Below are 72,089 nucleotides of genomic sequence, written 5' to 3'. Positions count from 1 at the left end.
AGAAATTGTATTTTTTTATTAAAAAAATAAATCCTTGTTACTTCAAATATCATAGTCACTCTTTGAACTATTCAATTTCCAAGCAAGATTTGGAGTTACTTTTACATTAAATTGTATGAGGATAATATAATTTAAATTGAGGGGAAAACGACAAAAGATAGAAGTCATATAAGGTGTGGAGTCATTGCTTGTTTGTTGAGAATATATATTGGATTTGAAAGAGTTGTGAAGTAAATTGGAAATATATGTCAAGTGATCATGAAAAAGATAGAAAATCAGCAATACGATTTTTTAGTTGACACATTTTGATAATATGGTATTATTTGAGTCGAGCGTACATCAAAAAAGATTTTTCTATTTTTATAAAATAGAAATAAGAGTAATTAAGACTGCGTATATATATACCGTTCTTGCTAAATTTTATTGGTAAAATTACATTAATATGTTATTGTCGTTGTTATTTCCTAATAGTGTTTAGCAGTATCGTTGATAATTAGGATGTCATTGCTAATTCAAACAGTTGAAATTATAATTTAAATTTGGATATTTCAACCGTTGGAATATTTTAATTCTTTCTTGATTTTCTAAAATGATAAATATACTTCGATAACTATTTTTAGTAAATGTGACAAAAGTAAAATAGAATCCGAGTGGATATAATGTTTAAGGAAATATATGAAGATATCACCATTAAATTTTGTGGTCGGATGAATAGTTTCAGCTCTGAGTTTCATAATGCAAAATAATTCTAATAGGTAGAATAGATATGATCCTTTTATTCTTAATCAGATGTCTCACGGAATAGAAAAACCCTCGTAATAAGTGCTACTCTCCCCTTTAATTGGCCTTACGCATGACATGAATCTAAATAAAACTGACGTTTTAAAATGAAGATCGAGCACCTAACAATAATTTTAAAAAAAACTTTGGTTTTAGTTGTCAAATTTTATAAGTGGAGAACTCAAGTTTATATCATTGCTGTTGAAGAAAATCTAAAGGGAATCAATGTGGCCTGTCTTGTTTGGATACAGCACGCACTGTCACATTTGCAGAGACTAAATTGCAAAATTGAGTTGATTTTCTTGGTTGGCTTCACAACTGAGTAATGAGTAACAAAGAGCACTTTATAGTACTGTTATGTTATTTTCTTGAAGAATGTTTTTGAGGTGGAAAATCTTTTTTTTTTCCCTTTCTCACAAGATGTAAAAAGAACTAAAAATAAGGAAATGAAACAACTTTTCCTTCCCTCATTAATGTGACACCCTTGAAGGTGGGCGGTTTGGTGAATGCGGGTCTGTGTGAGCCTAAGCTCAAAGTGAAAAATATATACGTACACCATGAATTTGGGTCATGCCAATTTGATGTAGAGGCAAATTCTTTCTCAATACAGTTGTCAGAAAAAATCCTAGCAACGACACTGAGTCTTTAAAGGAAGTGTATGTGAAGCCTTTGACAGAGGACAGGTCAAGTAGGACTCACTAACTCTTAAAGATGAGATGCACATGACATTTTAGATGAATTTCACGTAGATAAAGATTTGTACAAAGCATAGCTAAATTTCACATACTACAACACTTTTAAGGCTCGATATAGCATAATCCTAAAAATAAATACAAATGAGCTAATATCAAAAACAGATAATATGCAACATGAACTTAAATTGTGGCAACTAATCACTAGGTTTTTTCTGTTCCTTACTTGGTATAAGGCATTGTCTTTACACTTTATTAAACTTGATTACATTAGTAAATATTATTAAAAAAAAAGAAAAATAGTGATGCTTTTTCTTTTTAAATTAATTTGTGAGCTTCCTAGGGCGTAAATAGTGGGAGAAAGAAAATGTTAGAGAAGAGAATCTTTTGTGACTTTTGAGATTGAAATTATGTATTTAAATTTTTTAAGTTGGTTTTTAAGGTACATAATTAGAAAAGTCGTACTAATTGCTTTGGATCTCTGTTCACTTCAAAATCAAATAAGTACATAAATTTAAACAGAAAAAAAAATCATTTTCCTAATACGTGCGCTTTGAATACCCTTAATCATTAGGATATTTAATAATAACAAATCATAGTATCTCCTCTGTCTCTCCAAGCAACAATAAAATTGTCTCTATATTATCTATTGATCATGGGTTTGAACCGTTGAAACTGACACTAATAACATGCATTAAAGTAATCTGTCTACGTCACATCATTTGAGTGAAGCCCTTCTCAGAACTTGCTAACACTGAGTATTTTATGCATCAAATTATCTTCCTTCTGTTATAATGATAAAATTGTACGTTTTTTTCTATAAAAAGAAACTTTGATCTTTTATTATTCAAAGTCATTGAAATAGTAAATACATCATTATTCAAACTAGCTGGCGAAGTGACTTTAGAGAGAGTCCTCCGCCGATTTTGTCGTCCCAGAAGAATATTTCCATCTATTTATTATTACATCCGTCTCATATTAAATGAACACTTCTAACTTTTTATAGTAATTAAAAAATTATTAATAACTTTACCATTTGTCCTTTGTTTATATCAATGCAATATACATAAAATATAGAAATAGCTAGTATTGGAAATTGTTTACATTCAAAAACCATATTAATTATAAGGGTAAGATAGGAAAAATTTAATTAATTCTATCTTGATTTAGTAAGTGATCAAGTAATATGAGATAAATATTTTTAATAAAGTGTCCATCTAATCTAGAACGGGATAGTAATTAAATTAAATTAATTACCTACTATAGGGCGATTCAACAATTTTGATGTCAAAATATTTAATTATTTATTTAATTTCCTTTTTGAGCACACAAGACTTTGACTTAACGATAAATAAATAGAATGAAAATCACGAAAAAGTAGTCGTTAATGTCCTAACAGGACAAAAAAACCCCATTTCATCTGCTTAAATTTTGATGAATAGAATTTTTCAATAATATCTTAGTTTATGAAATAACGGATGCATTCGTTCATTATTCACTTGCATTGTATATGAATGTTTGACACAAAAGAATTGTGGAATACAATATATCTAAATTTAAAATTTTGAATTCGTTTCTGATTTAAAATCATAACAAAAAGAATGAGTTAGAACACATAAAAAGAACAAGTTAAAAGGCATATTTGAATATGTAATATATGATATGGGGTTGATATTAGTTAAAGCAAATTTATAAAAATATTTAAATCTAAAGTACTCAGTTTAAGGGACAATACAAATATATGGGATAAAAAGGGACCACTTCAAAATTACATTTTTTAAAAAAATTATTTTTCTTACAAGGTTCATGAATAGTAGACAAAATCTAGCTGTCATAATTTTGTTTACGTTTTCTGGTCAATTTCCTTAATATCTTAGTATGTAAGTAGGGATTTACTGTCATTTTTAGGAAGTTTCGTACTTTGAACTATACTTTATTTTTCTTTATAAAATAATTCAATTCCCTGTTTTTTTCAAGTGTATTCTGCTACTACAATAGTGGGGAACTGGGAAACAAAAAATAGAATTTTCAAAGTAAACTTCATGGAAACACCAATGATATTTTGGAGGAGACAGGCTCTTGATATTGTCAATATTATTAATTATTGTTATGACGATGTCTTCTAGAAAGGATAGTTTAATTCTAATTTTAAATCATAGAAATCAACATATGGTCCAACTAGGTGCAGTGAAGTTACTATTACACAGAATACACTTGTCCCTCGTTGATTGGGTAAATATTCGTAAAAGGAATTTATAACGTATTGGGCTATTTGTAAAGATTGAATGTTCAAATTCTTTCATATGGTATCACAAAGACAAATTGAGAGTTAAAATGTGCAAATGGGATACTAACAACAATATATCCAGTGAAATCCAACAAAATGGGGTATGGGGAAGGCAGAGTGTACGCATACCTTATCACTACCTCATGAAGGTAGAAAAGTTGCTTTCGAAAGACCATCGGCTCAAGTATATCGAACCCAAGCAAAGGAAGAAAAAAACAATAGATAAAGCATAACAACTAAAAAGAAAAGCAATGTAAATAGGATGGGTGTAGAACAGGGAGTAAAGCTGAAAGTTTCTTTAGATATTAAAGAAATTACATTTGCAGCTTACTTCAATCATCAAAGGACCTAATTCATGAGTTTAACGGAACATTAGAGCTAAGGTACACAGGAGGGAAAAGAGAATAAAATGCTGACAAGATATCTAGATGAAAATATTGCTGAGTCACTTACTGAGCATTATAGTTGGATTCACCAGATGTGAAGCCAAATAAGCTGTCAAATAAGTGAAAATTGGTTGTCTGTCAAAGTGCTCTAGCCACGCTTTTGAACTCATTCAAGCAAGAATGTAGGATTTTCTGTCGCTTTTGAAGTGATTGGCGTTCGTTTTCTAGAGAATCTATAGCTCCAGGTGCAACAAACATGTCCATGAATTTTTCATCATTCACAGCAAACAAATTCAGCCCAAGTGCTACAAAAAGCCGTTCTCGACTGTTGACAAATAGGAAAAAATATTCATCCATCAGTTTTGTAATTACTGGACAACCTTAATAAAGTATAGAAATTAAAAAAAAATGTGCAACAAGAAGTTGTGTATGATGACAGTGTTGTAATACACTAACAATAAGTTGTATACTAATCACTCCTGTGTTTTAACTTTGAGTCTGTATTACTTTCTATATAGAAGACTTCTCTAGGATCTGCTCCTGATTTTTATCAGACATATTACCATCTATAAAGACACATTGGCTAGAGATTGAGAAATTTTCTAGTGAATTAGATACTAATTACTGTTAATCTGCATACACAGTTGATATTACACATAATATAGGAATTCTTCCAATAAACTAATAGGGGTAAGAAAAACTTAGCAGCGTACCATGGAGTTAAAAATCCAGAATTCAATGTTGATGCCACACTGCGCTCTACCAGAACTTCACGTATTCGAGCAAAATGCTGGGCAGCTGATGAGCATATCTCTGCATAAGTAGAAACCGGTCTTGATATGTTGTCCCCGTTTCCAAACAAAAGACTCTCACCATTTTGGCCACAGTTCCTAGCATTGCCTGTAATTCTAGGTTGGCGTTTTCTTGCTCCAACCTCGACACAATTTCCAAGTTCTCTTTTGATACCATAATTTCCATCGGAAGGTTGGTCAGGAGATGGGGTCTCGGGCACAGTCATTTGGCATTCTCGTAGGGCTTCCCTGTTTTCAGTAACTTTTCCAGGTGTGGTTTCCTGAGCACTTTTTTCAGGGGGCATGTTTTCTTGGTCTTTCATTGCTTCTTTGCGCAATGCAGCACCCCCGTCAGATAACTCGAGACATAATGGACTAGCTGTGGCTTGATTTAATTGGTACATTGAGCTTGTACCAGAGCTAAAACTCCCAATGAAGTTGTTCTCGTAGCAGACATAAGAATATGGGCTTGTAACTGAATCAAGATGATGGCGGAGTAGTTGCTTGCACTCTTTGGATAGATCTTTCATAAAATGGTTGTACGATTGCCTTAGAGCAGCATGAAAACCAATGTATCCTTCCATATCCACTGGTCTATGTCTATCTGCATTGAAAAAACGATATTCAATAGCTGCATGTGCTATTCCAACTTTACAATGCTATGTAGAGAACTCCATCAACTGTTTCTGCTTCAATAAACATCATAACTTTTTTTTTCAAAACTATCAGATACTTATTGATCAGTGCATCACATAATCTAAAGAAAGGGATGATAGAAACAAGAAAACATAAGTCAATTGATATCTTTAATACTAATACAGGCCTCCTAAAGGTCAGCTTATCCATTTTGTGAAAGAAAATTTCAGCTAATATAGTAAATAGTCTAATGAAGCAGCAAATGTCTCAGACACGGAACAAAAATAAAACTTAAATTCTTACTGTTGGAGTCATGTCCATGATTTTTCTCAATGGAAATATCAAAGAGGTTTCCCAAAACAAAAGCCAAACGATCACAAGCTGTGTCGAGAAGAGGAGCAAGCCAAGATCGAGCTGCAGCTCGTGCAATCTCAGCAGCTGCCTCAGTAATTCCTCTACCACCACCACGGCCAGTATGAGCAAGTAAAATGTTAGCCACCTGTCACCAACTCTGTTAAATTGAATTCCCAATTTCTAATATGAAATTTTTTTATTCTTTCAAGGAAAATACCTTCTCCCTGGACACAGGGGGACATTTAATTGAATATGTTGCACATCGAAATTCATGCATCACCCTCTCAAAGGCAGCACCACCATAAAGTCGAAGGGACGCATTTGGAGGTTTAATTTCAGCTGTAACACTAGGCCAGCTCCCAATACCACTCTCTAACCGTTCTTCCTCTGTCGTTTTCCCCCATTGCTCAGGGGCTGGATCTGCAGCACCATCAATAAGTGCCTCCTTCATCAAATAACAAGAAAAATCAATTCAGAAATACTTTCGTCACTAAGAGATACATTATACTTGGTCCAGCAAAACGGTATGGGTAAATTCATATCCGTTGCAGACACTCTGGAAGTAACACTTTAAACAGATCACTCAAAATGCTAATTAGGACTAGATATATTATGTATATTTTAGAACCAGTGCTGACCACATGATTGCATAAAGCGGCAGCATGCAACATGGCAGATTTTCGGAGATGGGCAACATCAGATGTTGCATTTATCTTGCACTCCATTCTAGCTAATTCAGCATTGACTTCGCCACATCGCTGTTCAAGCAGAGCAAGTGTTGCTGGTGCAGCTTCTTTGTATCTTCTCTGGAGCTCAGCCTCCAAAAAATCTCTGAGACAACCAAACCCAACATAGGACCTGTATTTGTCTTCATCAAACCCACCTTTAACACTATCACGCAAATAGTGTAACATCTCTGCATCCACTTGAGATATTTGACGGCGAAACTCATCATTGGAAATTGTGCCTCTATCCTTAGGCAGGGCGACAAAAAAGGGATGAGTATTCTCCCCAAGATAACCACTTGCACTTAAATACCGATCTACTTCCCAGCGTTCAGTGAACTCCTGAACATGGATTATCTCACAATTAGATCTAGTACACTGAGAAGAAAAGCCAATCCCAAACAATTCATTGAATAGGAAGAGAAGGAGGCAAATATGTATTTATTTTTTTAAAAAAAAATAAACGTGGCCCAGTGCACCAAGAATCTATTTCCTCAGCTTATCTTACACTTCTGCAAGAATCTATTGCCTTGGCTTGAACATGTGACCTCCTGATCACATGACCATGGAAGCAATTTTACCATAGCACAAAGGATCCAAAAGAAGACAAACATATATCAAGTGAAATTTATCATCTAAGAAATATCATTGATGATTAGTCACTATACAGGCATACTTCCCCACTAATCTAGGAGATAACTTTATTTTCTTTCCTATAAACAAGCAATGGTTTTGCATTTGCATTTTAGAAATCTCTGATCTCATCACATAATTTAGTTACTTATCTATTAAAGTTAACAGATACAAAAACATTAGAGCATATGCAAAAACCTCTTATCATCAATATTCAAAACAACATTTGACATGTGCAAGTGTGAGCCAAGAAATTTGGTATTGATACCTTGAGCCGGTTATCAAATTTGGAGACAACAATCACTGTCCTCCTAAAGCTTGGATCAATCTCTCGAATAGTGTCCAGCCACAAAGATGAGCACCATTCCACACTGCTCTGCTGAAGGAACAGAATTATTCGATGGGGTGGACTGGCTAGCGACTTCACCATGGATAAAATCTCATCAGGTGTTCTCTCTGGTTCACCCTTCTTCGCCTGCCAGATAAATATAATCAGTCACTCCAAAAACATGTGTGCTATTCAAGTAGTTGTATGTTCAATGATAGATGGATTAACTTACTTTTAGAACAAAGCCAGGTGTATCAATGATGGTAAGATTAGGACAATGGGCATATTCTGCTCTCATGACAATGGGCTTTGAAGAGACTGCAGCCCTAGTCCTTTTCAGAAGTGATTCAGTCCGAGACTTTATGGTATCTGCAATCGCAGAGGCCAAAACAATAGGACTTCCATATTCTTCTGAATCCTCCTCCTGAATCAAAAATCATATTCCAGAATATCAGCATTTCCTCTTCTCTAAATTCAGCACACAACAATTAACTCTCTCTAGATAATCTCCAACATCACACTGATCCTCAATTGCTAAAATCCAAGGTCTAATCTCTATATTCCATTTATCTTGTAGCAGATAGAGATACGTAAAGGATAACAGGCCTAAAGCTCGAACAAAGGGGTGTTCTAGTAGGTTGACAACCAACATAAAAGCAGACTTATTATGCTAATTTTCTGAACAGATATAGGATTTGTATAACCAATCCCAACTAGTTTGGAATTGAAGCGTACCTAATTGAGGTCAGCTAAGTGAATTCTCTATGCCCATTTTGCTCTAATGACAATACATGGTACTCTTATCATTTTGTTGGGTGTTTGCCCTAATTTTGATATATTTCTGTTTTATCTTCTTATCTTATTTATGGTCTCGATTTTCTTTGCTAACTTCCACCTGACACTTATTATTTTGGTATTAACACATTTTGTGTTAAACTTGTATAAACGGAGATAAAGGAGAATGAATGTGTGTAGAGCATACCTGAAAGCGGCAACGAGGATCTAAAGCGGAGGGGTCATGGACCATTTGCAAGATGAGAGGGCGTCGGGTACCCATTTCAACTTCTCGGACATTGAACCGGAATCCCAATAGGGCTTCGAGGAGGGAGCTTTTCCCATCGGACTGTCCACCAATAGCAACTATTTCAGGAATCGGAAGTTTCTCACCGAAGGCTACAGCGGCGGCTTGAAGCCGATTGTAAGCCTCGAATCGGTCCTTGAATTCAGAACCGGATCTATTTGAATCTGCCGCATGCTGCTTGTGGTGGTGTCTTTTGGAAGTGGAAGTACTGGTTGGGGTTTTGGTTGGTGTATTGAGGAAGCTATTGGTGGTAGCCATTGTTGATGGAGCGTAACAATGGAGGAGAATACAAGCCTACGAGCAAAAATAGATGATTCAATTTCATCAATTTTGAATTCGAATTTCGAGGGAGGGGGTGGGGTAGGGGGTTGGGGGAGCCGTTGAGATTATTGGGCTTAAACTCTTGCTTTTGGACAAAATTGAGAGCCCAACATCAATGTCATGATGTCTGAGGCCCATTTCTCACTAAAAAAAATTATCTTAATTATCTTTTTTTAAGATATTTTTTTGTTATCACTATCTATAGCATATTTATCTTAATTAATAACTAAAATTAACACATTACCCCCCCCTCCCCTTCTCTCTCTCTCTCTCTCTGCGTGCTTCTTCTTCTTTTTTTCCTATCTATTTTTTTCTCTTTCTCTTTCTCTCTTTTTTAAAAAAATAATAATTAATTATCATAATTTAAAACTAATTTTAAATAGTACTGAAATGTTTGAAATATACATATAATATATTTTTATGAAAACTATTTTAATTCTATATTCACCACATTTATTGAAAGATGCATATAATATGTATCATAAATTAATTTCAAAATGTATTATAATTATTGTTTATTTTTTCTCTTATTAATGATGCTAAAATATATTATTGTATTATGAATATTTTAGTTATATATTCACCACGTGCATTGAAACATGCCTATAATATATTGAATTCAAAATCTATTATAATAATTTTTTATTTTTACTCTTATTAACGAAATATATTATTGTTATGAATTCAATTATTGTTATTTCAACAAATATAACACATTTCTAACAACGTAAATTAATTTGAATAGTATTGAAATATTTGAAATTCAGACATAATACTTATAATACATTTGTATTAAAAATATTTTAGTTATATATTCATCACGTGCATTGAAACATTCCTATAATATGCATAATATATTGAATTAAAAAATATTATAATTATTTTAATTTTTATCTCTTATTAACGGTGCTAAAATATATTATTGTATTAAAAATATTTTAGTTATATATTCACCACGTGCATTGAAACATGCATATAATATGTATAATATATTAAATTCAAAATGTATTACAATTTTTTTTATTGTGTTAGAAATGCATTATATATGTATTTAATTAAAAAATTCATCTAATTTAAAAAAATAGTAAAATTATCATTTCCATAATATTCAATCCAAAATTAATTTAAAATAGGATAATTAAGTATTATTTTTAAAAAGGGGAGAAAGAGAAAGAGAAAGATAAAGAGATAGAAAAAAGGGGGAAAATGAGAAGAGGGAAGGAGAGAGAGAGAGGGGGGGGGGGAGGAAAGAGAAAGAGAGAGGGGGGAGGAGAAAGAGAAAAATTGTTTTTATTCCTCTTTTACTATTTCAAATAAAAAAAGTATTGTCATTTTTGGTAAAGTTAAAATATGTATTAAAATTCGTAATTAATATTATATACTATATTATTTAAGTAAATTAATCAAAAAAAATTGGGTTTTTGTGTTTATGCAAGAATCCACCATTTCACATAGTCAAGATAAGATGAGTAAGGAGATCCTACCTAATTACACAAGCATTTCCACCAAATTTATTAATTCTTCCTATAGTTTGAAATAATTATATTTTATATCATTAATTAATAATTTCATACCATATTTTAAGTCAGATACATCTAGATATATGTTTTTTGCTATCAAATACGTTGAAATAGGGAGAGAGACGAGCGAGAATAGGAGGGAGGCAAGCGAGAATGGTTTATTTATCTTAGATATATGCGAATCACACAAGATACATGTATCTGGATGTATCTGGTAAGATCCACATGTATCTGGGATACCAGATACGCAAGCGAGATTTCTCTATATATCCCAGATACATGTGGATTCACTTGAATACAGTATATCTAGAACAACTTACATCTAATTTTGACTTCATATATCGCGAGATACATGTATCTGGACGCACTAAAATCTGATAAAATTCATAATATTTCAAACTAGTGTATTTCTAAGTAATTAGCTTCTAAACTAGTAAAATTTCTATAAGTTGCCCGATACTTGAAGCATCGCTAAAGAGTTATGAAGCATCAACACTTTCTATTACCCATATATCGGGGGAGACAAACAATTGTGCTGATTTTCATGCAAATGAATGTCGTTACGCAAATCTAAAAGCTTCTACGAAGAAAATGGAATGTCTTCTCCTAGTAAATACCATCCATTTTTTTCATTAAAGATGAATCGCTTAATTGGTGGGTTAAATAAATAAAAATATTTTATAAAATTAGCTATTCCACCTTCTATATGGAAAGTTAATACCAGAACAAACTAATACTAAATTTAGACAGAATTGTTAACTCTATCCATCAATCAAACGGAGCCTACGAACTTGATTTAGCTATTTTTCAAAGAAAAAAAAAGTTGTAACACAAGATTCTCCACTAATCTTGAAAAATAGTAAAGTCATAAGAGAACAGTCGTCCAAGCGCTTAAATTAGAAATAGCCGAGGTGTGTATATTATATGTATAGTACATATATAACTATATATAATCCGTATATAGCCTATATATATACATGTAGATAAGAAAAAGGGAAAATGATACGAATTAGCAAATATATACTAGTTAATTAATATACATAGTTATAATTTTAAGTTAATTCCCACTCGAGGCAAACCTTTTCCAGTAATTAATATACATAGCTATAGTAATCCAGAATTTGTATAACTAATCTCCCAATTGTATAAAATTCAAAATTTGTTTGTATAAATTCAGAATTGTTATATGCTTACCCTACCATGTATAAAATTATAATATTGATACATTTTGATTTGTATAAATTCTGAAAAAAATCTAAAATATATAAATATAGAATTTGTATATACTTACCCTGTTTGTATATTACCAGCGAATTGTACAAATGGATTGTATATTCGTAGCGAATTACACAAATGGTTATATGAATTATATAAACATTTATTATAGCTATAGTTACGGAATGTAATTATCTAAACGGTAGCTATTTTAGCCTAGTAAAATTTTTATAGCAGTATTTGTGAAATTTTCCCCAAGAAAAAAAGAAACGATGAATCCAGTTGGGTATGTATTTGTGAAAAGATTTTTCTTTTTCTTTTTGTCTATGTATGAATTTACTTGATTTATATTAATTAAAGATTTGTTAACTAGCTGGATTTGAATAATATATTGATTCTAGAAAAAAAAAATATATAGACCACTAGATTTGTCAGCAGTATTGAACAAATAATTAGTCAACACGCTAACTACTAATAAAGTTCAACTCTTCAAAAAATAGATTTTTTATTAGAAAAAGAGAAAAATAAAATGAAACAAAAAATAGGCCAGAAAGTGAGTAAAGAAAAAAGAAAAATGAAAAAAGTACTCAATTTGTATTTACACCAGTTCAATAATTACATAATATGTCTTTATATAAACTATAATGTAGTAACCAATCAATGTACATTATCATCTCATTTTTATACTTGATACTTAAATTAAAATTGAGTTTTGTAACAAAATAATTTAATAACTTTCAAATTAAAGTACTTAAATGAAATCGAACGAATGATAAGTAAAAGTATGTAACGCTCGATAAACAATCTTTTAGCTCAAGTCTTTTCGAATATTCATACGAAATTACTTATGTTACTTGCCCCGAATTGACAGAAAAAACTCTTTATTATTGACAAAAATAATAATTTTAATATAATAAAATAAAAATTAAGTGAGTTTTCAAATTATAATTATAAAAATATAATTTAATGTAGACAGAATATTATTTTTTTTAAAAAAAATTGAGTGATTAATGTAGTACAAGACTAATTCATAGAAGTGGGGTGGCAAAGAGCATGTGAATAAAATTTAAGTAAGAGAAGTCAACCATGTGATGGACTCCCTTTTTCAGCAGTGATTACGGTTCTCATTTAGACACGGTTCTCATTTACCCGCCGTATATTGTTAGTTTAAATATTATATTTATGTTGATTATTATTTAAATTTTATTATACTATATCGATCAATTAAATTTTTTATTAAGTAATGACGAAAATTTTCATTTTATGTAAAGATTGATTTTACTCTGTTTGGATAGTTATTAATTATTGTTTCATAATGTATCGTATTGTATTATATTGTACTATATTGTTTTCATTAATATAATATTTGGATAGTAGTATCATTTTTTTCATCGTATAATATCACGTTTCACACATCAAAAATTTGAATGATAAACCTAAAAAAAAAGGGTACGGATGAAAGGGTAGGATAAAGGATAAATTATTAAATAATAAATAAAGACAAAGCTAGGAGAAAATATTAAGTATCGACTCGATCACACCAAATTGATCGTTACATAAAATGGGACTTTTCGTCATTACCTCACGATGAGTTTAAACAATACGATACAGTAAAATTTAAGTAACAATCAAAACAAAAATTATATTCAAACTAACAATCTAGTACAATACAATATAATACAATACAACGGGTTGTATGTTATCTTGATATTTTTTTCTCATTTAGTTTTTACTTATTATTTAATAATCTTATTTTATTCTTTAGCTCTACCTCATACCCTATTTTTGATGTGTGACATTATGTAACTATAGAGAATGATACAATTTATTCAAACATTGTATCCATTAAAACAATCCAATACGATACATTTGAATATATACCATATGAGAGTAGTGCGAGGGAATAACAATATAGTCGTCATTTGATTTGATAATTGAAATAACCTATCATGCGCTGCCAAAATGACTAAAGCAGGCGTCGGCTGAGATCTAGCATGAGAGGCCGTGAGAAACCAAGTGCCTGGCGCTTTGCCCGCCGAGAAATCGGATCTTTGAACGTGAGTGTATATATTAGGCTTATGTATTAAGCAAGATTAAGCTCAAATTGTCTCTTCAAATTAAACTACGGCAACTAAATTACTCTTCACTCTACCACCACACACCCTTTTGGTCTTTTCATCTTAATGAGCATTTAAGACTTTTATTAATGACGTGTTAACCTATAATAGTATCCAAAGCATTTTAATTAGTAAGATTTAAAAAATCTATTCACACTAAATATTAAGAATTGTTTTTATATTGTCGGAGTATAATTTAACATGTTATAGTAAGTTGTTTGTAAGATGACTCTATTTATGCTTGAGTTAGTCTAGTTAAAGTTGATTATTCAATGTAACGAAAGTGAAGGACTCAATGATAATGACAGAGCTTCCTGAATAATTGACTCATTTAGCAAATAGAGTATCACAAAAGCTTCCTCTTCGAAGACTTTTATTTTCGAGTAAATGATTCCACATACTATGGATAGATATATGTAGACTATTTTAATTAAATTTTGAGTCTATTTTTATGTAAGGCACAATGTTGTTCATATTTTTTTGGGCGTTCGCTTTGTGATTCAATTAATCTGAATATTGCATCGGAAAGTTTCACTTTGGATTAAACACATTTCACCAAAAAAAAAATAATTTTATTCCAAAGACTCGAACTTGAAATTTCTAATAACAATGAAAGAGTACTTACCACTTCACCATGTACAACTTTTTGCCTAGCTCTAATCATAAATTTTTAAATTAATCCATCACAAATCATGCTTTTGTTTGGACGATCACTTCAAATTAAAACTAGTTCTAGGTACAAAATGCTTTGTTTTGGTTTCATGCTAAAACCTTCCATAGTCGATTTAGACTTTTTCAAACAATATTAGTACATTTAATTATTCTATTAGCTATTTTAATTATAAATGTCAAACTTGCTCCTTGGAATCCTCATGAGATTCATAGCTATGTATCAATAGGATCTAGAGCTTTTCAGTTTTCACTAATTAAACAAATTAAAAATTTTGCATATAATTAATTCTGGCACAAGCAGAGAACAATCCCTCCCTTAAAACAAGGAATATTTTATCACACAACCACCAACTTAAAATGATATATAAGACATCGATCACATACTTCAATTTCACTCAGATTTTTTTTTAAAATAATGGCATTCATTTTACTCAAATTTACTGCCATTATTCTCTGTTTCATTTTCCCTTTTCTCCTTATTTCATCAACAAACGCTGATCGTAACTCTGCTATTCTCTACGACGATGAAGAGTCGAACGACGAATATTATTACACCCTCGATACGCCTTTTTCTAATTTGAAGAGCGGGAAAAAAGTAGCGACGATCAAGAAGGGAACGAGTTGTGACGCGAATCATAATAATATTTGCGATGGGGTATCGGCGAATAATGGAACGAGCATGCTTTATTGTTGCAAAAAACATTGTAGAAATGTGCTAGGTGACATGAACAATTGTGGACAATGTCAAAAGAAATGTAACATGCTACAACGTTGTTGTGGTGGGGTATGTACCAATGTGGTCTATAATCCTCTACATTGTGGAAAATGTTACAAAGCTTGTTTGCCTGGGGTACCATGTGAAAATGGATATTGTGGCTACGCTTGAGTTGATACGACAATAACATATTTTGTCCAACCAGTATAATTTCACGAGTATAAGTTCATATAGTACTATAATATATCATTACTATTGAGTTTTTTTTTGTTTTTTTTTTGCATATAGGAGGAGGACTAGTTTTGTACGTAAGATTCAACAAGCTCCATTTGATACAAAGATTTATGTAGGGAAGAAATACTTGTGACTATGTTGTCATTAATAAAAGTATGTGATCTTGTTCTTGGTATTTTTCTTTGTCTATTATCAAGTAGCTAGCAAACCTTTTTGCTTGGTCTTCTTGTCATGTCACTAGTTAAAACCCCATTTTAGATCGACATATGATTTGAAGTTTTTAAAGATATGGTCTAATGGTTAATGAAATCAATGAAATTGGGAGAGGAGGACAAAAAAATACAAGGTACCAAGCTAGTTTGAACACCTCATATTATTTTTTAAAGTTAGACCATTTAAATAATTGGCTTGGAGAAATGGAAAGTTGTCTCATGACCTATAGGGTTTGAGTTTAAGCCCTGGAATCATGAATGCCTAGATCACACCTCTTATGGGTGCAAGAACCAAGTTTTTTGGAGTAACATTATAATTTATACCTGTTTAATTTGTATCTATTTAATGAACCAAGTTCGTACTCATCAATGATTTGGAGTAACATCATAATTTATATCTAACGAATTACCAAAGATGTTTTTAAAAATTTCTGCGCAACCAATACGGCAATGTCATGATCATATATGTTTTATTACTTAATTTGATGGAAATCCAATTAAAGTACCAGCAGCCACTCTAAGCTTACTAACAAATTAATTTCACTCTATTTAGCTAGCTTTTGACCTCAAATTTCTAAATATTCTTGGCAAATTATTTTTGGGTGAAGTTTTATCATGTGTTTGTCACAATTTTTTTCAAGAATATTTAACTGTTTCAAAAAAATATTATATTGTACTCGTAAGTTTTAAAAATTATTTAAAATACCATAAATTTGTATTATCATTTTATAATGAACATGCTCCGTTAAAGAAAATCTTATAACATAATTGATAATAATCAACAACAACAAAATAACAATATGGGCAAGAGCAATACATTCATCGCACTAAAAACAAATTGTAGAAAGGAATAGTCTGGTTATTTATTAATAGATAGAGATGTTATTTAATGGTGTTGGTTGGTCATGTTAATGGAGTAAGTTGGTAGATAAATATTAGTTGAAATTAATAAATGATGGGTGTTTTTATAAAATAAAAAAATTGGGGGTAATTTTTAAATTTTTTAAACTTTTCAAATTCCCAAGTTCTAGTTTTTTCTAGAACTTGGGAACTTATGACATTTGCCAAGTAATGGCAAACTATAGATCAAACACTAGTTCCCAAGTTTTTTTCAAGTTTTTCCCAAAAACTATTTGGAGCCAAACGACACCTTAGAGTTTGCTTTGGTCGATTAATATTGATATGGCTTATAACTTTTTTTTCTTCGTAAAACTAAATGATTTTATTTATTTATTAAAGTTTGTCCATGGACGTATAAAAAGAAACTGGTCTTAAACGAAACAGTTCCACAAGCATTTCTATAAATAGCATACGTTACAAAAAAAAAAAAAAAGATGCTTCACAAACACAGATTGTTACTATCCATATTTAGTTCCATAGATTTCCTTTCGTGTTATGCAAGAATATCTGCTACGATATTAGTCTCCCTTGGAATGGCTGGTCACAACTTGTTTTAGAGTGAAAATTAATATCGTCAATTAATTGCACTTGTTTGAAATTGAGACATAATTATAACTATTGCTTATCAAACAAGATGAAATAATTCATGAAGCTTTGAAGAGTTGATAAGGTGAGATTAAATAGAGCTTTAACACTATCATTATAATCAAAACAAAGCCCCAAAGAGTGTCAAATAGTATAACATGCTGTTTTTCCTTTTCATTACAAAGGAAAAAAAGAAATGTTTTATGTCAAATCGCACTCAAAGCCAACATTGGGACCAAATTTGCTGTTCACCACAAAGGAAATTGTCAATATAACTTACCACTAGTTCATCATACCAAAATGAGCCAATTTTATGGCATTTAATAGTGGGACAACCACTAGTTCATCATACCAAAATGAGCCAATTTTATGGCATTTATTAGTGGGACAAGGAGGACATCATACCAAAATGTCACCATCTTGAAACTAAACTCTGTTTGACCATAGGTTTTGAAAGCACACTTTTAAAAATTTATTTATGAAACCATTGATTGTTAATGAAATTTGATCAGTTACTAAAATTTTATCATTCAAAAAATTTTCAAGTTCCAAAAATCAATCCATACTAGTTTTTTGGTAAAAATTCACTTCTACTCCCTAAACTTCGAATTTTTTTCAATGTCCATCTACAACATCAAGATTTAAAATTTTATATTTTTTTTCCAAGTTTCAACTAAATCTATAATCAAACGCTGGCTAGGTAGGCATATAATAATTTTAAAAAGTGAGATGTCTACGAAGGAAAAAGTCCAACATGACAAGTGATTTAAGTAAAATATCAATAATTGCAACTACACCAACAAAAATAAAAACATGTAGACTCTCTCAGTCAGTATCTCAACATAGGCCGCATCTACCACCAACACATTTATGAGTTTTCCATCCTAAACTATATAGGATGCAAGAAAAAGAAATAATGTCATGATAACTAAACAGTACTTGCTATTGCAGTAATGTATAAAAGACACTAAAGCCAAAGTTTTGATTTTGCTCTCCCCACCACCTCTTTCTACTTTTGAAGATACATGTATCCGATGACTAGAAGTACCAGAATCACGAGTGCAGCAGGAGCAGCTGCCCATAGCCAGTAGTTTGTTGCTTTCTTGCGCTTTAGTATAGCTTTGGGAAGCTCGGAGCCTCTTGCACGTGTTGCTCTGTGCCTGACGGTGTTCTCTTTCCGTGCCTTGACCTTGGGTGCAACGGTTGTTTCAACAGTCTCCTCTTCATTTTCTTCCTCAGCAATCTCCTCGAGTGTTTCAGTTGGTTCCTTGGTTGGTTCCTGACCAGTAGCAGAAGATCCACCCTTCTTCCTCGCTTTCTTCTCACGTTCCTGAAAGGAGTTAAAAGTAACAAGATAAGTCTAAGACTAATCTTAAACGTTTACAACCTAAAACTACAAGGAAATGGTAAGCTAAGTTGCGGGACTCTTCACTTTCGATGCTGCACCGTGTTGGATTCTCCAAAAAATACACTACTTTTGGAGAATCCGACACGCATTTGACGTTCTTGAAGAGTCCGAGCAACATAGATGGTATGATTATGAAGAATCAGAGAGAATTTCCTTGAGCTTCTTTTCAGCTTCTAGCTGAGCTTTCTTTGCAGCTTTTGCAGCTGCTTTCTCGGCCAACTTTCGCTTCCTCTCCATAGCCTGTTTATTTTTAGCTATCTCCTCCTCTTTCTTCATCTCCTTCAGTGTTGCTTCATCAACTTCATTTTTCTTGGGCTTAATATCCATGGGTAGGTCCAAATCATAGATTTCCTCTTCATCAACAGCAACAGCTTTTTTCTCTGTGCTTTTTGTGCTTTTACCACGAAAATCATTCAGCTGCTTGTCATTCATCTCTTGCTCTTCTTTCTGAATCGGAGCAGCATCAACGGGTGCATGATCTTCCTTAATGGGTTTTGAAATAGCTCTTGCTGGAACTTCAGCACGGGAGACAGTAGGCGCTTCTGGTAGCACCAGTGGCATTTCACCAGGATTCCTCATCCGGCCGTCCCTGCTCAGCTGCCTAATATCAAGTGACTGCAAGAGTCTCCTCTCATAGTCATCTCTAAAAGGCTTACTACCACACCAAAGAGAAATGAACTTGTCGACCTAGTGAAAGAAAAAAAGTTGGTTGTCAATGCAAAACATGTAAATTTTGCAACTGCCAGTCAAAAATACATCATACCTCTGTAACTGAGAGCTCTTTAAGGGCTCCAACATCCTTTTGATCTGCAAGTTGTTTCACTTTGTGCAACACGTTGGAGTTTTGGTAGAAAGAAGAATTCTGAAAATTGTAGGAAATATGTTATAAAGACCACATAAGTCTAGAGACTATTACTCTTGACGCTTCCAGTAATCAGAAAACATTTCAATTTTTAAAGATAACAATGCTCATGAAAAGATTTCAGAGAGTTGAAATAAATAAATCAACCAGCTTCTCCCTTGAGATGTAAAACTTGCTCCTCCTTTCTATTCCTTTTCAGGAAGAGCAACCTTCCTTACCTCTCAGCTGCCATCCTTTTAAATGTTTTTTTCCTTTTGGGTGTGTGTGTCTAGAAACTGTCACCAAGGATGGTTGCGGTAGTTAGTTAAATAAACACGAAAGACGCTAGCAAGCTAGTAATCCCCATATATGATCAAAAACGGTAGTCATCATCTCTATAAAATTCCAGGCAACTGTCATATCGCTTACCAGTACCCATGAAGAGTGTATCTAGACCACTAATGAATTGTTTCTACCTGCTACTAACAAAAAATAGTGTCGTGGATGGAGAATACTTCTGATCACTCATCAAATTCCTACACTTCAGGCAACTAAAAAAATACAGGGAATAAACACAGGACAACACAACACAACAAAAACATGTGATCAAACATGGAAACAGATTACTCAAATAGACCATAGAAAGGCAACATATTACATTAAAGCAGCCACAAGTAGAAGCACAGTAATTGAAGCATCTCGTATGTAATTGAATAATTGATTGTTGATCATTCACCAAAGGCAAACAATGGGATTGCATCTTTTTTTTTTGTTTTAATTGGATTGAATCTAAGCATAACATATACCATAAACCCTTTTTTACCAAAATAATAAGACATTTCAGTCAACAAGGAAGCAGAGCAGCATACCCCTTCTTCACGCTGTTTTCTCAATTCCAGAATATGTTCATAAGTCTTGTCCCTCTTATCCACAACATCCTTCAATTCCTCATCCAATATGTTTATCTGGTTGTTTATGGCAGTAATCTGATCATCTATTATCTTAAGCTTGCCCTTAACCTCCTGTTGCCCCTTACGAACTCCATCCAAGCCAACATTCATAAGCTAAAACAGCAGAAGCAGGTTAGCAGTTACCACAGGCAGATTACAGAAAAATAACATGATGAGATTCGGGAACGAAACCTAGATATTTGCATCTGTATAAGAGAAACATAACATAAAGGCCTTACTTTGACCTGGCTCTGGATCGATTCTTTTTCACCCATCGTCTCATGAATCTGTGCCCTTGCAGCAGCAACCTTTTTAACATCTTCCCTTGTTCCTTCAAGTTGTTTGATTTCCCGGAGAATTTGCTTCTCTTCGTTCAGAGGAATGCTTTCATGCTGAATGCGGTACTGCAGACTCTTAATCTACAAAATTGGCAGAACAAAAATGCAATATTATCATTGTTAGTGTATATTATGAAATTGAAGAACGAATGCAAATAACAACGAAACAAACCTATGAATAAAGTTATAAACAAGTGCTTACAAGATGATTGAGCTCCTCCTCAGATGAACACACCATAGGACCCCTCTCTCGGCCTGCATTCCTAGAACCGCGGAGCTGGCCCAGGGCCTCATGCAGAGGTACCATTTCCTTTATCTTACCATCAATAGCAGTCCGAAATTCCTTATTTTCAGCACTGAGGGCTCTCCTTTGTTCAATTACAATTGATTTTTCAGCCTGAAAATACTCAAAGACCATTTAATTATAGCCGTCATACTCCCACAAGACCAGAAATTGGACAAATTTGGCAACTAACAAAATGGACCATGTAAATGGCAATATCAACTTACTAAAGAGTGCTGAATTTGCAGAAATTAGTTAAAAGTGTAGGATAACAAGATCTTTCATATTTGACTTTGTAATACTTCCAGTTCAACACAGCAATAACATAGTAAAAATCTGATTTTAGGGCCATGTCATAAATAACTCCACGATTTTGTCAATACAAGTGAGATACCAAGTAATATGCTCTTGAAATGCACAGCCAAAGGAAGATTCACCAAAAGCTTACCCTTTTGGCCTTTAATTTTTCAATGATCTGAGATCTTGCTTGGTTCTTTTTCTGTAGCTCTTTTTCAGCCAGTTCAATTCTGGCCTTCAGTTTTGGATCTTCAAATCTCCGAAATTTAACAGTATAGAACGAATGGACCTGCTTAGGTTCAGGCCAATCCTCAACCGCATCCTTTGGAACATTGCTCACAGGAATTCTGCTTACTTCCTCCTTCTTAGGTTCTTCAGTAACATGAGAGCCGAATTTTATTGGCTCAGTAATTCCTGAACCATGATTCGGCTTTCCATTTTCTTTCAGAAGATTGCTTTGTTCACTTCCAGCTTCAACTGGAACATGAACTAACTTAGTTTCCACCTCGATACCCATTATTTCAATGAAATACAAACCGAAAAGTGCTTGATCCTGAAACAAAGATTGAACACATTAGCAAATTAATGTTCAAACTACTACATAAGTGAGAAAGATGCATCAAGAAGACGCACAATAATTGATGACAACAAGAGTATTGCGATACGGAAGACTTATATAAGTTATATGGCCCAGACCCCAAGGTTATCAAAAAAAAAAATTGCGCACAAGATGGACTAAACTTTTAAACCATTGATGCAGGAATGATTCAGCCCAGAGGATCATAATAACACATGATCAAAAGCTATTAAGCAGTATAACAAATAGATTTTTGATTAAAAGAGCAGCGACTCATTCGAGACTCGATATACCAGTGCTCAGAGAGATCAATAAACAAACAGAAAATTTCAGAACATCACCATCTCTGAAGCTGAGCACAGAATAAAGACAATCCCATATACATAAACAGCAATCAAAGGAAGGAAATCAAAAAAGAAAAACCCCATAAACTGTAAAGGACAAGAGAAAACAGCATACAAACTAATCCATGTTCGAAATCAAAAGCAAAGATTAGATCTTTAACAAAGATAAACTGAATCCACTAGATCCCAAAGATCAACCGCGCATTTATGCAACACAAACTGAAAAATCAGTTCAAATCGCCAAGTACAATCAGTAGACATATAGCTAGAGCACAAAGAAGATCAGATTGTTGCATCAAGAACTGCTAAACCCTCCTCCCTAAAAACAAAACCCACATCATTAATACTGAAATTAAAGACAAGGAAACAAACCCCATCCGATAGAAACCAAAGATCGTCCTTGCATTGATGCAAAACAAACCAAAAACAAACTGAAAAGTCAGCTCAAATCTCCAAGTAAAATCAGCTCACATATAGCTAGAGCACAAAAAAGATTAGATTTTTACATCAAGAACTGCTAAATTTAAGCAACCCTCCTCCTAAAACACAAAACCCACATCATGAATACTAAAATTAAAGAGTCAAGTACAATAAGTAGACATACAGCAGAAGCACAAAAAAGATCAGATTTTTACATCAAGAACAGCTAAATTTAGCAACCCTCTTCTCATAAAACAAAAACCCACATCATTAATACTGAAATAAAAGACATGGCAGCAACAACTACCTTAAAAGGATCAAGATCAGTACAGATCGAAAGAAACCCCAAAAAAAGAAACTAAGAAGAAATAGTGAAGAAAAAGAAGCAAAACTGAATTAGCGAAGACTTACTGAGTATAGGAAAAACTAAAGGCAGAGATTTAGAGGGAAAAAAACTGTTACCCCTCCCTCTATTGTACCCTTTTTGACAAAAATTAGGGAGGGCGGTTCAAAAAGAGAGATTTTTGAGAGAAATTAGTCAGACCCCTCTTCAGATCTCTCCTATTTTTCTCTTTCTGCTAGTATTAATTCTCGAAAATATGTGAGAAATAGAAATATATTTTGCTATAAATGCTAAATTGAAGAGAAGAAAGATTGAATTTTTTTCAATTTTTTTTAACAATACAGAGGTGCGTGGGGTAGTGAGGAGATTATGGTCTCTTTAAAAATAAATATATGTGTGATATTTTTGTCCATTTTTCGCTTATTCTTTTCCTTTTTTGACATTTTCTTTTCACTGTTAGTATTTATTTATTTTTGGTCTAGTACTGTTAGTAACTAACAACATATATAGAATTTATTTGTTAAGAGCTCGTTTGAATTATCTGTTTAACAATTAAGTAACAAATACATAATATGTATGTACAGGTTATTTGATTGAGAACAAGTTATCTGGACTATTAATCATTATGAAATAAGTTATCTCATCATGTCTGAGAATTTCCTAATATCTTCAACCAAATACAGTATAAAATAATAAAATTATTATACTTTATACTTTATCCCAAACGACTCCATAGTGTTTAAAAGTATTTTAGGTGTTGGAGTTAACAGTTAACACAATCAAATCTTTTTAAATAAATGAATCTTAAGCTTAATTTAAATTCAAACTCGAGATGAAAATTGTCCAAACAATATAAATAGACTATCCATTCTTGTTATAGAGAGATTGTTATAGAAAGTTAAAAAAAATCATGTCTATTTTAGTTGCCGTATTTAATTAAAAACAAATTATCTAAAATTATTATTATTTTTAAAAAATAAGATATAATTAATTATTATTTTTTATCTTTATACTCACTCAGTAAATGTTGGAGGGATTAATGTAGTAAAAATATGACAATTTAAATTGAAAATAAATAAATAAATAGGGATAATATATAGTTGTTTTTTTGTTTTGTTTATTTTGCTATTTTGTTATCGTTATTTTTCTTTCGGTGCTTTGGTTATACTTTTTTTAAGTTGAGGATGTTCACTCTACAATCTCTTTATTTTTATAAAGGTAAAACTTATGTATATTATACTTTCTTCAAACTCCATTTTTAAAATTATAATCAACATGTTACTCTTGTTATTAGTCAAATTATAATTTTTAACTTATTTTTTTAAAAAAAAAAAAATATACAACAAGTAAAATGGACCGAAAAGAATAATGACATTGGTAGTACTCTAGGTATTGAGTAAAATGCCCATAAAACTTTCAATCTCAATAGAATTTAGCAAAAACATCAACAACAACCCAGTGAAATCCCACAACGTGGATCTGGGAAAGATAAAGTGTACGTAAACTTTACTCCTACAAAGGTAGGACGACTGTTTCCGAGAGGCCATCGGCTCAAAAGAAGCATAAAAAGAGGTCAGATAAGGCTGAGAAGTTCAAAGCGTTGTGGGAAAATAAATAACGAAAGCGACACAGATAAAATAGAGTAATCAAAATACAGAAAGTAGTAGAAAGATAATAACAGAAGTCAGAGCACAAGAACTTATAGTGCGCTAATGCGCCTACTAATACGGAAGAATAGCGAGACTATGTACTAGCATTCTATCCTAATATGGATCCCCCACACCCTCCTATCTAAGACCGTGTTCTCGATAAGCTGTAACTATATCATGTCCTGTCTAGTTTGGAGTTTAATAAAACTACTACTTTTGGGCCTAGAAATTGAGGTAATTTTGGAAAAAGAAAACCGATTTTTGCTTTTTGATGATGTTTAGAGTTAAGTTTTGAGGATTAGACAACACATGTGTGGTGTGTGAAAAAATTGTACCAAACATTTGCAATTTTTTTTGTAAAACACTACAGTAAAACCTCTATAATTGCATGTGTTTTAAATCGAAAAAAAATATTCATTTATCGAGATTATTAATTTATTGATAAATGCATAAAATATTTATTTATCGATAAATAAATATTTATTATTTTAGAGAGTATTTTGCAGTATGTGCCATAAGAAAGAAAAAAAATATTTGAATTAAGAATTTCAAAAGTTTAAATCTAGTAAACTAAAAAGTGTAGTCTTTTCATATTTATTATTTAAATCTAGGAAAGTTGAAAGAATTTAGTGAAGTTTAATGTTTCTAATTGTATTCATGTCTATAGAATATGAAGAGATTTTATGTTAACTATAAAAGGAAAATGCTAGATTTTAAAAAATTATAATCCAAGTATAATGTCTTCTCATTATTTTAGTTTTGGTGGGAAGAAAAAACAATCAATTATAGAATTATATTTTAAAAAGAAATAGTTATTGGTCTAATATTATTGTCTGATTAAATATATATAAATTTTTGATATATTCTAGTAATTATTATTTTATATTATTTTTGGGCCTTTAATACTTTATTTTTAATTATTATCTAATGCATTTAATGAGAATATTATTTTAATATAACTGACTCAAATCGGAACCGAAGAAAAATATTCAGATATGTACTCTTATTTTTTTACTTAAAAGAAACAAAAAAAGTACTGTTAAATGAATGTAAAAATGAAATTACTGTAAAGTCCCAATGCATGTGTGAAAAAAAATTAAACAATAGAAATAAATCCTAAATTATTTAGATTTTTTTAGTTGAATTTTGAATTAACTTTCAACAGTTTGTATTCATTTTGAAGTAATATTTTGCTGTCTTTTTGAGCATTTGTATTTATGCTTATAATATAATTTCTACTATTAGAATACAATATTAATTCCATCTGGAGATATTCAGTGGGGACTCACGAGACGACCAAAACACTATTTTGTTTCTTTCTTCTTTGGTTTTATTCTTTGTTTTTTTTTATTTCTCGCTCCGTGTTTAATATTTATATTGAAATCCGACTAAATTCAAATTCACTTTGAAAAGTCATTAGTGATTTCTAAAAAGAAGACTTCATACTCAAAAATAATCAAATTCGAAACTTCTTAATTAAAAATAAAACAGTACTTACTACTGCACGACAAATTTTTATTGATTTTTTTCTTCAAGTTTTGATGTATGTGTTTCCATAACCAAAAAAAAAAAAGAACACGTGTTTTTTTTGGTGTTTTTGTTTTGAACCTTTTCAACTTTTAGTACCTACCTACCCAACGTCATATTTCCATCGATGATTACGAGAAACAAAGCCCTTCATGGTATATTAGAATAGGAATATATAGTACCTCGAATTGTTAATATTATGATTTACTACCTATAAAAAAATACTAAATAAAGTGTATGATTAATACATATGTTAAATAGATAGATTGAAAATTAAAAACGCTATCAAACAAAGAATTAAACAATATCAAAGTAAGATATATCCTGGATGAAAAAATTCCTTATTTATATCGAGTATGATTAATACATATATTAAATATATAGATTGAAAATTAAAAACGCTGCCAAACAAAGAATTAAACAATATCAAAGTAAATAAATATGTTATTTTCTCTAATATATCATCAATATCTAAAAATTATGATAAAATAATAATTATTCTTTTATTCTTAATTAAAAGTTTTAAATTTAAATGTGAGATATAAATTGTTTTTGATAAAAAATATTTTACTCTACAAAAGAAAAGGTAAGGGAGAATTGAGATAGAATGAGTATAGTTGCAAAACCACATAATAGTATATGAGTCATGTAGTACGCGATTTGAATTTAATCAGAAATTTATTGCAAATTTTAAATATCAGATTAGAATTTTTTTAAAAAAATATAATTTATATAGGCTTATCGGTAAAGGACAGCATTAGGATGTAACAAGCAGATAAGAAATTGGTCATTGGATTTGAGATAATACCAATTTACCCCCACCCCACCCCGCCAAAAAAAATAAAAATAAACATGATGGATATTTTATTCATAAACTCATATAATTCTTTATCATAGAAAAGAGCTAGCATCATTTTATTTATAATAGTGTAGTGTCAAATTTAATTAGGACTAAAAAATATGTTCCTAAATTATTTAGACTAAACATTTAAACATCCTATTTAGACATAAATTAAATAAATATCAAATTCTAAACTAAGCATCCTATATGATAAAAGTAAGGGATAAAACAGATTAATTACCCCCCAAAAAATATTCTCATTAATGAACAATATTTATATAGTTGACCTGAAATAAATTGATATTAACACTATATTTTAATCTAATAGTTAAATACTATAATATGCTCCATTTGTTTCTTACTGGCAATGTGACATTGCATCTGTAATGTTTACATAATCCATATTCAGATGCCTATCAAAATTAATTAGTTAGATTCCCTTATTACGGTTAAAATTAAGATGTTTGAATTTTGTATATAATGTGAATCTAATCACTATACAAAAAAAAGAAATTATGTATATTATTTGTATATTACAATATAAAAAATATTATTTTGATAAGCGGTTACATATAAAAATATCAAAAAAAATAAAATTCAATAATTCAAAGTTCATAGAGATGGAATATACATGGGCTTGGTCCATTGTCATAAGAAGCCCGTAGTGATTATTAGGATTCTTCAATTATGGGCCTAGCCTTCAAGGAATTGGCTGAATAGTTTGACAGTTGAAAGCCCACAATAAAACGGCCTTCAAGGAGTTTCATCAGAGCTTCATTCAACTTGTATTTTTCAATTCTGTTTTGAATTATTTTTTCTTGAGCCGAGGATCTATCGGAAATAATTTCACTAGCTCACAAAGTAGAAATAACGTCTGTGTATACTCTACTCACTCCAGACCCTTCTTGTGAGATCACAATGGTTTTGAAAAGTCTTTCCATGGTTTTCAATACCCAATAATAGCACTAAATGGGCTTCAATTTAGTAGCCCAAACAGCTTAGCCTTTCAGCACTCTACTTCGACCCCACAATGATTCAAAAAGAGAGATGAAAACCTAATTTAATTTTTTGAACCAAAAAAAAAAAAACTATTGTTAAGTTCTTCCACAAATAAATTGAATTGGCATTATAGTTTATATATATAAGGAAAAGGAATACCAAAAAGTTATTTTATCTTATAATGAAAATATATATCAAAGTGAGACATTTATTGAAGAATACACTACCAGAAACTCTCTTTGGTTCACTTTAAATTTGCATGTTTTTGAGAAATAATAATTAATATATGTATTTTACAACAATACCTATATTAATTGATGAATAGTCCCTATCGTGGAAAATAATTTAGGAAATAATCAGTTAATGTTGAAGATATAACATGAAATTGTCTTTTCTTGAAATGCTTAAAGTGACAAATAAAAATATTAATCTATTTTTAAAAATACTGAATAAATAAAAATGAATGAAAAACGTAATTAACGAGTCTAAATTTTCGGATTTGGTGATTATATATTGAAGGTAAGATGGTCTAACGTAATAAATTATCCAGAGAGCCCCTTAGCTCAAACTTTTGTGCATCTTACTTTTTGAAAGTTAGACTAAAATTGATAAATAATCACTCTAATTAAAAATAGCCATTTAAAAAGAGCATCAATTTTTCCACTAGTGGAACTCCAATATCACGGAGTTTCACTTGTGGAAATTGAAACTTCAAAACAATGGGTATTTATTTTTCAATTACAAATCGAAAAGTGATCAGTTAACATTATTATGGAAAATGCGGTGCGAGATTGGATCAAACTTTCTTAAAATACAAAATTGCTTAATTTAAGATGGAGTGAAACAACTTGGCCTAAATAATGAACCATAACTTAAACTGTCTAATTTAAAAGAATTTAGTTTATTTATTTGCTTTGTTATAACTGGCTTAGTTACCAAATGACGCTATAAACACTTCTTAATAGTTTGTATCATATAAAGAGTAATATATATCCTGCCACATAAACTCTTTCTATTTGTGGACACACACTTTTTTACTAGGTTAATTCACGCTTCTAGGAAATCTAAAAATTACTCTATCCGTCCAACAATAATCGTCCATTACTGACTTGACAGACACCTTAACAAATAATAAATAATAGGGGTAGAATATATTAAATTTAATGCTTTGGAAAATATATTAAATATTAAATAGTATCTAATAGCAAGGATATAATAGACATAAATGGATAAATAATTCATTGATTTTCTAAACTCGATAAATATTATTGGATATATATTTTTAGTATAATGGACAAGTAAAGTTGGACAGAAGGAGTAACTCGTAATGAATTAATTTTTAATTATAGTCACTTAAACTCCCATGGACGTGATATGTTACACTTGAATGAACTAAATTTGATACTTCAAATTCTAACCTTAAACATTGATTTAGCATTCATCCACACTTTGCCGAGAAAGAACAAAAAATGTACCAACAATAAACCTGGTGGAGTAGTAAATACAATATCATCTTTAATTGAATAATCTCGAGTTTTGAGCTTTATTTGAATACAAAATCACTTTTATTAAAAAATATCTTACTCTTAAATATGCAATGTCCCAATATAAATTTAAATTTGATCGAACTTTCAATACAATGCTGCCGAATATGGTTGGAAAATGGGAAAAGAGTGTAATTGGATAATAAGTCAACAAAAGAGGAAGGCAAAATTTGGCACAAAAGTTATGATTGTTTGGTACGGTTGAAAATAAATTTTCTTGAAAATAATTTTTTTTAAAATAAAGAAAATAACTTTCTCTGTGAAAGTAAGAAAAGCAAACTTCCTAATATTTTACCCCTGCACAACCCTTACCCCTGTCCCATTTTACTCTTATAATATTTTCCTATACTACATATAAATAAAAATAATAATTTTTACTTATTTCTTTAAATACTAGAAAATAAATAATTGATTATTTTTTGGAAAAACTTTTTTGTTTCATTCCAAAACACACTCTAAATGATAAAATCTTTTTAATTCATAATTAAAGATTCAACTCTCTTGAGGTACAAAATTGTATTAGTTGATTGAAAAACGATATAAATTTAAATTTAATCAAACTTAGCGAAAATTATAGAATGATAAGTCAACAAAAGAGGAAGTCAATCCATTTGTGGAAAAATTGAAGACGAAAAAGAAATAAAAGAAATGCATTTTCCGCATTAAAACGCGGTAATGAGCTGACCCCACTAAACTTGTATGGTCCCAACTACTTTTAATTTCTTCCATTCGCCTAACCTCCAACATAGGCCCATGTTTTCATCACGCCTCGATTTATACGTCCACGTAATGTCTATTTCGAAGGCCCAATCAACGGCCCATAAAATTCCACCTCATTAATGAACCTCACCACCTCGCATTTCGGATCTTTTCGATCGGTTAACTACCAAAGCTATAACCATAAATTACCAGAAACAAAACAGAGTCTCCGGAGCTATTTAAATTTAGCAAAAATTATCAAAATGTCATATTTCGTGTTATAATAGAATTTTATAAGTTTTAAATTGTAGCAGTAAAACTCTATCAATTTATAACAAATTTTAAAATATAATATAGTAATTAATTTATGAATAAACAGATTAAAGAAAAAAGATAATAAATGTATTAATGGTAATATTAAATTATCATTCAATCAGGACTCTAGTTTTAATTTATAAATTAATTGATTATATTTTGTTAAGTAACTAAATAACAATATATTTTTCCTTAAATAGTGTTTTATAAATGGTCAGATATATTAATCCTTGATTTTCTCCATTTAGTTGGACACTATTTTAGTTGTTATCAATCTCCTAATTAATATCCTAATTAATATTATCAATATCTTGTTTTAGCTTCTCTTTCCTCCTTCTTTCTACGATTTTTATTATTATTTTAAAAATTGATATCATTTTTTTAAAAAAAATAATTGAAAATTGTTTTTTTTTTAAAAAAATAAGCATTCTTATTTCTTAAATCCATTTTATTTTTTTAAATCCCTCGTTAATATTCTCACACAATTTTCTTCCTTAATATACCCACATTAGTTATTTTTTCTTTAACTTTTTCCATGCTCGCTTCTTTTCTTTTTGCTTCCCTATTTGTCTTCAATACAAATTTTATGCTTTCATCCATGACTTTAAATTAATTTATTTTTTATATAAATTTTATAAATTAACATACATTTTTCTTCTTCTTCTTTTCAGTATGAAATATGGTAACGTTCATTCAATCTTGATTCAATAAGAAGATAATAATATGAAATCTTAATTAAAATTGGTATCTAGATTGAAATTTTAGTTTTGAAAAACACTACATACACAAAGTAGTAAGAATTAAATATTTTAAAATTCTATTTAGATACCAATTGCATACATTGTTACACTTGAACTTTTCAAATGTATATCAATTGGATACAACACTAACTAGTTTTAGCTTGGCTTACTCGGTTGAAATCTTAATTATATGTTGTATTTTCAGTTGGATACCAATTCTATACATTGATGGACTTAATTTTTAAGTGGATACCAAATGATTACCAACATTAATCAGTTTTAGTTTTTTTGAGTCTACATTTGAAAAATAATGCATACACAAAGAATTAAGTATTACACATAATAAATATTCTGAAATCATAATTCATTGAGTTAAAAGATCAAAACAATTAAAATATGTGTTTCTCACAATTAAACAACTAAATTAAATAAAAATAAATTATGACAAATTTTCAGCAGGATAATTTGAACATGTCTTCTTATTGTGTTCCTCCAGACGACATGTGATGCACGTAATATATAATTTCCTCCATTTGAAAATCAACATATTTTTCTGTTTCAATGTGTGTGTATCTCTCTTTCCTGAAAATTTATATCTTAACATATTATGCCAAATTCATACCATTTACAGTCCAATAAAATACACATAATAAACATTGCATACCAACTTCATGAAAACTACAAAAAATATCAAAATTATACAAGTTTAGAGGTAGTAATGAAAGCCAAATTTAATACCAATTTCATTGGAAGTTAATTTCAACACAATTGAAAGTTAATACCAAACTTCATGCCAAATATATAAACACTATAGCTAAATCACATGACTTTCATACTAATTAGATGTCGTTTATATATACATTATACACCTATTGCATACCATTATGCCAAGTCTGTACAAATTACGTGCCACTTTCATATCAAGTCTATACAAATTACATGTCATTTTTATGTCAAGTTCCTTCCATGCCATTTAGATTGACAGAGTACACATTCATGCCAAAATATATGTCAAAATTCATTTCACTTTCATGCCATTCGATGTTCACATAGAACACATTCCATACCAACTATATCCCACTACAAAAATTCATACCAATTGCAAAAAATATATATCAAACTTATTCAATTTAATCCAATTTTGGATAATTATAAAATAATTAAAAAATAGTTCTATGATACATAATTTGTAATCATATCAATTACATGCCTTTTATGTACAAATTTCATACAAAAAAATACTACATACTTTATAAGAGTTTGTATATAAAACATATTATTCCAATCACATAATAAATACACCTTCATCAAAATGTCAGATTTATACAAATTCAGGACAACTGTAAAACATACGATCAAAAATTTAGTGTATAATAACAAATAAACAATCTAAAAATATACATAAGGTAAATCAAAATCATCCAATTTTTTCAAAAAATGTCAAAACATAAAGTATACCAATTTTATAGTAATTTCATTATAATTAGGGATGTGGATGTCAAATTCCAACGACTTCAGTCGAATTCACCTTAACATTATTTGTCTTTAAAAATTCATTGATGTTAGACTTAACAATTCAAAAAGGCAAGAATACAACATATTTAGTATAATTTTATTCGGAGATGGTAAAGTGTACGCATATTTTTCTATCTTTTGATGGTAGAAAGGTTATTTCGAAAAGATCCTTGATTCAAATAATGTATATCAAAATAATTTGTAAAAGAAAGAAGTTGAGACCAAAGCACTAAAATCAATAAGTAGTAACAAAAATCAAACGACAAGAAACTACTAAAATACTGCTAATAATTATTGACATAGAAGGAGAAACATATATACAATAAATATATAAAATAAATAGAATCTTGAACCAATAAATATATGTAAATGAATCATCTAGACGAGAATAAAACACGTCGTTGCATCATTTTAAATCAATTTCATAATACTAATTTATTCATGTAACATATATGACTTATCATCTAATAGTATATATATTGAAAGGTCAAAACACATAATTGAACTTGTCGTGGAAACTGGAATGACACGTTAATTAGACACGTTTACGTCAAACACGACCGGTATTTTGAAACATTTTTATAGTATTTGGATGATATAAAAAAAATATTTTTAACTATTTATTTTTAATCGAAAATAAAAAAATAAGTTAAATTCATAAGTTAAAATTCTTATAAATTCATTTAAACAAGTTCTAAGACTTGAATCGTGATGAGATCGTACTTATTATTATTAGTAATAATATTTTATTTTACTTATAAATATATATTATTTGCCTAACTTTTTATATCAAATATTAATACAACAAAATTTATCATCCATTGATAAAACTAAAGCTAATATAGTAAAATGAGGATATTACATGAAAATAGTCAGATTGAACTGTGTTACGATATTCTAAACTTAACTTATGTACAATTTTAATAGGTGTACAACTCAACCCTTTGAACATAACGAGGTGCCAAACCTTATTGTTTTACGATTAATATTTGTTTGATATATTATTAGAATATATCTTTTAAATAAGTAGATGATAAACTGGTAGGTATGTAAATAGTCGTATGAGTTGTTTTAAAATAACTTTCTGTTTTGAAGAAAGAAAATTTGGGTTCTATTTCTTCTGCCTAATTTGTTATAGTAAAACCAAAAGATAATTCAATTCAGATTCTTCAGTATTGGGTCATTAGAAAAACGTCCATATTTAGCTAGCGTTTGGTCATAGTATCTCAAATATTTTTGATAAATTATTTTTAGGTGAAATGGATAAAGTTTCACAATGTGTTCGACCATATATTTTAAGAGAAATATTTATTTATTTTTAAAAAATATGATTTTATTTATACCCATAAGTCTATATTAAAATTTTATAATAATTATGCTTCATGAAAAATCATGATAACGAACTCAACAGATATGAGTCTGAAAAAAGAAAAAAAAACAAAAGAAAAATACCATTAATTTGTATACGAAAAATACTATTACTACTTGTAATTGGAAGTGACTAGGGACATTAAGTTCGGATAAAAAGGAATAAATATGGATATAGTTGTATAAAATTTGTACAAAGAATCAGATAAAAAGGAATAAATATGGATATAATTGTATAAAATTTGTACAAAGAATTAGGATTGAATTTAGTCCAAAATTATAAATAATGGGTGTTGTCATAAAATATAAAAATTTGGGATATTTTTTAAAAGTTTTTAAATAATAGAATTTGGCCCAAATATTAGTTTTTTCTAGTATTTGGAAATTTGGATTGTTTGTCAAAAATATTTGCCAAATAATGACAAGTTGTATGGCCAATAATATTTACCAAGTTTTTTCTCACGTATTTTTCGGAATATCTATTGCCATTAATTTTGACTATAAATTTGAGGTATATTTGAAAGCTATACGAAAAATACTAATTGTCAACATAAATTATGCTTCAAAACATCTTCTTCTTTTTTTTAAAAAAGAAAAAATTATACTTAAAAAAAGTTTTTTGTCTTCTCAAATAATGATACCTTCACATAAAGTGACATAGAGAAAATACTATTACAAATTATAATTTTATAAAATTAATCACAAAAAGAAATATCGTACCTAAAAACCTAAGAGTATAAGAAAGTTTTATATAGTCAATGTATAAAGTAACTTTAATATATACTAATATTTGGAAATGGAACCTAACAAACAATTAAGGCAGGACAAATCAAAATTTTCAAATGTTTTATGCACAAGGAAAAACTTATGCAAGCCAATTATCTCAAGTTCTCAACTCCCAACTAACAACTGCAATCCTCTTTAGTTAATTTCACTTGTTTTGTTTAGTACTGTTATTAAGTAAATTTACTGAGCATAATTAGATTATTATAACTTTTCACTTTGCTAGCTATACAATGAGAGTAATTAAACCCAAATTACATTCTCAAGAATTTTCTTATTTATCATTTCTTTATAATCAGAAAAAATGGAGAAAATACACCCATATTCTTTTTTTTATTTATTTACATTGAGGATTAAGGAAGGGGAACAGAGGATTATAAAGATGCGGTAAGCGATGCTAAGATAGTTCGGATTTGTAAAGAAGGGGAGCACATATGTTGATGTGCCACAATGAGGAGGTGTGCGAAGTTGACAATGATCTATTTGAGGAGAGATAAAGATAATTTGAGAAAAAATTGAGGAGAAGTGATTAGATAGACATAATATAATTCCAACTCATCGAGAATATGACACTAGATAGAAAATATAAATATCAGTAATTAGGGTAGACAATTATTAGATAGGCAAACAATTTTTGTCTTCCTAGTGGTAGAGTAGGGTCTTAGAATAGTCTGGAACAACCATCTACTCCCTTATTATTATTTGGGTATTTTACTTAAATTTCATAGTAAAAAAGCCCAATTACAATTTATCCCGACTTTTTTGGTAATTATCCGAATTCCCTCTTTTTTCCAGATTTCTGATACATACGAATGACGCTAATACATCGCGATTTGACACATAAGTCATTTTCATGATACATCGCTAGTTGATACAAACCAAACATTGTAATATCAATAAAACTTATGAATTAGCTTATAACACATAATATATCATGAACACGACAAAAATAGCTGTAAAACTTATGTTTTACTGATACATTTTGTGTTTAGTTTGTATCAACTAGCGATGTATCATGAACATGACTTATATATCAAATCGCGATGTATCAGCATCATTCCTATGTATCAGAAGAGAGATTTTTGAAATTTTTACAAATGGTAGGGAATAATTAAAAATATAGAAATATAAGGTGTGTAATTTGGTAATTTCTTCTTTTTCTTCTTCTTCTTCTTCTTCTTCTTCTTCTTCTTATTATTATTATTATTATTATTATTATTTGTAAGATTATACCGAATATGTTATTTTAGTTACACCGATCAGTAAATCTTGATAATACATTTACTAAGTTTGAGGCAGACAAAGATATGATTAATTTCACAAATTATGAGTTTAATAATAATTAAATAAGACAAGTGTAGTTGCTTTTCACTTTTTGTTCTCCTTTTCCTAAGAATTCCACTTTCTACATTACACGTAGCCATATTCTAACATAAGATATTGGTGATGGATTTAGAAATCAAGATGACGAGGAAGAAGTGGGTCGGGGATGACCGATCTAGGATCAGATGAGGGAGTTTGACCACGGCTAGTGCCCTAGAGATGGGAGAGAAATTGAAGGCTATGGAGGCCTGGGATAGTAGTGGGGATGCGAACAGTATGTGGGATAGGACGGCTAGTTTTATTAGGGTTGTAGCAAGAAAAGTGTTAGGAGTCTCGACAGGTAGCCATGGTCGGCATCGAGGAAATTGGTGGTGGAATGGAGAAGTGCAAGGGAAGGTAGAAGCAAAGAAGATGGCGTATGCGAAATTGATAGAAAGCAAGGAGGAGGTGGAGAAGTGGACGAATAGGGAACTTTATAAGATAGCGAGGAAGGAGGCGAAGTCGGCGGTTTCGACAACAAAAATGACAGCTTTTGAGCGCCTTTATGCTGAACTAGAAGATAAAGGCAGGGATAAAAAATTGTTCAGGCTAGCCAGGACGCCGGAGAGAAGGGCACGCGATGTGGATCAAGTTAAGTGCATTAAGGACGAGCATGGAAAAGTATTGGTAGAGGAGACCCTCATTAAACAAAGAGGACAGTCATACTTCCATAAACTCTTGAATGAAGAAGGGGATAGAGAGATTGTGTTGAAAGATTTGAAACATATAGGGAGGCGTCACGATTTTGGGTATTGTAGGAGTATTACGGTCAAAGAGGTTAACGGTGTTGTGCATAGGATGCGCTCGGAAAGAGTAATCGGACCTGATGAGATTCTTGGGGAATTTTGGAAGAGCGCGACCTCGATAGGTTTGGAGTGGCTGGCTAGGTTGTTTAATGTCATCTTTAAGACGACAACGATGCCGAAGAATGGAGGTCGAGTGAAATGATCCCTCTATACAAAAACAAGGAGGATATCCAGAGGTGCAACAACTATAGCGGTATCAAGCTTCTAAGTCATATTATGAAAGTGTGGAAAAGAGTGGTGGAGATGAGGGTGAGGAGAGGCGTGTCTATTTCAGAAAACCAGTTCGAATTTATGCCGGGACGCTCAACTACAAAAGCCATCCACCTTATGAGGAGACTGGTGGAGAAGTATAGGGAGAGGAAGATGGACTTGCATATGGTATTCATCGACCTAGAAAAGGCTTACGATAAAGTTCCACAAGAGATACTATGGAGATGTTTGGAGGCTAAAGATGTACCTGTGGTATACATTAGGGTGATCAAGGACATGTATGAGGGTGTCAAAATCAGGGTAAGGACAGTAGGAGGAGACTCAGAGCACTTTTTAGTTGTGATAGGATTACATCAAGGATCAACTCTTAGTCAGTTTTTATTTGCCTTGGTGATGGATGGATTGACGCGACGAATTCAAGGTGAGGTGCCATGGTGTATGCTTTTCGCGGGCGACATCGTCCTGATCGATGAGACTCGCAGCGGAGTTAACGCTAAGCTGGAGGATTGGAGACAAATCTTGGAGTCTAAAGGGTTTAAGCTGAGTAGGACCAAAACAGAGTACTTAGATTGCAAGTTCAGTGAGATACCTCAGGAGGTTGACGCGAAAGTTAGGCTTAGTGACCAGGCCATCCAAAAGAAAAGTAGTTTCAAGTACCGTGGGTCTATCATGCAAGGCAGCGGGGAGATTGACGATGATGTCACACATCGTATTGGGGTAGGGTGGATGAAATAGAGGCTCATTTCCAGTGTGCTATGTGACAAGAATGTGTCACCACAACTTAAGGGCAAGTTCTACAAAGTGGTGGTTAGACCGGCTATGTTATATGGGGTGGAATGTTGGCCAGTTAAGGTCTATCACGTTCAAAAGATGAAAGTTTTCGAGATGAGAATGTTGAGATGGATGTGTGGGCATACCAGGAACGACAGGATTAGAAATGAGGCTATTCGGGATAAGGTAGGAATGGCCTCGGTGGAAGACAAGTTGCGGAAAATGCGACTGAGATAGTTTGGGCATGTGAAGAGGAGAGACACAGATGCCCAGTGCGGAGGTGTGAGAGATTGTCCATGGATGGTTTCAGAAGAGGTAGGGGTAGGCCGAAGAAATATTGGGGAGAGGTGATTAGACATGACATGACGCACTTACAGCTTACCGAGGACATGACCTTAGATAGGAGGGTGTGGAGGACCCATATTAGGGTAGAAGGCTAGTACATAGTCTCGTCATTCTTCCGTATTCGTAGGCGCATTAGCGCATTATAATTTCTTGTGCTCTGATTTCTTTTATTATCCATTATTTTATGTACTTTGATTACTCTATTTTATTAGTGTCGTTTGTTATTTGCTTTTCCATATCGCTTTGAACTTCTTAGCCTTATCTGACCTCTTTTTATGCTTCTATTGAGTCGAGGGTCTCTCAGAAACAGTCGTCCTACCTTGGTAGGAGTAAAGTCTGCGTACACTTTACCCTCTTCAGACCCCACGTTGTGGAATTTTAATGGGTTGTTGTTGTTGTTGTTATTTTTTCTTTTTATATATATATTTTATTTTATTGTCGATTTCTATTTCTTTCTCATTATTAGTACTGAAAAGTTATAATGTTAAATCACGAATAAAAAAAAATCAAAGGGAGATAAAAATTCAGATCAGTAGAAAGTTTTTATCTCTATTGGAAAAATATTTATTGTACTTATTTTTTGGTATAATTATTTAGATTTGAAATTTAGTAGTTTTATTGTACTTCTTTTGCATAATCACTTAGATTTGGATTTCAATAATATGATTAAAATTTTGATTTGTAGTGATATCAAATCCGATTAAGAATGAGCATATGCAGTACAATACTATAATTCCACGTGTGAGATGTGATAATGATAAGATTTATTTATATTTTAGCCTTAACTTATAGAGATAAAGAAATATTTTCGAAAGCCTTAAGTACAATCATTTAAAGTATTCATGAAAAAGATAATACGAAAGGAAAGTAAACATGACAATCAATAATATATATATATAACAAATAACTATCATAAACAATAAACTAGAACTACAATCAATACGATGCTCCAGAATTCAAAAGTTATTTTGTTTAAAAAAATTAAAATATCATTCATCTCATTGCATTTTAGTAATACTTTTAAAAAGATATTTATATTATATTATATACTTAATATAAGCCAACAAAGCCATAATTGCTGTCTTTCAAGTCAAACGCAAGAAAGACTAAAAATGGAGTTTACACATGGAAAATACTTACTCTACTTGATATTACAATTACAATATAATTAAATATTCAATTACTATCTAATTAAAGTGAATAAGCAAGTAGCACTTCGTTAACGTGCTTACTTGTTTATCCACTTTGTTTTCTAAGGGGCTGTATTTAATAGATTCTTAATTTAGTTAAAATATTTTAAAGCGATTTAAAAAAAAATAATTTAAAAATAGTAATAATAACAATAATTATAATAAATTTAATGTAATCCATGAGCAAAATTTATAAAATTTAATACATACATAATTTTATTCCTATTTTATGAAAATATATAAACAAACCGTTTTCAATAAATCTTTGACTCCAGTAAGGAAAACAGTAACCAAAACAAAACATTAGTATTTCTTTATGGTCAAACTCAAGAAAGACTAAAAATGAAGTTTACACACAAAATTCCAAAAAAATAAAAAAATATTAAAAAAGAAATATAAGCAAATTTTTATATTAAAAAAAAGAAGGCAAAAAATCTAAAACGAAATGTGAGCGACTCCTCCTTGTTCTCACGTTCTTGCCCTTAATAACTTCTACTGTTATTCTAATTCCTCCATTAATGTCTACTAATTAACAACAAAATTTTCTTATCTTCAGCTGATTTCTATGTCTTTTGAAAAAAAAACTGATTTTTTTGTTGTATATAATTGTTTGCTGCTCAAAGGACCAGTTTCTTCAAGAATCTAAAACCAACCCATATAAGTATTTGCCGAGAAAATTAGAGGTTCTTCTTCTTTCTTATAGTTACTCTGTTAATCTTTTTTTCTGGGTTTATTTGAATCATACCCATTAATGAAGTAATGCTTATATACTCACTAGTATTTCTATTTTAGCTGTTGATTCAAAATTCTGTTCGTTTGTTTTACGTTCACCATTTTTTCTTCTTTTTTTTTTTGATTTCTGTCTAATGAGTACTTTTACTTGAGCCGGGTTTATCGGAATAGTCTCTCTAATGGGTACTGAAATTCTGGGTTAATCTTTTATCTGGGCTCACTGGTTTTGCTATTTTAGCTGCTGATTCAAATTTGTACAAAAAATTTCTTTACCTCACACCCCATTTGAGTTAAATTGTACAAAAAAATTGTTTTTTTTTTACTATTTTTGTCTAATGGCTACTGACTTATGGGTTTTCTTTGATTGTTTTTTTCCTGTTTTTTCTTTGATTGTTTGTTTTTCTGTTTTTTTTTTTTACTTTTATGTCTTTCCTCACTTTTTGGGTGTTTATGCATTTGTGGAATCATATGAATTTGAGATTCTAAATTTTGATTTACATATATGTTAAAGTTGCACGTACTCTTCACTTTCAATGCTGCAGCTGTGTTGGGTTCTCCAAAATGCACTATGTGACACACCTGATGATATTTTTGAAGAGCGTGAACAACATAGCATCAGTTGATTTGATTTGGGGATGATACCATTTTTCCAATTATTTGAATTCTTCTTTCAAAATTCTCTGTTTTCAATGAACCTGGTGTAACATTCTGGCTGTTTCTGCTAAAAAAATACTTTCCTACTTGTCTTACGTTTGTTCTCCAATAAAATATATGAAGCGCATTAAGATATAATATAGTTGAAAGTTAGCTTGCTTATGTAATATATATATTATATGTACATTCTTGATTTTGTCATTCTACCAAATTCTTAGCTAGTTGTTTACGGAGTCTTTGAGTGTATCTTTTATCTTGTTAATTTAATATTACTAGTAGTATATTTTGGATTGAGCTTCTAGATGGTGACTTGTATATGAACAACATTTTGGCAGAGTGTAGATTGAAGGATTCCATTTGAATAGGCATTCTGGAGAGCAAATCAAGAACAGTCTCTTGGGGCCCGATAGGTTTGGGAATGCTGAGTAGATGAGAATTGTGTTTTTTGTGCTAGTAGTGAACTAAATGAGAAAGTTCAGCAATGAAGTCAATGAACATAGAAAAGAAATGGCTATTTCCTCTCGTTTTAAGTGCGTTTGTGTGTTTTTTCCTCGTCGTAACCTCCTTCAACATGGGCCTTATTACTTCATTACACACAATCAATTCAATCTTTTTATCTCATGTCAAGATAAATCAAACTAGCCCATATTTTGCTGAATCGAAAATTAACCAAGCTCCACCCCCTCCCGCTAGACCTCCTGTCCCCCGTTTTGCTTATTTGGTATCTGGATCAAAGGGTGATCTAGAAAAGCTTTGGAGAACGCTGCAAGCGCTGTATCATCCACGGAACTATTATGTTGTTCATCTGGACCTAGAATCATCTGTGCAGGAGAGATTAGAGCTTGCTTCCAGAGTGGAGAAAGAACCCATTTTTGCACAGGTTGGGAATGTGCACGTGATCACCAAAGCAAACATGGTGACCTACCGTGGACCTACCATGGTTGCTAACACTCTTCATGCCTGTGCGATTCTCCTCAAGAAGTATCCGGACTGGGATTGGTTTATTAACCTGAGTGCTTCTGATTATCCACTGGTGACTCAAGATGGTTAGTTCTCTGGTTGTTAAGCTTAAACTCTACCAGAAAAGCCAATACTTTCTTTTTGGTCATAAGTCAGTCTTGAGTAGTTATGTTATATTTCTTTCTTTAATTTTTGGCAGATTTACTCTATACTTTTTTCGATTTAAAACGAGAGTTCAATTTCATTGAGTACTCTAGCCGGCTGGGTTGGAAAGAGTATGCCATCCTCTCTCTATCTTTCACTTTGTGTTCTTTGAAACTGTATTGTACTGAGGTTTAATTTCTGTATAACTGGATTAATTCTATTCAGGGGTCAAAGGGCAATGCCGCTTATGGTAGACCCTGGGCTCTATAAGACAACCAAGTCTGACATATTTTGGGTCTCGCCAAGGAGAGGTCTTCCCACAGCCTTTAAACTCTTTACAGGTTAGTTTTTGATGATTGAATTCACATACTTGTTTGAGTATTCTCGAAGCTGTTTACTGATGTTGATTCACCACAAAAGCAAATAGAACGTGCCACGATACTACTTTGGTCCCGTAAAATTTTGTGCTTGTACCATTACTCCTTTCCCTTAATCTAGACATACTTTCTTGGTTAAGATAAGGACTTTGTATCGAACCTTAAGACTCTGAGTCTGTCACACCTAGAGAAGCTGAACTATTGGTATTATTTTCAGTCAGAGACTTCTCAAATTGGAAAAACCGCCACACTAAAGACAGTTGAAACTTGTGTTTCAATTTCTTTTTTCATTTTTTATCTTCCTATTAATCTTTGGACGCCATCAACCTGCATGTTTGTGTATCAACTATTGCGGTTAGATGAAACGATGACATTTTGCATCAGTTGGACCTCAATTACTGTTCTTGCCTGCTAAAATTGCTTAATCCAGAGATTTGGTTTAGATATCTATCGTTGGAAATTCACCGTCTTTATACTTGATGCTGTATTTCTCCACACTGAAATCTTTTTTCTAGAAACATGGTGAAGCATTTGTCGATCTTATGTATGGATGAAATATATAGATTACTTTCTGACCAAACAATGAGATAGATCTAGGAAGAAAGTACATTGAATCAGCATGAACTGCATAGACAATGAAGTGAACTCTTTGTGTAATGTATCCACCATATGGTTTATCTTCTTAACAACAACAAAATATCCAGTGTAATTCCTCAAGTGGGGTCTGGGAGGGTGGTGTGAACACAACTTTACCCCTACCTTGTGAAGGTAGAGAATTTGTTTCTGATAGATCCTCAGTTCAAGTAAAACATATCAAAAATAGTATGAAAAGGAAATAAAAAAAGTGAAGAAGCCAAGTAGAAAATAGATACGATTTATCTTCTTATGCAGTTATGAAAAATGCTACAAATTTGATACAGGTTCAGCATGGATGATCCTCTCTCGCGCTTTTGTGGAGTACTGCATATGGGGTTGGGATAATCTTCCCAGGACCTTACTTATGTACTACACAAATTTTGTCTCCTCTCCAGAAGGCTACTTTCAGACTGTTGCGTGCAATGCCCCAGAATTTGCTACAACTGTTATTAACCACGACATGCACTATATTTCTTGGGATCTCCCTCCAAAACAACATCCACACAATCTCAACGTTAATGACACATCAAAAATGATTGCAAGTGGTGCTGCATTTGCTCGCAAGTTCAAGCGAGATGATCCTGTTCTAGACAAGATTGATAAAGAACTACTCCATCGAAAAAATGGTAGCTTCACACCGGGGGGTTGGTGTACCAGTAGACCTTCTTGTTTAAAGGTTGGAAATCCAACAAAGCTTAAACCAGGTCCAGGGGCTAAAAGGCTTCAGCGTCTTATTGGTAAACTAGTTTTGTCAGCTAATACTACTGGTCAACAGCAGTGTAAGTAGTTATACTTTCCCTGCCTTTCAGATGAAAAAAAGGGAGGGGATTAGATCCAGAGAATAACATATTAACATCAGATTATTTTGTAATATAAAGATTTACACATCATTGTCACCCTATTGTTGTTCCTGTTTTTGTACTAAGTTTATCCTTTTCCTCCCTATTCTCTGTGGCTTTGTTTCTTTAAGTTCTCTCTGCACATTTCAATTCTTGGCAGACAAACTCATGACTCACTATTTTGAGTATTGAAGTTTCCTCTAACAATGTTCAGGTCCAACATTGCAACCCGATATGGGATCACACACGAAATTTAATGTGGAATTCCGTGTGGGAATGAACTTACTAATATTCGACTCTGATACCATATAAACAAAATTGGGCACTCGATTCAAAATCTTAAGACAACAAGTGGAGGTGTAGCTCACTTGGAGAGTAGCCCACGCCTTCACCTTAGTGATGGGGGTTTGAATCCCAATGTGTCTCCCCCCCCCCCTCCTTCCATGTCATCCAACTGTCTTAAACTCATTCGTGGGATCCATACTAGGTGTGTTATTTTTGTTGTATTCAACTGTCTTAATAATCTCTTTATAAAAAATGCTGAAGAAAACAACAAAAATAAAAGAAGTAGATAATACTCGTAGACTATTCACTTTTAGGATGTCTTTCCTCATTTATTTCGTGTTCTTTCCCTTTTTCTAGATTATAATTTTAACAATGTATTTTTGGTTGAAGAAGTTCTATCATGATTTAAGATGAATCAAACTGGAAATAATTGTTGAAAGAGTACATTGAAAGTACAAAAATGGCTATAGTAAGAGTTTCCCTTATTCATATTAACTACTCTAGGGGGAATGTTTTTATGCGGTGCTAACAATTTAATAGCTATCTATCAAGTGTAAACTATTTATTATTCAATGTTCCTCAAACTCAAATAAAATACTAACAGCATCTATAAGAACCAATTAATTTCAAGAACAATAGTGATTTTATGAAGTATTAATAATTTAATAACTATCTAGTAAGTGCAAACAAATTATTATTCAATGTTCACCAAACTCAAACAAAAACTAACAGCATCTATAAGAACAACCAATTAATTTCAAGAACAACAATATACCTAGTGCAATCCAAGTCGATAGACCCCAGTTCAAGAACACAAGTTAAAAAAAAAAAAAACTCTTTTAGCTATTATCAATGAAGGTTATTGAATATGACATCATCAAGAGTGAACCAATATGACACATGGATTTCTAAATGCTGCTTGTATTTTTCTGCATAGTTGTTTTCATAGACTAAAACATAGAATTTTCTGGAGATCACATTAACATAGTTCCTTTCAAAAAAATCATTCCAACTAGGGGTGTACATGGACCGGATTGGTTCGGACTTTTTACAAACTAAACCAAATTATTTGTGTCGGATTATTAAATCTATAAATCAAACCAAATCAATAAAAGTCAAATTTTTCGATATCAATTTTTCTCGGATTTTTCGGATTTTTTTGGATTTTTTCGAATTTTTTGAGTTTCTCGGGTTTTTCATAGTATCTAATAAAAATCACAGAGCAGTGCTTCTTAAAAAAAATGCTAGTACAAAATATCAACATATAAGATGGAGGCAGAACACTGTTTGAAGTTTTAACTTTATAATATAACTTTATAAGATGGACTTTTTTTGTATATTATTTAGATGGGCTTCTCAAGTCAAAATCTAAATGTAAGAAAAAAAAAATTATGAAAAATTTTAAAAAATATTTATAAATTACATTTTAATAAATATTTTTATGTATAACATAATTTAAAAGTAGTATATCTATAATCGAGTCGGTTTGAGTTCGATTTGACTTTTTTTAATTAAAACCAAACCAACCCTATAATGATCAGGATTTTTTTCCAAACACCAAACCAAGTCAAACCATTTTTTTCAATTTGATTCGATTTGCCCTGTACGGCCCTAAATTTCCAACTATGGAAATTACAGAATATACAGAGAGAAATTTATATTTGCATCCTTTCCCTTTTATATACAGCATTTTACAATAAGACCAATATATGTTCTCGTATTTCCAGTTGAGTCTACTTCCACTATATGAATTACTACTAGCAAAAATCTTGGTTTCTTGATGATGGCAATCTCCTTGTTCGCTAAGGTGTCCGATCTGGTTGACCTCTTCACAGCAAGCCATTCATTCATCAATACAGAACCCTTACCTTTCACGTCTTTTATCCCGAAGGCAACTCCCAAACCTTTGGAGAACATGAACCACGTTAAGCCATCTCCAACAGCTTGATATTTCCCATAGAATTCGCAGCAACTAAGGTAGAGGACTGACCACGCCAACAAACAGATGAGATGAACTGTGCTTGGTCATCCACTTCATCACCAGATAGGGGATCCGTGCTATTAAACTTAAATGATAATGCAGGCATAGGAAAAGCTTTGTGGTAGACGAAGACCTGCAACACAACCCAGATCACACCATTACATTACTATGAACAGCTTGTAGCAATAGCTATTTGTAGAACAATACATACAAATATCAAGATAGTTTTGGAAGGATGGTAGGAAATAGGAATACACAAGCTATGCAACAAACCAACGATATATAATCATTTTAATGGAGTTCCTTCACCACCTTTTTGTTCGCCGAGGTATATTTCACCCTCTTTAAGTATTTTCATAACCATCTTATACTATAGGCACTACAATACTCTTCCTTTCTTTAGTATTCCCCTGTGACTTTTGTTCCAGGCTTTCTTGCTATTAATGTTTACCAAATATGAGGAGTGAACGTGGGAACTGTAACTATAAGCTAATTAGAAGTAATCAAAGACATACCGGAGAAAGGAGGATTATCTAAGAGGTCGTAGAAGCAATTTTTGCAGGAAATTCTTTTCTTTTGGTATCAATTGTGTCATATTCTCCTATTAGAAAAAGAAGCAAGCCAAATTATCAAGACTAGCTACTTTACAATCAATGTTGTTTATATTAAAATTAATGAATACTATCAAGAGTAATGGGCAGAAACTTATTGCTAGTTGGCAGCACAAGAAAACGATTCTCATTATATATATCTTTATGTCTCTCATAAATATTTCATTTTCTTATATAGTTTTTGAGGCAAGAAGTGTTTCTCCCAACTAGTTTTGGCGTTGATGCACAGTAGATTGATTGATGCTGTTTCCTAATAAGTTCTCCTAACTGCCAAAACAGAAATGAGTGTGCACATGCACACACAAACCCATGTATGTATATGTCAAGTGGAAGAAAGTCATCCTTCCCCTATAAGGATAAAATGCAGCAATAGGCCTTAAATTTTCTTTTTCTTTGTGTACTACTGTTTTGGGAAACGGAGGTGGAAAATGTTGTCTTATGAATTCTGCATCAGGTTTTCTTCAGTGTTCCAAGTATCTAGTTCTTGTGCTAAACCACGATCTGGTACTCAGCTCTGCTATAGATTATTCTATCCACAAAGTTCCTGACTTTGCTGCATGTACATGATCTTTTCAGGCACAAGGTTCAGATCCTTGGTACATTATGTCAGAACCTTCATCCTCAAAAGCACATCCCAAAAATGCTAAGGGCAATTTCATCAATTTATTTAAGAAAAAACTAAGAATATAATGAGAAAAGACAAAGAATGGAAGATTTTTCTTAACACAAACCAGAAACTAAAAATTCAGGTGAAGAAATAATGTTTACTGTCTTCAAACTTAATACCTTACTGTTTCCCAAGGGCAGTATAAATGATGTGAATAGAGGAAAGGAGAAACACAAGAAAATCAAAATCATACCAAAAGGGATCTAGTTTACCTGTGTTACGGAATGATAATTGAGGATAAGTTTTGTGAACAGCACATGAGAGGATTATATTTCTATGGAGAATATAGGGCACACGCCATGTTTGATTCTGTAAAACGGAAAATGCCTAAAAGTAACAGAATTGTTCATGGGAGAGATGCTAGCCCTGAGGCTAAGGGTTAGAAGTGGAAAATAGGTGCTGGTGATAAATATGGAGGTCACAGGGTAGAATGAGAATTTTAAAGTTAAATTGTTTCCAATTACAGAAAGGTGACATTCTTTTTTGGGACAGATAATAAGGAAAGTGTACCACATAAATTGGGACAGATGGAGTAGTTCCTAATCTTTTTTTTTGTCAACCACGACTGAGATCCATGGTCATATTGATCCATTAGAACACCCTTTCATTGAACAATTAAAATAGTAAACAACTTCCGTTATTGTTTCTAATGAATCAGCAATTTCATAGCAATAATGTATTGTTTTGTGACAAAACAGCAGTAAAACACCATGTGTATGTTTTCTTCTCGAACAGCTAATGACAGTCACTGATTGTTTGTCACGAATGTAATGGAACAACTTTTATACTCAAATAAAATAAGAAGTTGTGAATCATTCATTTGATTATTTACAAACAGCATCAACCAAAATGCTTAGACACAACTAGAATTTAAATATATTTTTTGGCAAATAGCTTGAACATAGAACATTGATTGCAGCCCCATGTTTCCAACCTAGATGCATATGCTTAATTTGACCAGTATCCGGAACTAGTTTTTCCTCAATGCATACGGGACAAAAAATTTCATCACAATGTAACCATTGCTAAAGGCTCATCTACGATGAAATTAGTAAGCAAGTAATAATAGTGATATATCTGATTATAAATGATACCTCATTTGTCTCTGAGCCAGTAGCAATGTAACCTTCTGATACAGATAAGCCAACAAAGTTCTGTAATGCAAGAATACTTTTATCAGAAGCAAAGGACATTCAACCATAATCAACATTCCATCTCATTCACAGTAAAAGCACATTTAACCACAACCGAAGTTCAATCTCACTTCTGAGAAATTATTTCAGGGATGATCTCCTATGTTAAAAAGCTATGGTTTCATTAAGCATTTACAAATTGTATGTATTTAAATTTTAATTTGTATGACAACCCATATTTTCAACTGCAACAAAGATCGTCAAAAGGCAGCAAAGAGTACAGTGAAAACATGAGAACCAGTCTTCTTCAGGTGACACGAATAAAGAAAAATACCTTTACATTCATGTGTCCAGTAAATGACTGAAGTGGCGAATCAAGAATTCGAGATGTGCAAATTGACAAATCCCATAGCTTTAACGTGTTATCTGTAGATGCAGAAACAAGCGTTGTGGAATCTATGAACTTGACATAGCTCACAGTCTTGTTGTGCCCAATTAATGTGCAAAGAGGCATTGTTGAGTTACGTAGATCATAATAATATATCTTGTGATCTGCTGAACCAAAAGCAAGGGAGCGACCGGAATCAAAGGGGAACTGTACGCAGCAGACATTGGCTTTTGTTTTGATGGTTCCAACACTTTCTCCCTGCAGTACCAACCCAGTTAAGAAAAACAACTTATTACACACAGGTTTTATCTACACATCAACATAACTAGATGACTGTAGTACGTTTAGTTTCAAAGCTGACATCCACCAAGTGCAAAAATAGAATTGCCTGATTGATATTCCAGAGCTTGACAGAACCATCATCACTCCCGCTGGCCAACATGGTTGGATCTGCTACAGAAAAGTCAACAGACCAGACACGCCTTTCATGTTCTCTCATTTCCATGAAAACTTGACTTCTTGTGACGTCCCATACCTGGAAAGGAATTCAGCAAACTTCATCCCAATTAAATTAAACAGAAAAGCAATCATGATCATGAATATAGCTCACCTGCACCACACCTTCAAAGTTACTTGAAGCGATCTGGCTTTTAATATAGCCATTCCAACATATGCTGCTAAGCTTAGATCTACTAGCCATTTCAAGAACTGGATAGTGGATATCACGGTCCTCATTAACAATTGAATTATATTCAAATACTTTGATCTTCTTATTTACACCAGCAGTTGCAAAAAATTCACCATCACGATCAAAGCCTAGAGCACATACAAGATTGGAAGAATTTAGAAGATCCCCTTGCTTCAAGTCGGCCTTCACTTCCAGCTTGCTATAAGATAGATAATTGCACAGTCCCTCCAGGAATGAACTGATCGATCCACTCTGTCTATCCTCATTGCACCCCTCTTTTGATGACAAATTACTCAATGAACTTCTTTCGGGTGCTAGAACTGAAGTTCTACAATCCATACTTGCCTGAGAATTTCTATTCAATGGTTTGCCAGTCGGTTTGACAACCCTACGTCTTGTCATGAAATAAGCTACCTCCAATTTCCTGAAGTTCTTCATCAACCGAGAATTTTTTGCCAGAATGCTCCCTTTGTTTTCAACATGTTTCTCAGACTCATCTGGATTGCCATCGGATTCCTCAGCTGTGTGTATTGAAGGGACTGGCCTAAATCTCTTTCTAGATCCAAAGCACCCAGCATCGTCATCTTCAGCAATATTTATCTTCCCCGAACCTAAATCCTTTACTGGCTCCTGATTTGAGCCCCTTTTGACTCTGAAGGTCGTCTGCATCTTCGATACCTCTTCTATGTCAGCCGATAAAAAAGATACAATCTCACGCAAGTTGTGCAAAGCCTCCTGCTTTCGCTGTTGAATCAGCAAAAGGAATTCCAGCAATAACTCTTGCTCCTCTATTTTTTCTCTAAGCTGTATTGCTGCTTCACGTTCTTCAAACTCATCTCTTGGAGCATTAAGGAAGTCACTTTCTAGCAAGTCACTGTCATCGATGTGAAAAGTAGAATCAGAATAACAAGGACAGAGGAGACAGGGACATTGCCGTTAAATAAAATGAATTAAGATGGAGCCGGCAGTAGATTCCTCAAGTGAATCATTATTGGCGCCTGATTTGAATCCGATAAACTGGTTAAGACTACCATTTAATGCAACAACAACAACAACCTACCGAGTGAAATCCCATGAGTGGCGCTTGGGGAAGGTAGAGTGTACGCGGGCCTTACCCATACCTCATGGAGGTAGAGAGGTTGTTTCCGAAGGACCCTTAACTCAAGTGCAGCAAATCAAAATAGTTATGAAAAGAAAAAACGACAGTGAAGAAAACATGACAACTAATAAGGAAAGCAGTACAAAGCATTCAAAAAACAAACAGTAACAACTAACAATATCATAATAGTGCGGTAACCGAAACACAATAAAACAGATGGCAATAGATATCAAAAAGCAAGAAACTACATGAATAAGCTATACTACGACACTCACGGTGCTCCAGACTACTACCAAACCTAATTATGTCGAAAAGCAAGACAACACTCAACTACCACTAACCTTCTACCCTAATATGCAACCTCCATAAACTCCTAAGGTCATGTCCTCGATAAGCTAACGATGTGCTATGTGGCTAATCACCTCTCCCCAATACTTCTTCGGCTCACCATTTAGGGGTCGTTTGGTAGAGTGCATTAGCAAAAATAATGCATGTGTGGCTTTGTGTATTACTAGTATCATGTTTGGTACACTTTTTCAACCTATGTATAACTAATGCAAACATTAGTTATACACTCTATTGAGGATTAAGGTATGTATTACTAATACATGGAAACCCATGGTATTAGTAATGCAAAAGGGTTTTAATGCATGCATTAGTGTGACTAAAGACACAATTGCCCCTCAAACCCTTTTCCACATCCTCTCCGTCATATTTGTAGAGGGTATTTTTTTAGAAATAATGCAATACATGTTATTTTTAATACATCAAACCAAACACCTGCATAAGAAATAATATCTGCATAACTAATACAAGCATACCTAATACACCATACAACAACAACAACAACAACCCAGTGAAATCCCACATCGTGGGGTCTGGGGAGGGTAGAGTGTACGCAGACCTGACTCCTACCAATGTAGGACGGCTGTTTCCGAAAGACCCTCGGCTCAATAAAAACATAGAACAAGGTCAGACAAGAATATTAGAGTAAATAAGTAGATAACGAAAACGGTTCAAACAATAGTATAATCAAAGCACAAAAAACAGTACATATTATTATTGGATAATAACATAAATACCATAAATAACATACAGCAGAGTACAAGAAATCATAGTGCGTTAATACGCCTACGAATAAGGGAGAATAAAACCAATATGTACTAGCCCTCTACCCTAATGTGTGTCCTCCACACCCTCCTATCCAGGGTCATGTCCTCGGTAAGTCGTAAATGCGCCATGTCCTGTCTGATCACCTCTCCCCAATATTTCTTCGGCCTACCCCTACCTCTTCTGAAACCATATTTAGCATTATTCTTATACACCCTACCAAACGACCCCTTAATGCAAATCAATAGAAAAGCTTGCTCACTCTATTTATTTCACTCTCACTTCGTCTTAAGTGCTCTTTTTCCATTATCTTCCTTTTACTTCTACAACAGTGCAGGAAACATTTTGCAGTAATCAATTATGGTTCAAACAAATTGTGCAGGTAAACAGCAACAATATGGACAAATTTCCATAGCAACAAGCTGATAAGTCATTTCAAGATGCCACTGACGAGTCATGGAACAGCATTATGCAAAGAGGGCAGCAAAGCTGTTGATCAGTTGACTAACAGTTTTGCCTGCAGAGACAACCAAAAGCCGCACTACACCTAACAGTTTTGCCTGCAGAGACAACCAAACGCCGCACTACACCTAATGAGTTGCACACGTGAAAAGTAACCCTGGGTCATCTCATCAACCAAAGAGAGGAAAGAAAAAAGGAATGAATTAGTGCTGTTGCAAGAAAGGCAAGCATGCTTTGCTACATTTTCCTTCTTTACTGTGGTAAGATTTATTCATCCATGCACAAAACTCAACATCCAGTGACTTCTCCAGATAAGAGCGTGCGTACTATAAACTCTGACAGTGTAGTGTACATTCTATGTCAACAACAGCTTGGACAATCAAGGATTACATAATGAGCTACACATTAAAGTAGGTATAAGAAGACCGTGACAACAAATCAATGAGGCATCAAACAAATGAAAGAACGATTTTCCTTGAGGGGGAATTAAGAGAGGAAAAAAAAGATCCGGTTGACGCATAAAAAGAATGCTCACCCCATTTTTGGCCTACTGCTAGGCTCGGGGTGCAGTAACCATAAGCAAAATGAAGCTTCTTTAGGCCATTTCAACAGCAACTGAGGAGGGAGGACACGATGTCTCAGACTATGCATAGTTGTACTTTTCTCTTCTGGTGAGCTAAAGGTGCAGAATAGCTGTCAAAATTACAATTATAATAACCATTAAAACACAAAGTTTCACCTTGGCAGTAATGAGAAATATAACTCAGCAGACCCTTTAGTGACATGCTAGCTAACGAGTACTAACCTCAAAGAGAAAGACTCCAAGACGGTAAACATCTGACGCACAAGAGCTTGGAGCACCAGCAATTTCTTCTGGACTAGTGTACCAATTGGTTTCCATGAGCAACATCTGTTTCATTGGGAAGGTGTGCTGCTTTTCTTCTTCTTGTCTGTTCTTACTAGCTTCTAAAGTCTGAACCACATGGCCTGAGTTTGACTGCAAGCAACAGTTTTCAGAAAATCCGGTAGAAGCTTCTACAGAAATCTTCTCAATCTGAGAACTTTGACTACCCAGCTTGTCCGACTCATGAGGCAAAACTGAAGATGAATCCTTTAACTCGATAGTTTGTCTGTTTAAAATATCTTCTGATGAATCTGACCCTGACTCCGAGCAGGATACGGATTCAATGAAGGCAATACGTTTGAACGAGGACATGACAAAACATGATGGTCGTGCATTATGAACAACTAGTCCCTGTGAATGTGCCAGGTTTACAATCTCCACAATTTGGGTGAATATGTGCAAACATTCAAGAGCATCAACAGCTCTCTCTGGGTTGTCCAGCCACTGCCTCAAACTAACACCACTACAGTCTGTTCCGAGACCACCTCGGTCCACAGTGAGCCTATCCTCAGCAACCCCACCTTGGGCTTTAAGGCGATTTACGGGCGGGAACTCAATTCTCTCTCTCCCCTTTCTACCTGGAACAAACCCAGAATCATGCAACACATAATTGGAGGACCTAATGCTGCTTGTTTGAAATCTAGGATTCCTATCCACAAAAGCTGAAGAATTCAAACCCCTGTAACTATCTGATCCCTCCCAGCCAGATTCAGATGAACCCTCCATTGTTATCTACGCATAACTTGTATGTAGGTCAAAGGCCACAACATTTACCAGTTGGGAAATTCTTAGAATCCTAGCATACCCTTTCACATTCACCATAGCCATACCTAATCAAGAACACATTTTCACTAAAAGGCAGGCCAAAACCATCATCTCAGAAGTCTCTCAACTTCATTTTATTCAAGTTATCAACCTATTTGCGAAGAAAAACGGTAGAAACAAGCAAATAAAGCAATCTAAAGCATTCCTTAAGAGAGACAAACTCACTCTAAAAAGAATCAGCAGACAGAATCCAATGGCTCATCCAAATGCACAAGGGCATGCCATGCTACACGTTTTCATTAGAGAGAGAGACAGAGAGAAATCACCAAGGAGAGAAGCTGAGCTTTTATTTCATCCAGAGCAAACAAAAGAACAAGAACCACACACACCAAATACTTCAACTTTAAAGCACAAAAGCAAAAGGTGTGCTTTATTGCGAGGAAACACCACAGCCTCACAATATAGCCAAAAAAAAAAAAGTATTTTTCCTCTGCAATACAAAGTGAACCAAGAAAAAACAAGTTTTTTTTTTTTATAATATTCTTTTTTCTTGCACAAAAGAATACATATAGTTGTTGTTCCAGACCTGATGTTTAAAATGAGTAAAAATCAATTCTCTTTTGGATTACTCTAAAAATTGTTTCTTTTGAAAAGAAAACCAGGTGGGGACAGTAGAGGAAGCTCCCCATTATCACTCGTTCCCTTTTCTATTCTTTGCCATGTACGTGGCTCATTCACATCCTCAAAGCTTTTTCAATAAAGCAGGCAGGCAAAAATGGTATTTTAATCACAAAAGAATATCTTGCAACATGTAGGTTATTTTGAACAAGAAGGATCTTCAAGAAGATCTCGAAATTAACAACTAAGTTTTCTATTTTTGGTATATAATCTGGTTATAATTATTACTTAAATCTTTCTAATCTTAATGGGAAGTTTAAAACATGCATAAAATAATCAGGATATACTAATTAAATATTATGTTACACATTGATACAATGAATTAACAAATGGGTAAGTGCTTACCTTTTACGTCATTCTCAAGATTCAACTTTTCAGCCATTCGACGAAACCCTAAACAGAAAGATATTTCTTAAAAAAATCAAAAACAAAGTGGGTTTCGAGTTTCAACCTCAGATTTGACAAACTCCATGAAAATGACAGGTTAATGGACAATATCCAGATTTCATTCAAACTCTTACGATGTGAAATTCGTAAAAATAGGGCATAATATACCGACCCGGTTACTTTGAATCGATACAATACAGTAGAAACAAATTTATTGGCTATATTCATTGATAGGAAAATGACTGATTCTTGTGGTGCATTGTTATCTAACGTGGGCAAAGGAGAATCACACTGAATAAGTGAGATGATTTTTCTGTACGGATACAGATTGAACGTTTGTTCTTCCATTCTTTCATAGACTGTTAACAAGAACGAACACTTGTGAAATTCCCAGTATTGCTAATGGCTTAGAGGGTCAGTGGAAGAGACCCAAAAGATTTTTCCGCCATAAATTCAGAAGCTTTCTTCCACCCGGTGTCTGTGATACTGGAGCCGATCAAAAGTTTCAAGTCACATGATTCAAATTTTGAGACTTTTAATTACGAATAAAGGAGTACTTTGAAAAAAATCATATTTAGAACGGGATAAAAATCTATTGTAATCTTTGAGTAAATATTTTTAAGATAATAATTTATATAATTTTATTTTTATTATTTTAATTTATTTTTCTAATTTTGACTTTACATGAATTTAAAAAAGATTTTAAAAAATGATTTGTATGAATTTGAATAAATATATCAAAGGTACTGATTTTAAACCTTTTTTTATAAAGTTGAAATTTTAAAAAACAATTATAAATGAACTAAAAAGAAAAGTCAAACAGACAAATTGGAATAGAAGAAGTATTTCACTCCATCCATTTATGATAATATTTATTTTTAAAGTTTGTTTAAAAAATAATCACAACTTTATAATAGTGAAAATAATTTAGCTAGAATTTCTCATTTTATTTTTAATAAAAATAATATATAATAACACTAGTTTGAAATATTTAAGATTATAAATTTTAAAAATATTATCGTCATATAAATCCTATGGCATATTTAGGATAGTAAACTTCTTAGTTTAAAAAATTATTGGTACCTATTGAAATTTTGCAACATAGAATGAAATAGCGAGACTATGATTCAAGTTATGATGGGATCAGTTAGAGAAAATGCTTAAAATAGTCCCTTATCTTTAAGTTAAGACTCAAAGTCATTCTTGAGTTTTCATATAGAGCACTAATAGTCCCTCGTGTTTGCAATATTGTTGCACTTTTGGTCCTCCCCCAAATTTTTGCTTATTTTTTAAAATTAATTTTGTCTACAATTTTATGTATGAAATACTCAATTATTTTTTTATATATATTTAGTAGTAATAATAACTCTATGTGAGAGAAAGTGAGAAGAAGAACACCTTATCCTGTTCAGAAGAAATATTATTGAAGCCAAATTAAGAAAACATTGACATATGACGTTGCAAAAAAAGAAAATTTTATATTATTACACATGAAATCGACGTGATGAACTCTCGAATTATAGCTGCAATAATATTTCTACTAAACAGAACAATGTATTTTTCTTTTCACCTTCTATCACATTAAATTATTATTTCTACTAAATATATAAAAAGACAAATAAAAATTTCATACATGAAATTGTGGACAAAAATCAAGGAAAAAGACTCAAATATGCCATCGAACTTTGAGAAAATGCTTATTTATGTCATTCATTAAAAATTTGGCTCATTTATACTATTTTCGTTTGAGAAAAGGCTCATCCATGCCATTATTTGTTAACTGAAATGACATCTGTGAGCCAAACTTTTAACGGATGGCATTATTGAGCCTTTTTCTCAAAGTTTGATGGCATATTTGAACCTTTTCATTTTAAATAATAATTTAGTTAATGACGTAACCGAATCATAATTGACCACGTGTACAAAATAGTTTTGTAAAATGAAAAATATTTTTAGTTTATAAATAATGGTATGGATGAGCCTTTTCTCAGACGAAAATGACATAAATGAGCCAAACTTTTAACGGATGACATAAATGAGCTTTTTCTCAAAATTCGATGGCATATTTGAGCTTTTTCCCTAAAATCAATATTAAAGAATAAGCAAAAGTTTGGGGGTGACCAAAAGTGCATCAATATTGCAAACATGAGGGACTATTAATGCTCCATGTAAAAAATTGAGGGTGACTTCAAGGCTTAACCCAAAGATAAGGGACTATTTTGGGCTTTTTCTCGGATTAGTTATGATGAATAAGTTATACTGGATTAGTTATGTAGCCTGTTTGGATTGGCTTATTTTTAAACAACTTATAAGTTGAAAACTGCTTATAAATTAAAAAAAAAATAGGTGCAGACCAATTTTTTTTTTGACTTATAAGCTGTTTTCAACTTATAAACTATTTAAAATAAGTTTATCCAAATAAACCCAACTATTTATTGAGGCTTATTTTAAGCACAAAATGACTTTAAGTTGGTCAGCCAAACACTCAAAAAAAACTGAAAACAGCTTATAAACCAATCCAAACGGCCTCATGATGGGATAAGTTATGCTGAGATTATTTATTGTTTCATTTGTTGTATTCAAAATAATATACATTGCATAAATTTTAAGAACAAACGGTTTGTTTACAAAAATACCCTTCACTTTATTTAGTTTTTATATTTTCTTTGCAAACTTTAGTTATTCATTCTTAAAAATAAAACTTTAATCTTATTTAGATTTAAAATAGAATTTTCATCTTAAATTTGTTAAAGGAAAAGAGGATTTATTATTTATATCACTTCATTTAAACACATATCACTCTTAAATTGTAAAATATTAAAGTTTTTATTTTAGTTGATATATAAAATACAAGCTTTCAAGTGACCAAAAAAAATATATAATTAAAAATATGTAATTAAGTAGTAGAGAAATTAAAACATAAATAAACATACGAATTAGTCAAATAAATTAATAAATAAAAATTATATTTGTATATTCTATTTTTAAAAATTAAAAAATATAAAGAATTATCATAAAAACATTATTATAGATGGTATTAAAAATAATGTGAATATACATGAATGTGAAAAATGATGTATACAAAAGGTTTAAAAGGATATTTTTGTCATTTTTTTTATTTTATCCCTAGATAAGTTATCATGAGATGACTATACCACCCAAGAGGAGGGATAACTTATTCCGGTACTAATTATTAATCTCGAAATAAGTTATCCCAGATTTGCCAATCAAACAACAAATTAAATGGCACTATAATTTCATCCCGGGACTATTTGATGTTATCCTTCACACCAAACGATTCCTTAGGGGGTCGTTTTGGTTCGGATACAAGTTATGATGGGATTAGTTATGTTGTAATAAGTTATGGTGAGATAAGTTATGTTGAGATTAGTTTATATTGCTTGTTTGGTTTGTCATATTCGAAATTATACTCACTACATAATTTCTAAGAATAAGTTGTTTGTTTACAAAAATACTCTCCATCTTATTTTAGTTTTTTAAAAATTTTCTTTGCAAGCTTTAGTTATTTATTCTTAAAATAAAATTTTCATCTTATTTAACTTATATATTTTTGTGCATGCATTTCCATGATTGTGCCGTGTGTTTTTAAAATTAAACTTTGATCTTATTTAATTTAAAAAATAGAACTTCCATCTTATTTAGCTCTAAATAAAATTTTCATCTAATTTAACTTAAAAATAAATCTTTCATTTTAGTTAGCTAAAAATAAAACTTCTATCTTATTTAGCTAAAAATAAAACTTCCATTTTAAGTTTATTAAAGTAAAAGAAATTTTAATGTTAAAATTATTTACATTTTAAAGTTATCTATATTTTAATTGATATATAAAATATAATTTTTAAGTGAGTAATAAACTAATTAATTAAAAATATGTAATTTAGTAGTGGAGTGAACATTTTAAGAGAAATCAAAATATAAATAAACATAACAATTAGACAAATAAATTCAACTTATAATATATTCATAAATATAAATTGTACTTATAAAATATAAATTTTTTAATAGAAAAATATATTATCATAAAAACAATGATTAATTAAGATTGTGAATGTTATTAAAAATTATATTAATTTACATGAATGTAAAAGTGGTATATAAAAAAGAGTTTAAGGAGGGTATTTTTATCATTTCGCATGCTTTATCCCAGTACTAATTGTTAATTCTGGGATAAATTATTCCAACCTTTGCAAACAAACAATGAATTTAAGAACACTCAAAAATTATCTCAGAATTAACTACTCTTATCCATCCCACCAAACAACCCCTAAATATAAACATATATGCTTATATTAAGCGTGTAACATTTAAATTTATATAATAATCAGTGTAGTTTAATGCTAGAAGTAGTAAATTATTCAAGTAAAAATTCCTTGAAAAGTCAGTAATACAACTTAATGGCTTTAGTTTTGGAAGTTTCTAGAATATTACTATTTAATTAAATTATCCATTTATGTTAACCGATTATAACAAGGTATTTTATTTTTCTTTTGGCAGATTACACCACGCATTGTTGTATTTATAATAATATATATTACTTTCATGAAATATTTCTTCAGACATATTAAGATTATGTAAACACTTACTTGAGACCTCACTTATCAAATTTCATTGTGAAAGACACAATTCTATTTCTTGATGAACTAACACCATCTAACTTGTAACCACCTATATCAATGTTTTGCAATTTTAATTTGGATATGCTTCTTCATATAACACATCAAACTAGTTTTGTTCTTTTGAGAAAATATAAATAAAATGTGTTAATTGGTACTCAACAACTATAACATATCCAATCCAGTCCCCCCAAAATGAAATTTAGAGAAAGTAGAGTGTATACAAACCTTATTTCTACCTCAGAGAAGTTGTTTCCAATATTGATAGGTACTCATATAATAAAAGAATTGGCCACTCCTAAACATTATTCAGACTGGATAGAGTTGCTTTAAGTTGATTGTTGACCGTATGTGAGTGTCACCTTGTATAGTAGATTTGATAAGCTAGAAATGTTTAGATGTTGGGGAATAGACTGACATTATAGTTAGGTCCTTGTTTAAGTATCATAACTTCTTGTCCTTCTAATACTATGTTTGATACTTATAATTTATTTTTATTTTTTAACTAACCATTTCCCATAATGGTGTCCTTTGAATACTTACAGGACATGTTTGGACAAAAAAGATATTTGAACATGTCATTCTTGCCCAGAAACAGAAGATATTTTAACTGTAAGAATGACTGAATGTCTAGAGAGAGTAGCATTGTTTAAATAGCAGAAAACAAGGGAGATTTTTTCCTAATAAATTCTTATACGAATGGCTAAAAAACGCCCCGCGCTATCCTTCCTTAAACAACCTCTATACAAATTCCCTCACTCACCCTTTTCAAATTTGACTCATTTTACAAGATAATACTAACTACTTATGATTTTTCTATAGTCTGGCTTCTCTTTTCGTTGTTCTTAGCCGTATCAGTCTCAGTTGAAGTTCAACGGCCAGAAACAAATAATGAACTGGCTGATAATTTGCTCCCTTCAACCTGAATTTTCTTTGCTTTTGCCTTGTCCAAGCGTGCTCGTCTTACAGCTTCTTGGATGTGGCGATCGTGATCTTTCAGCACTTGATCCATTTTGCCTGATGGAACTAGTAGTGGTCCAGAGTAGTGAATTTTGTTGCCTTTTGATCCATATCCCAGCTGGACATTTAAAAAAAAAGTGGGCAAAATAAGACCATGGCTAAAACCATTATGTGTCAGATGTATAGACAGAAAGAAAATATGTCGATAGGCTTCTTACAAGAACGGGATCATTGTTGCTGGTTCTACCATCCTCGTTTTGACGTGAGCTGGCAAGTGCATGATTTTTCTGCTCTTGTTTCATCGCAGAATGTGAAACCTCTTTGAAGGATCCAGGGAACCTGGCTATTAGTTTAGGAACTTCCTGTTTGTGTGAACCTGACTTATCTGACCGATCTTCAGAGAACATGCTTCTCCTTGCAGCAACTAGCCCAGACATAGCTGACAAATCCGCAACAGAAAGTTTTGGGGCGTCATCCATATTCTTTCCAGCTTTTGCCCAAGCAGCTCGGTGAGACAATGGACCGGAATGGGAACCTCGCTTATGGAGCTGCGCCTGAGGATCATTACTTGCTTCTTCCACAACTTGAGATGGTCTAGGGGGGTCAATTGGAAAACCAGAGGCAACCTCTTCCGGATGAGAGTTGAACATCTCACTTCTGCTTTTTGAATTGGATTGACCTTGTCTTTTCTGCATAGAGAGCACCACACCACATGAATATAGAACAAAACAACAAAAAATTAACAAAAATTGTATTTTCAACGTCTGAAAGGGCAAATCAAAGTAGTTACAAGACATTGATAATGCGAATACCAGAAGAAAAAAAAGAGAGCATAAACTCAGAATGGAGACATGACAGAAGTACACATTTAAACACTTATATTGTTGTCAACAGATTGATGGAATTGGTCAAGTGACCTATTTCAATAATTTGTGAAAACACGGGCTACTAATCTCTTAACAACACAAAGTTAAGCCATTGTAATGCTGAAGAGCGAGGAAAAAAGGTTTGCTGAAGATGCTAAATCTGCAGAGTACTGCTGTCTAACAGTGTCAGAGTGCAATTGTACTCACGTTTATCAATTGAGCAACTATCCTCTTTCATGCTCTCAATTTTAAAGATTAAATGAGTTGATGGCATATGCTCAACCTCTCTTCCCACATAATATTCCCTCTGTCCCATTTTATATGGCACACTTCCCATTTTAGTATGTCCCTATCCCAAAAATGGCACCATTTCAAATTTTAGAAACAGCAACTTTAAACTTGCTATTTTACTTGGAGTTGGCGCCCGCATAACTGATTGCTTGCTTACCAAGCCATCCTGGCTTTCACTCCTCCAATCAGAACCTTAATGAGATGAGTTATAACCAAACAAATGTCTATGGCTTGTTTTAGACCATAAGTGGCAAAAGCCTTTTTTTCCGCTAAACTCCTCTCCCAGTCAAACACCGCCACATAAATTGGTACGGAGGTAGTAGTAATTTCACGGTGCAACAAGTAAAGATTCCAAGGTTACTTGATTTACTCAAGCCAGTGACTCAGAAAGTGCAGCTCTACTCCATGGGCAAATCAATGTCAACAAGCTATCATAAAAAAATTACCTGCATAGAGGAAACTAATTCAGCATTGGCTTCGGGTGCAGGAACTGCACGCGATTCTCTTGTTCCTCTCCTTTCTGGATCATATCGATGACCCGTACCTCCAGCAGCCGCTTGCCTAAATATCACAGAAGAAGTGAGATTATCAGTACATAAACAAGAGCACATCAATCAGCACAATATCAATTATGTCTTAATACCCATTTGTTACTGACAATTCTGGAGCACATTAAATAAGGAAGGTGGGTAAATCATATTTATGGTTTATGCTACTTTTACCTTCGGGCTTCTTCATCCCGCACTTTTGCATCAAATTCCTTGCTCGGGGGATATTTTGGCAAGCTTGAAGGATCACAAGGAAGTGGTTTTGTTGTAAAGAACTGAAATAAGCAGGTTCTTTTTAGAAAGAAAGAAAAAAGCAGGTCTCATAATGAAAATTTGTCTAAATCTTGGTCAATTGGGCTCCATAGCATTAAAAAAACAATACACAAAAAAGATGATTGTAAGAAATTTCAAGAGAAAGCACTGAGGAAGCACCACCATCAATTGGTTGCTCAAGCACAAATGATAGTTCGAGAGATGGCAAGTCAACAGCTTCAACAAAGTGAATGTCCTAGTGATACAGAAAGATTTTATCTTTAAGAAACATCATACCTCACTCTTCAAGGCAGAGGCTGAGGACCCACGATCAGCAGGATCTATGGAGAGTAAGGTTTCTATGAGTGCTAGTGCTGGTGCAGGGAACTCTTTAAATGTTTCTGCAACACAGCGCCTATAAGGTTGTTGGGGCTTGAAAATTGTTGCATGTGGCAACCTTGATTTCCTCCAGTATTCCTCAGAAGGTGATCCACACAGTTTGAAAATCTTATGAAGCTGCTCCACCTACACCGCATATTATGCACTTCAAATTTATCAACACGTTAAGCTAGAGAACAAGATCAATAGAGATATCATACAAGTAATACAAGAGAAACTAATTACAGATGGGATAAGTAACATGCCAACAATATCAAGTTGAATAAAAGACAACTAATGTTCTCTATCAGAGCAAGCTCAATCGATCATCGACTATTCATCATATAAGACAGCACGATGCACCTAGCAGGATGACACGATAAATTATCTGTAAACAGGTGCAAATAAAGAAGTATATATGATCACAAGACACAATGCCTATTGCATCTGACTAGGATGATGCCATAGAACTGTATCGGAGGTCAAATATGAGAAGATTCTTTCCAAAGATGCATCAAAATTACGGTGTCACAACTTCCTCACATTTAAGTACCAAAGTAACCCCAATATGATTCACATTCCAAGAATTGCCAAGTGTAACTTCATCTACCAGCTATTGAAGAAAAGGAAAACAATCATTCCTTGAGCAACACCAACTTGTCGTGTACAGCAAGATCACTAACCATCGGCACTACTAATTTTTTTACCAAGCAGCAAAGCCACTATTTCCATTTCAAAGTTGAAGTAAACTATGACAACACCAAGTAAGAACAAAAGAATATGTGGCAAATCACATCTTACTAGTCTCATTGAACACTATTAAGAAAAGACGTATTTTAAAGATAACTAACATACTCTAATAGGATGCTTCAACATTCTCAGGGTTGGTCTGAGTTCTTATTGATGTAATGGTTTGAACCTTCTCTAAAATGAAGTGTTATCTATTGACGGGCTTCACAAAGAATTGTCTTATGTTCCGCCAGCATCAAGAACCAAAAAGCAGGGTCCAAGCAAATGGCAATTGACCTGAAGAAACTGACAATACAAAATCTACAATTTGGTCTCACTGGCACATCTAACCAATGAGCTCTGATGACCCTGACTACATTTGGTTCCTAATAACTTTTAAAGTAAAGCTTCACTATCCATTATGATATTCAACCATTGGACCTGGTGCATTTTATTTCAATATCATTAAATTGGGTACAAGCATAAAAACAAAAGATTAAGAAAGAACTTACCTCTGTTCTTCCTGGCATTATAGGCTTGCCAGCATAAAGTTCTGCTAGTATGCAACCAGCGCTCCATAAATCCACAGCAATACCATAGTAAGTAGCACCAAGTAGCAGTTCAGGAGGCCGATACCAGAGAGTCACTACACGGCTAGTAAGAGGTTGGCTTTGATGAGGATCAAAAAAGCTTGCTAGACCAAAGTCAGCTATCTTTAATATGCCATTATTATCAATTAAAAGGTTGGAGCCTTTTATATCACGATGTAAAACACCACGACTGTGACAATGATCGAGTCCACGTAAAAGTTGTTGCATGTAACATTTGACCTACAAAAGGCAAGTACAATTTTCCATTTAGACAAGCAAACAGAATAAACCCTTAAAAAGGATTAATGAAATGAAAAAAAGAGAGAGAACCAAGTACTTCCCTCCTCAGGAACAAGTGATACAAATAGTGAGCAAATGCAGAGGCACATTTAGTCTAAATGCAAGAATGCAATCTTGGAACAGGAAGCCATTATAAAACCTCTGTTGATGTAAATACAAATTTGAGGTCTGTCTATGAGGATTTTCAGCTATAAATGCTTACTGGGTTATTGTAATTTGCCAAAAAATAACATTGAAAAGAATAACGTAATTTGCAAAACATTGAATGGCTAGCTACCGCAAAAGCAAATTTAAATGAGTACCTGCGACTCAGTAAACTTAAGACCAGGATGTGACGCTAGCCCTGCCAGGTCATGCTCCATGTATTCAAATACAAGGTAAAGGCTGCAAGACATCCTAGAAGTAACTAAACCTTCTAGTTTTATTATGTTTGGATGATCAAGCCTCCGTAATATGTGAATCTCCCTAGCCATGAACCGAACACTCTCAGGTTCTAGATTATCAAATCTCACTTTCTTCAAAGCAACAATCTTCCCTTGATCAAGATCACGAGCACGGTAAACGTTGCTGTAGGTACCCTGGCCAATCTATGGAAAAAGGAGACCATAATACCAAGTATCAAGTTAGACTCATTCACGCTTCAAGTATATCAAAAAGTAAGCAGATCACACAATAAACCATTTTCTTCTAGCTAGTGTTACCACAAGAACACAAGTTTCTGTCAGTGCCCAAGATCATAAGAAACAAGACGTGCGAGTATTTTATTATGAAGTCATATTTTTTTCCATGAAGAACTAGATGTGTGAGTATTATCCTTCTCATGCCCCACGCAGATCACCGCGTTCGCATATATCAGAAACATACCAGAAAACAATTGATGACTGTGATATAGATGTTAAACTTATTGCTATGAACTATCTGGGTTTATAACAATTGTCACGAACCAGTTAAAATTATAAGGTAGCTTGTCAAACACAACACCTAAAATGAACATGCAATAGTTCCTGTAGAAAGACCATGATCCAAATGTATAGTGACCTAGAGAAGGAGCAAGTTCCAGACGAATCATCGGCCTCCATGACCGGTCCAATAAACAGGGACTGATGAGTTGAGAACTTTACAGGTATGAAATATATCTAAAGTAACCACCTTTGGGGTTTGCAGCGCACTGGTGGGTCTCAAGAGTTTTATGTGACTTACAAGCAAAAGGATATTAAAACTAGAAAGTAATAGTCATAGATTAATAGTCACTGATATCATGATTCGAAGTAACAGAGAATATGCAGCATCCAGAACTATCAATTTTCTTTGTAAGCTCCTGCACATGTAAAGAGCTAAAACCAGCTTCTTGCATTCCGTAATCAAAGGGAAAATCAGCAGCCAAACGCTGGAATTCTTTCTTTTTTAGATAAGGAAATTGGTGGAAATTCTGGGGCAATCAGACACCAGTCGATTTTAGGTTCAAAGGAAACAAATAATATAAAACAGCCATAAAGTTTTGACCTCTCCTCCAAACTTTACCCCCTCCATTCCAAACTAACAAAAGCATAAAATGTCTCCCTGCGAGAATATTAGATGAATGTTCCTGGTAGATAGTATTGTGACAGTAACTGTTGCAATTTTCTAGGATTATCATCTGAAACCACATACTTAAAATTTAATAGGAGAAAACATCAGTTGTTTCATGGTATCTGAATCAGACCTGCATAGCAGTGCTCTCTACATTGGGCCAAATGTAGCAAAACACTGGATTAACCAAATCAGGCCTATTCAAACATAACGAATACATGTACTAGTTCACAAAAGAAAGACATTTGAGACAAAACAATCAATCAATTAAGTCTGTCTGAATCCCAATCTAGTTCGGGTCAGCTATATTAATTGCATTTATTCTGCTTTATTTTGGGCAAATAACATTCCAATACATCCCTTGCCCATTCAATAGTACACATTGGTGCCGATGCAGTGCATGCCTAAGGGAACACGTCCCTGTCAATTCAATGTTTGATTCGTGATATTATGGCAATTTTAACAAAGGATGTCAACCAAATGCAACCCTTCACCTCTTTTTGAACTTTGGACTGACTATCAAAACTCATATTAAGAAGTGCATGTATAAATTAATGTTTTCCTTGACAGAAGTATAGCCCAGTGGTAAAACCCCTACTCTTCCAACTATGAGGTTGAGGCTCAAGTGACCAAGCAAGCAAAAGTGGGAAAACCACAATTGGCTCCTGCTAGAAGGGGTTTGGAGGAATAGATTTACCACATTGGGAAAACAGATTAATTTCTTGCTCATTTCCCCTGATTTATATCAGCACAAACTTGTGATTGGCTATAACATGCAAAAAAAAAAAAGTTTCCAGCTCCAACTCTCTGCTTTTCAAAGTCCTTCATTGGCTATGGATGGGGTAATTGATCTCGTTAGATGGTCTTTTACAATCCTCACACTTAGAGGTTGAAATAGGCCCAAAGTCCAGTGGCAGATGGAGCTTTGACATAAACCAGTACTTTCGGCGCAGAGTGTAAATTTATGTGTAAAAAGTACTAAAATTGCAATAAACCTACAACTTTAAAACCATAATGGGTTCAAAACTAAGGACCTTGAAGAGATTGAACCCATAGAGCTAATATCTTGGATCCACCTCTACCAAGGTCCATTTCTTAACCTGATATCAAGATTATATCATTCACACTCCAAATGTCAGAGACTCACATTGGCAATGGATGGGGTAATTGAGCTATATTTTGATGATAAATTGAAACATTTACTGGATTATGAACAGCAGAACTCTAGTATGAGTTAGTAAGGAGAAATATCACATGAGTCAACACCAAACTTCTACCAATAACATAGAAAGTAACGACTCACTTTTTTGTGGGGGAGAGAGAAAAAGAGACTATTATGCGACCATTATCATGAAATGTTTGAAGTTTCTACTGTAGAATGAAAAGTCAAGAGACAAAAAAAGTAGCATACTTTATCCAATTTCTCAAAAGAATCGGCTCGCCTAGGCACCCATCCTCTAATAGCTTCACCAGCAACAGCAGCAAGCCAGGGTGGCCATCCAGCAGCAACCTGTTCCCCTTCACTGCTTTTAGGTAATGTCCCAATAAATTCTTGCTTCTCCCTTTTCCTCTCATAATTCTCAGTCTGCAGTCTTACTGAACCATTTACTTGTTTATCAAACAACATTGCCTTCCCATCAATGCTATCCAAACGATCTTTGGCTCTATAAGCTTCCTCTCTTCTTGATGAACCACCAGTTCTTGGCCCTCTCAAACTTGCAGCACTTTTACTTGACAACCTCTCCCTTGGACTATCTCTACTGTCTTCAATGGCAGATGGCTTACCACAAACACAACCCATCCCAAAATACCAAACTAAAAAAGCACCAAGAATGCAACCCCACCTCCCAAAATCACACCTTTTCACCAATACCCCTCTTCATTTCAAGAAAACACAACTTCCCAATTACTGCAGGACAACCAATTATCAAGATCAAACAAACCCCACCTCCCAAAATCTCATCTTTTCACTAATAAACCTACACCCACCTCCCAAAATCACACCTTTTCACCAATGCCCCTCTTCATTCAAGAAAACACCACTTCCCAACTACTCCAGCACAACCAATTATCAAAAATCAACCAAACCCCACCTCCCAAAATCTCATCTTTTCACTAATAAACCTACACCCACCTCCCAAAATCACACCTTTTCACCAATACCCCTCTTCGTTTTCAAGAAAACACCACTTCCCAGTTACTAGAGTACTATCAATTATCAAAAATCAAACAAACCCCACCTCCCAAAATCTCATCTTTTCACCAATAAGCCTACACCCACTTAACCAAATCAAAGAAACCAACTTTAACAAGAACATTAACACTTCAGAAAACCAAGAAAACAGTTCATACACACAACTGAGTACAAATGTACAGCCACTAAAAAATCAGTCAAAACAGTTGAGCTAGAAATGAATACTGTTATGTAGTACAGAAAAGTTGGGTGGAGAAGAAAGCATAGTTGTGGATCTAGGGCACATATGGATTGAGTTCAGAGGACACAATACATACATGCACAAAAGAGAGATAAAAAGGATTAAAGAAGGGTGTTTTACATAAACAACTGTTAGGTGGGATTTTATATTATTCTGACCGCCGAAGAGCAGCTTTTTTAATAAATAATTGTCATCAGTACCCACTGTGTGTGTGTGAGAAAACAGAGGAAAAGAAGCTGGGAAGACCGATGCTGTTCCGTTTGTGACATTCTTAATAACATGTTTAGTTGAAACACACGCGCACATCAAAACAAAGAAACTGCCAGCTCAAGCTATCATCTTACTTCAAGTTATATTTTGGCTCCTTATGATGCCACCTAAATCACCTCCAATATTATTATTTTTTTAGGATACGATATCTATATTAAAATTTGATTAAATTTAAATTTGTATTAAAAAATTTTACAATGGATAAATTACTCTCTAATAAAGGTAACTTCGTACCTTAGGGATTCAAATTCAAGACTTTTTGATTAAGAATGAAGAAATATTTATTACTCCACCAAAATCTTTATTAGTACCTCCAATATTTTTTACCATTAAACTGTAGTATTCGAATCAATTGTTCAGATGTTAATTAATTTTATGAAATAGTTCGACATATTAATCATCATATTTGAATATACGGGGGGAAATTAGCTAATGTTCTTATTTTAAACTAACTTTAAATTTGAAATTTCATAATTTTTAACTAACTTAATTAATTAGCAGACCTATATACTTGAATTTAAATCATCTCCTATTTATTTAACTTTTAAAATGTGAATATCATGACATCATTAAGTTTATAATTAACACAATAGTAATAATTATACTTCAGTATCAAACAAATTAAGTCGACAAAGTTGAGGGTTAATGTAAGGTTAAATTACTATTTAAATTTTTACCTACATATATTTATTATTGAAACCAATAATAATATATTTAATGTAATACTATAATAGAATCCGGAAAAAATAGGATATTCATAAATATTTATTTTTTAATTTTGGGGGGTGAAAAAATTATTTCCAATTGACATCCAATTTAAATAAAATGTAATCTACGCCAGAAAAGTAAAACATTTACTATTGAAACCACTTGGTACACCAATAACCTAAACTTATTTTTTATGTTTATATTGAACTACTATTTATAATACTCATAGTACAAAATATATAAAACACTTTGAACTCCATTCTTCTTTTGGTATATAACATTTTCAAAAAAAAAAAATATACAGTGTGCACCCCATGCACATCAGTGTTAGATGAAGTTCAATATTTACTCAATAGTCATAGATGTTTCTTAGGCCGTTTGACCATCTAATATGAAATTATGATTTGAAATTATAATATAAAATCATGAGATAAAATTAAAATTTTATTTGTATATAATAATTTTTACAGAAAAATTTTCATAATTAATTTATAAATAACTAATACATGCATATTTCAAATCAACTTCTAAAATACTCCTAATAAACTAATCTTTCTATTGCTAAATATAATCCAAAAGTCAACTTTGTTTTGTATCTATTTAATGTCACATGTGATTAGTAGATTTTTCCAAATTTTTAAAATTAGTAGTTTTTGTTTGATCTAGTGGGACCCCACAGCCACCTGTAGGAGTACGACTCCAGTTGTGGTCGTGAAGGCGCGTGGTCATGAAGGCGCGTGAGGGTAGAGGGGGCTTTTACTTCTGTCTCTGTTTTCTGCACAAAGTAATGTGGCTTTGTTCAGGGGCCTGGGGTGGGGGACTGATTTGGTTTTCTACTTTTTAATTGTGGGGTCTTCACGCATTAATATAATAAGTTGAGACCTTTAAGTGCAATTATTATTTCTCATTTACCATGCTGAGCCACTTATTTCCCCTACCTTTTCTGAAAAAAGCCATTAATTATGAGTTTTATACTTTTATTACAGCAATAAAACCACTTGTGGGTTCCACTCTCCTTAAACCCAATTGCTTTTATATTTCCTTTTTTAAAAATAAATAAATAACATTTGATATATGATATTCATATTCACTAATTTGCTTAGTTTAAATTTATATCATGTAAAATTTATTAATAGATAGAAAAGATCATATTTATCAGAAGGTGTTAGAGTGGATTAATGTATCAATTGGGAAATAGATCGACGATCTGCTTATATAGATTTGAGCAATTCTCTACTCGTAATTTAGTTTTTTGGTTGAGTTAGACTCAAATAACATAACTTTATAAAAAGGTGCATATAATACATATTAAGGATAAAATGTAAGAAAATTACTTAAACTGACTTGGATATGGTTTGTATCGATCTGTATATGCGCCAATTTGTAGATATAAAACTATGATAAGTGAAGGTAAACATAAAGTCAAGTGGAAGGAAGTGGTCTCAAGTGACATCAAAATGATTAGCATCAATAAATGACTTCGCTAGAAATAAATCACTCTCTACATTGCAATAAGTTGTCTTAATTAACTATTAGATGACAATTATTTAATATTTTGTTCGTATGATTTTGAACAATATATGATTCAGGTATTAGATTCGAATTAACCGTATAAAGGAATAATTTCTCGACGGTCATTTACCTGAATCTTTTAAAATAGGTACAAATTTAAATGATATGGTCTAAAAACGAAATAGTTGCTTAAATCAATTCAAAATCTTTAGTTAAAATGAACGATTTGACAAAGAAATTAAAATGAAAGTATTTTTGGCTTTCTACATACTTACAAGTTGGTAAATATATTATGTACTGGCCGGTATTCACTGCAATTAGGGATCTTTAATAAAGCATTGAGAAAATAAAATCAGAGGCAGATGTAATATTATAAATCAGTAAATGTAAATATTAATTACTGAAATAATTACTCTACTCGTGACCTCCTAGTCACATGACAACAATTTTACTAATTACTCCAAGGCTCTCCTTCATATTAAGAAAAACGTTCAAGGATATAATTTGAACCATGTTTTCCACTATTGCCCTTTGTAAAATCATAAATATAATTTTGCAACTAATGTGATTTATCTCCTATAAAATATAAAATTTCAATAAATAAAAGGGCAAATATAGAAAAAAATTCAAACATCGATCTTGAACTTTTAACAATTTAATTATTTTGAACAATGAGAAATTTCTCAAAAATTCAATTAATATGAAATAATGGAAATATTATTTTGTGAAGGTGAGTTCTTAAAGTTTGAAACCAAAATAAAATATTAGTAATATTTTATCCACGTATGTGTACTATGCTTTTTTTTGTTGTTGCTTAGATGCTGTACTTATTTATTAAACAATTTAATTTGGGAATTTACGAAAGTGTTAGTGTTCTAGGCAAGTTCAAATTCTATAT

At 32.4% G+C, this 72,089-nt stretch overlaps 5 protein-coding genes across 10 annotated transcripts; 1 reads left to right on the top strand and 4 right to left on the bottom strand.

The window, feature by feature from the left end:
* Positions 1–4,040: 4,040 nt before the first annotated feature.
* On the bottom strand, positions 4,041–9,046 carry LOC129893364 (dynamin-related protein 5A). Its single transcript, XM_055968884.1, has 8 exons — positions 8,595–9,046; positions 7,845–8,036; positions 7,553–7,759; positions 6,565–6,993; positions 6,144–6,371; positions 5,876–6,071; positions 4,859–5,540; positions 4,041–4,470 (listed from the first exon to the last, which is right to left on the bottom strand). The coding sequence occupies exons 1-8, from the start codon at positions 8,949–8,951 to the stop codon at positions 4,284–4,286; spliced, it is 2,478 nt and encodes an 825-aa protein (XP_055824859.1). The 5' UTR covers positions 8,952–9,046; the 3' UTR covers positions 4,041–4,283.
* An 8,876-nt stretch (positions 9,047–17,922) lies between these two features.
* LOC129891128 (proton pump-interactor 1-like) lies at positions 17,923–23,318 on the bottom strand. 2 transcript variants are annotated; one of them, XM_055966384.1, is made up of 7 exons: positions 23,054–23,318; positions 21,453–21,854; positions 20,924–21,118; positions 20,623–20,802; positions 20,303–20,497; positions 19,356–19,454; positions 17,923–19,279 (listed from the first exon to the last, which is right to left on the bottom strand). In XM_055966384.1, exons 2-7 carry the CDS (start codon positions 21,816–21,818, stop codon positions 18,722–18,724), a joined length of 1,593 nt encoding a protein of 530 aa, XP_055822359.1. In that variant the 5' UTR covers positions 21,819–21,854; positions 23,054–23,318; the 3' UTR covers positions 17,923–18,721. The 2 variants fall into 2 exon arrangements, with proteins under 2 accessions (XP_055822359.1, XP_055822360.1); XM_055966385.1 differs by lacking the exon at positions 23,054–23,318 and adding an exon at positions 22,950–23,013.
* Positions 23,319–40,079: 16,761 nt separating this feature from the next.
* LOC129892495 (beta-glucuronosyltransferase GlcAT14A-like) lies at positions 40,080–44,097 on the top strand. 3 transcript variants are annotated; one of them, XM_055968076.1, is made up of 5 exons: positions 40,080–40,096; positions 41,371–42,081; positions 42,195–42,270; positions 42,365–42,480; positions 43,437–44,097. In XM_055968076.1, exons 2-5 carry the CDS (start codon positions 41,517–41,519, stop codon positions 43,937–43,939), a joined length of 1,260 nt encoding a protein of 419 aa, XP_055824051.1. In that variant the 5' UTR covers positions 40,080–40,096; positions 41,371–41,516; the 3' UTR covers positions 43,940–44,097. The 3 variants fall into 3 exon arrangements, with proteins under 3 accessions (XP_055824051.1, XP_055824049.1, XP_055824050.1); XM_055968074.1 differs by having other exon boundaries at positions 40,085–40,332; XM_055968075.1 differs by lacking the exon at positions 40,080–40,096 and adding an exon at positions 40,935–40,999.
* Positions 44,098–45,842: 1,745 nt separating this feature from the next.
* On the bottom strand, positions 45,843–54,605 carry LOC129892494 (protein SPA1-RELATED 4-like). 3 transcript variants are annotated; one of them, XM_055968072.1, is made up of 8 exons: positions 53,221–54,605; positions 52,951–53,108; positions 49,667–50,618; positions 49,445–49,591; positions 49,003–49,314; positions 48,630–48,689; positions 46,773–46,858; positions 46,303–46,390 (listed from the first exon to the last, which is right to left on the bottom strand). In XM_055968072.1, exons 1-7 carry the CDS (start codon positions 54,043–54,045, stop codon positions 46,787–46,789), a joined length of 2,526 nt encoding a protein of 841 aa, XP_055824047.1. In that variant the 5' UTR covers positions 54,046–54,605; the 3' UTR covers positions 46,303–46,390; positions 46,773–46,786. The 3 variants fall into 3 exon arrangements, with proteins under 3 accessions (XP_055824046.1, XP_055824047.1, XP_055824048.1); XM_055968071.1 differs by lacking the exon at positions 46,773–46,858 and having other exon boundaries at positions 45,843–46,390; positions 53,221–54,600; XM_055968073.1 differs by lacking the exons at positions 46,303–46,390; positions 46,773–46,858; positions 48,630–48,689 and having other exon boundaries at positions 49,138–49,314; positions 49,399–49,591.
* Positions 54,606–60,364: 5,759 nt separating this feature from the next.
* Positions 60,365–68,945, bottom strand: LOC129891398 (probable serine/threonine-protein kinase At1g54610). The gene is made up of 8 exons (XM_055966747.1): positions 67,678–68,945; positions 65,000–65,284; positions 64,320–64,637; positions 62,998–63,225; positions 62,623–62,723; positions 62,347–62,461; positions 60,962–61,432; positions 60,365–60,861 (listed from the first exon to the last, which is right to left on the bottom strand). Exons 1-8 carry the CDS (start codon positions 68,065–68,067, stop codon positions 60,655–60,657), a joined length of 2,115 nt encoding a protein of 704 aa, XP_055822722.1. The 5' UTR covers positions 68,068–68,945; the 3' UTR covers positions 60,365–60,654.
* Positions 68,946–72,089: the final 3,144 nt, after the last annotated feature.

This window comes from Solanum dulcamara, chromosome 6 (assembly GCF_947179165.1).
Source record: "Solanum dulcamara chromosome 6, daSolDulc1.2, whole genome shotgun sequence".
NCBI lineage: Eukaryota > Viridiplantae > Streptophyta > Magnoliopsida > Solanales > Solanaceae > Solanum > Solanum dulcamara.
This window is presented reverse-complemented; position numbering and strand designations above follow the sequence as displayed.

Bases quoted from the DNA above. Each gene is read 5' to 3' on its own strand.
- LOC129891398 (XM_055966747.1), bottom strand. From the start codon at position 68,067: ATGGGTTGTGTTTGTGGTAAGCCATCTGCCATTGAAGACAGTAGAGAT. The intron at 61,433-62,346 runs GTAATTTTTTTA...CTCTCTATGCAG, and splicing joins AATTAGTTTCCTCTATGCAG to AAAAGACAAGGTCAATCCAA. The intron at 60,862-60,961 runs GTAAGAAGCCTA...TTAAATGTCCAG, and splicing joins GCAACAATGATCCCGTTCTT to CTGGGATATGGATCAAAAGG.
- LOC129891128 (XM_055966384.1), bottom strand. From the start codon at position 21,818: ATGGGTATCGAGGTGGAAACTAAGTTAGTTCATGTTCCAGTTGAAGCT. The intron at 19,455-20,302 runs GTATGCTGCTCT...TACAATTTTCAG, and splicing joins GAAAACAGCGTGAAGAAGGG to AATTCTTCTTTCTACCAAAA. The intron at 19,280-19,355 runs GTATGATGTATT...TTCTTTCACTAG, and splicing joins AAGAGCTCTCAGTTACAGAG to GTCGACAAGTTCATTTCTCT.
- LOC129892494 (XM_055968071.1), bottom strand. From the start codon at position 54,045: ATGGAGGGTTCATCTGAATCTGGCTGGGAGGGATCAGATAGTTACAGG. The intron at 49,592-49,666 runs GTGAGCTATATT...ATTCCTTTCCAG, and splicing joins ACTTTGAAGGTGTGGTGCAG to GTATGGGACGTCACAAGAAG. The intron at 49,315-49,444 runs GCAATTCTATTT...TTGGTACTGCAG, and splicing joins AGCTCTGGAATATCAATCAG to GGAGAAAGTGTTGGAACCAT.
- LOC129893364 (XM_055968884.1), bottom strand. From the start codon at position 8,951: ATGGCTACCACCAATAGCTTCCTCAATACACCAACCAAAACCCCAACC. The intron at 6,372-6,564 runs GTCAGCACTGGT...TATTTGATGAAG, and splicing joins CCGCTTTATGCAATCATGTG to GAGGCACTTATTGATGGTGC. The intron at 6,072-6,143 runs GTATTTTCCTTG...AGTTGGTGACAG, and splicing joins CCCCTGTGTCCAGGGAGAAG to GTGGCTAACATTTTACTTGC.
- LOC129892495 (XM_055968076.1), top strand. From the start codon at position 41,517: ATGAAGTCAATGAACATAGAAAAGAAATGGCTATTTCCTCTCGTTTTA. The intron at 42,271-42,364 runs GTATGCCATCCT...AATTCTATTCAG, and splicing joins AGCCGGCTGGGTTGGAAAGA to GGGTCAAAGGGCAATGCCGC. The intron at 42,481-43,436 runs GTTAGTTTTTGA...AATTTGATACAG, and splicing joins AGCCTTTAAACTCTTTACAG to GTTCAGCATGGATGATCCTC.